This window comes from Centroberyx gerrardi, chromosome 15 (genome assembly GCF_048128805.1).
Source record: "Centroberyx gerrardi isolate f3 chromosome 15, fCenGer3.hap1.cur.20231027, whole genome shotgun sequence".
Taxonomy (NCBI): Eukaryota; Metazoa; Chordata; class Actinopteri; order Beryciformes; family Berycidae; genus Centroberyx; species Centroberyx gerrardi.
In genome coordinates this window covers 5,154,395-5,226,483 of record NC_136011.1, presented here as the reverse complement: position 1 = coordinate 5,226,483, position 72,089 = coordinate 5,154,395, and the positions used below count along the sequence as shown (strand labels likewise).

At 42.5% G+C, this 72,089-nt stretch overlaps 2 protein-coding genes across 6 annotated transcripts; one reads left to right on the top strand and one right to left on the bottom strand.

The window, feature by feature from the left end:
* Positions 1-16,872: 16,872 nt before the first annotated feature.
* Positions 16,873-35,968, top strand: vrk2 (VRK serine/threonine kinase 2). 5 transcript variants are annotated; one of them, XM_078288700.1, is made up of 13 exons: positions 16,873-17,029; positions 17,852-17,907; positions 18,630-18,699; positions 19,787-19,874; positions 20,566-20,674; positions 21,019-21,111; positions 21,668-21,800; positions 27,929-28,049; positions 29,224-29,282; positions 31,256-31,410; positions 33,401-33,544; positions 33,960-34,154; positions 34,577-34,981. In XM_078288700.1, exons 1-13 carry the CDS (start codon positions 16,903-16,905, stop codon positions 34,979-34,981), a joined length of 1,755 nt encoding a protein of 584 aa, XP_078144826.1. In that variant the 5' UTR covers positions 16,873-16,902. The 5 variants fall into 5 exon arrangements, with proteins under 5 accessions (XP_078144826.1, XP_071772431.2, XP_078144825.1 ...); XM_071916330.2 differs by having other exon boundaries at positions 33,398-33,544; positions 33,963-34,154; XM_078288699.1 differs by having other exon boundaries at positions 33,398-33,544; positions 33,960-34,151.
* Positions 35,147-54,833, bottom strand: fancl (FA complementation group L). The gene is made up of 14 exons (XM_071916332.2): positions 54,510-54,833; positions 53,822-53,880; positions 53,470-53,530; positions 52,911-52,967; positions 52,470-52,567; positions 46,171-46,267; positions 44,022-44,090; positions 40,818-40,968; positions 40,257-40,340; positions 38,781-38,826; positions 38,223-38,304; positions 37,154-37,270; positions 35,786-35,857; positions 35,147-35,266 (listed from the first exon to the last, which is right to left on the bottom strand). The coding sequence occupies exons 1-14, from the start codon at positions 54,594-54,596 to the stop codon at positions 35,231-35,233; spliced, it is 1,116 nt and encodes a 371-aa protein (XP_071772433.2). The 5' UTR covers positions 54,597-54,833; the 3' UTR covers positions 35,147-35,230.
* Positions 54,834-72,089: the final 17,256 nt, after the last annotated feature.

The following is a 72,089-nucleotide window of genomic DNA, read 5'->3' as shown; positions in this document are numbered from 1 at the left end:
TTCCACCCCTTTTTCAACAGTGCACGGCTGCCCTTTAGGTGATATGAGAAGTCAATAAGCTCTATTGTACAGATCTAATAAAAAGGCGCTTTAGGTGTGTGTGTGTGTGAGAGAGTGTCTCTCCCCGGAGAACACAGTCACTTCCTCCCTCGGCATAATCTGTAATAATTGTAGCCTTAATAATCTTGCAAACAGAGGAAAAGGTCAAGCCTATGAGGTGAATATGGGAGGGATGAGAGGAAGACGGTGAAAAAAGAAAGGGAAGAGCGGAAAGAGAGAGGGAGGGAGGGATGGAGTGTTAGAGGCCGAGAGGGGAGGGAAGACAGAGAGATAAACAAAAGATGGAGAGAGAGGGAAAGGGAAAAAGAGAGAATGCAACATCGCTGCACGTTGCCTTCTGTCGCCACTAGTCTCTGCTGTTGCATCAAGTATGAATGATCCCCTCACTCATTCGACTGGACACCACATACTTTTTCCCCCTCTCTCTCTCTATCTCTCCCTCTCTCGCTCTCTCTCTCTCTCTCTGTCTTGAAGGCCCAAGGTCTCCCAAGCAGCGTTGAATTCCTGTCTGGCTGCAAATACAGATTGTATTCTGCGCTGACAGGTGCATTGTTCTGTCGCATGAAAAACAGCATGTTGTTCACGACAATTAGGCTCCACCGGCCAGAGAGAGAGAAGAGAGAGAGAAAGAGAGAGAGAGCGAGAGAGAGGAGAGAGAGAGAGAGAGAGAGAAGGTAACACTTATTTGAAGCACAATGCGAGGCCTCGTAAGTGAATCTCAATCATATTTCAGGCATGATTCTTACATTCAAATGAGAAATGTAACCGCTTTGTAATGCATTGTGGAATATTATGAGTGTAATGATTATAATGCAATCATAATATTCTCATAGTGCACTCATGAGGCCTTATAATCAGGGATGTCAGTGGAGGGTAAACCCATCTTAGCTCAGTTTAGCTATCTTTTTATTTACAGGAATAGAGTTCACTCTCCTTTTCAGGCTGGCATAAATCTATAAAAGATTTATCTGGAAGTAAATCTCCACTGACTGCTGTTTTGAATTTTAGAATTAGAAATATCTCAGCTTTCACAATGTCCCTGAATGACTTTTTCTAGACCCATTTTATGTACAAACTGTTACATTTTTAAAATCATGCAAGGAAATATAGTAGATATAATTATATTAATTAGCTTCAGTTGACAGCTAAGACAGGATACAACAATTCAAAAATATGTAAATGGGAATTCTGCTTGTTTTAAACCGGTATTATGTTCTCCAAGACAATCCACTCAGTGTTTATGAATATGAATAACTCCCAATTACAGACACCGGACAACCAAGACCGACAAGGAAATGACAAGGAATGGTAAATTTTGATGAATTTTACAGCTAAATCAGCAATATTTTACAATAGTTTTGCCAGTTCCCAAACATAAATTGTACTTTTATTCTCAGAAAAATCATTTTGGGCGCTCTCACAGTTACTTTTTTTTTTCTATTGTGTTGAGTTATTTCCCAATAGAGCTGCAGATAAATGGGTTGTCACAGATTAGGGGCCGGGACAAACTCTTTAAGTCTCAATTTATGGGTGGTGATAGTGGTGAGTACTCACAAATACAGAAAAACACGCACACACAGTGTTGACGAGCTCAAACACAAAAAGGGTACGTGCCAAAACTAAAATATTTTTTTGGGGAGGGACGGGGTGATTTGGTTTAAAGGGCCACTCCGCCATAAAATGTCTCTCATTTGGTGAAGCTTGAGGCTGTCATGCGGATCCTATTGTCATTTAACTCCTTGTTCTCGCAGCATTTGGATGTCAGAGATACACGATGTCCCGTAACCTGCATCTATAGTAGTATTAAAGGTGGGGTTGACTGAAGTGAATAGGCTGTGCTGAGAGAAAGACATTTGCCTGAAGAGCATAATTTACCTTTACACCTATTTGTAGTCATCCTTGTTATTTAGGGAAAACATTATATCTCTTGACAGAATTGGCTAATTTGCTCCATTCTTTCATTACTCTGGGACATTATTCCCTGTTTTAAGTTAAGCTTAATTGAAAAATACATTTGCCAAACCTATACACTACAAAAGTGCATGTACAAAATGCATTCATCACTGTTGGAGACATCTTATATAGGTACTATTAGCGACATATACCATCACTTTATCATTTTTATCATATCATCACTTTAAAATGATCCCTTTGGTTAGTTCCCCGATGCAAATCGCATAACAGGAATCTTTTACAAATGAGGAAATAATAACATAACAAGAATATAACTGAATGCCACACATGGCTCAGTGATGGGATGTGCTTTCAAAATGCATTTAGAAACATGTGGGTGATGTATTGACTTCCGCTATGTATTCTAGGAAAAGCAGGGCAGCAGGGCCGAGAACCAACAGACAGATTCTGCACCCTCTGCCCTCACTTTCCTGGTCAATCAATCCGCTGCGCTTCCCAGTGTTTCATTGAATCTACTGTATCTTGCATGTTCTTGGATTTTATTTCTTTATTTATCGTGATTATGTACAGTGGTATACAGCTTCAGTGTTATACAGCTTGCTGCAAGCCAGCTTTCCCATTAGAGGCTGTAAAACGTTGAGAACTTGACCAGAAACATACTGAAGTGTCCCAGGAAATAGCCATAGCTCAAACTCCTTTTCCTCCATACATACCTTACAGATAGTAACGAGCCTATACTTCAAACGCATCTCTCATCTCACAAATATGTATTACAGCGTCCATGTTCTTGGACAGAAGAAACTTTGCATCAAGGTCAACTTTTGGCGGCGCGGAAAGAAAGAAAATAAAAAAGGAAGGGTTAGTCATGCAAGGCAAATATCACACAGTGCTGATTCACCGTGTGACCAAACACTGAGCCCAAGTTGAGACTAATGAAGTCTTTAATTTGGTTATAGTTTATTAATGTCAGAGACACTCCGCCATTAATCATATTATAACGCCCCTGAGTGTGTGTGTGTGCGCGTGCAAATGTGGGTATATGTCAAGTCGATGCGTGTGAATGTGTCTCTGTATGAGCATATGCCTCTGCGTTTCTATGTGTTTGCATATGTGCATGTGTATGTATGTGTGTGTGTGTGTGTGTGTACAAGTGTGCGGCCCTCCACCAGCAATAATATCGCATACATTTTAAAGGACCGTCATTATCGCCGTGGGTTACCCCGCGGCCCCCGTCACAAACCCCACAAACCATTTTCATTCCAAACTCATTAATATGCAAACTTATTCAAATGAGATTGTAATTAAGCATCTACTGAGTGGGAACCCTTTTCATGATAATTTATGATAAACTCCGCGCCACCTTTGATTGAGATTGATTCTTGGCGCAGGGAAGCCGACCTGAATACAAAGCTACACCTGAGAGACCTGGAGGGAGAATAACACTTTTAAAACAGCAAACTTATTTCATGGCTGATTGTGCCACAATCATCTTGGAGGAGTAACAAAGATCTATTTGAATAATGCATTCCCACTGTGCTGGCGATGTGCTCAGCCTAAAAAAACTTGTGCCTATCTGCTCTTGGTATCTAGTTGACAAAATGATGTGTGTGTGTGTGTGTGTGTGTCGGCGTGTGTGTATGTGTGCTTCGGTAAATTATATACCGGGATGTAGTGGAGGGTGAACCCATCTTAACTCAGTTTACCCACCTTTTTATTTGCAGGAATAGAGTTTACGCACCTTTCGAGGCTGAAATTGTTTTTTTTTTATAAGGTAAATTCATAGTGTTCATCATAGCAAGTAGTATCAAACTGATGATGTGGGTATTTTATGGGGGAAACAAGTAGAAATTGATGCTTTTCTGAAACTATTATTGATTTTTTTGTTCATATTGGTGGTTAGCGGCCTCATGGTGATCATCTGGAGGTCATAGGTTACCCACCTTTTATTTACCATGACATCACTATTATATCTGTGTATGACGAGCTGGCCATGTTGCACGTGCAGCCTGGTCTCCTGAAATTAAATTAAATGCAAATAATGTGCACCAAAAGTCTGACAAATGTGTTTTCCCACAATGAAAGGAAGACGAGAAGGAGACACAACTAGAAACAGGCAGTAGCTTAACATTGAAAGTAATAGTGTGAAGGACATGTGAACTTCAACTTTCCCTTCAACTCCGACGAGGTTCAAGTCCCAACTCATGCCAAGAAGTTCTGTTCTTTTCTACTGTGAGTGAAGTTTTCATTTCTCAAGTTTTTCTTATTTAACCATGACCAAAAACCTAACTCTAACCTTAGCCAAAGCTGTTTTACTTGTCTAAACTTAACCATTGGCAGATCTTTTCTCATGACGAACAGGTGAAAATGCCATGTCCAATTCATGCTACTGTCACATAATCCAATTCCATGGCGGAGGAACATAATCTTCACATGATTCCTGTCCATAACATGTAATCTGCGTTTCACAGTTTGTGCTCATTCCAACAAAGATAATCCATTTTACCATCGCACTCATCCTCGGTCCGCGACCCTGTCAGAACCGCTCGCGCCCCACTCCTGGATCTCAACCCGCCGTTTGGGAAACCCCGCTTTTGAATGCAGATGGTAATAGCCTTGGTAATTAACACTCGCGGAGCACCTGGGGGGATAAAGAGTAGGGGATTGCATTGTTGTTTGAGGAGCAACATCAAAGCGAGAGGTAGTCTCCGGCAAATGATAGTTGTGTAATTGCCCTGCGGTACCTGCGAGCGTTCCGGCCATACTCTCCGAGCTAGTTAGGAGCCCCAGGTGAGAGCGGGGAAGAGAACAGTAGGGCTGGATCTCTGCATCCCCCATAGTCCACACACACGCACGCACACACACACCTGCACAAATTGGATAGAAACTTTGGGATCAACATCTGAAGTGCTTTTGTATTTTCAAAAGTATATTGTTTATCGGGGTCGGAATGATTTAGGGGTGGGACTTGGGATGAAACAAAAGAAAAGCGCTGTTTGTTTGTGCAACTTCAAACTCTAGTTAGCATAGAAAATAAATCAATATAGCCTTCTCTGCCAGCAGTGTTTCTTTGTTGTTGTTATTATTATGTTTTTTTTGTTTGTGTTGGACGGTTAGTATCCCGCTTTCTTACCACACCATACAAGTGTTGCTGTGAGGGAGTAAAGTAAGTAAGCGAGTCTTGTTTGAGTGAGCGACTCGCAGGCCGGCGGCTTTTCTCCTGTTTGTGTGGTGTGAAGAAACAACTTCGGGTATTCAGATCCATCCACTGGACAGGATGCCAGTCCATCACAGCGACTTTGGTGTGTGTTAATGTGTGTGTACTAACAGTGTAGTAATGTAGAACTGTTCATGTGAATATGAGCTTTTGCACATCCTACCAGTCAAAAGTTTGGACGCACCTGATTGAATGTACTGTGTTTTTCATTCTGTTTAAGCCATTTTGATCTAAAGGCTTCTGCTTAAATGCTTGAAATGTGTTTCTTAGACAAATATAAATAGTGAAGTTGATCCTATGTATGAATTTCTTTCCAAAGCCTTTGCCTTTCCATCAAGGCAAAGGGCGGCTACTTTAAAGAATCTGAAATATAAGATAGTTTGGATTTGTTTAACGCTTTTTTGGTCGCTGCATAATTCCATTTGTGTTAGTTCATAGATTTGATGTCTTTACTATTATTCTAAAATGTGGAAAATAGTAAAAATAAAGAAAAATGTGGTGTGTCCAAACTTTTGACTGGCAGTGTATGTGGTAATTTCACTTCATTTTTCTTCCAATTTGTTACATTTTGCATATACTGATGTTTTCATTTAATTAACAGTTAATTCATACTGCACACATTTCTATTTTTTGTCTTCTTTGACTCTACTGCACATCCTCCTAATTGCTGTAATCCATACCTTTTCATACTTTCATTCATGCATTCCTACTATACATGTTTTAGTGTTGAAATTGTCAATAACTGTTAATAATACAAATCTTGTCCCAGTCAGTTTAATGCAAAAACAAGACAACAAATAAAAAGAAAATGTGAAGCTAAAACATTCTCCCAAATCTACTCTATATCCAACAATGGCAACATGTACTAATATTTCCTTCATATTTGGGATACTCCAGTATTCTGTTTATGAGCTGGCGCATGCAAATGCCATATCCCATTTTTAATAACCATGGTAAGCACTTAACCCTGCTATGAGAAACCTTGATAAGGCACCTAGGATATTCTGATATTATCCGAGATACTGACGCACATAAGCACAGTATCCCACTTACCAGGTTAACCAGGTTATTGGAGATACTGGGTTAAGAACGGAAATGCATTTAAATGTAGCCACTGATGGCTATAATTAAAGTAAAATGCCCAGAGAATAAGTTGGGTGCACTTTTGTGAACCTGTGTATATCAGGGACTATGCTACTGGAAACCATTGCCAGCTAATGCCAAAGTCATGCAGTCTGAGAGGAATTCAATCAGCAATATTTATTGACATGTCAAAAAATATTGTGTTTTTTAACTTTGTTGGTCGAATGTGCTTTAAAAAGTAAAATAATGTGCATTATTCGTATATGCAGTAATATAATGAGGCAAATAAAAGAACATGAAAATAAAAAAGTAGAAAATTAGTGTCTCAAGAGGTCTGAAGATTATTTTTAAGATGTCTTGAGACACGTCTGAGATGTCTTAAGATGTTTTCACTGATGTGTCTTAAGACGTCTCAAGACATGTTGATGGCTCACATGGAAGAGAAGAGCTTCTCTTTCAGGTACCGCTTTGTGCTGAATAATATCTGAGTCGTGTCTTCTAAGATTCCCTCAGGAACAATTAGGATGCGAGCAATGAGACGACATTTTTAAGATTACTGTAAGACAAAATTACCATTGCTGGGTGTTGCTTTTTTGCCTGATTTATGGCTCCTAATATCCCTTAGGAGCCATAAATGATTATGTAAATAAGCCGCTTAAAGTCTTGGATTCCAGTAAGATTTTCCCTTTTAAATGTGAAGCAAATGTGTCATGTTTATTTTTTGGCTCACCGACAGCAGATATCATACTTCAAAAAACATATAAACAAATACTGCCTCAGGAGTTCTGTCTATTAATGGGATATTGAAACTGTCCTTTTGTTCTGAACAAGTTAAAACAAGGTAAACATCATTATACTTGGTCCTCCGCTAATGATCCATCTGTTTAATCACACAAACCTCTATGAACGAATAGTTAGTGCCACTACAAAAATAGCAACCTGCCAGTACAAAACAAATCATATAAAATCTAATAACATAGCAATAAAAAGTAGAAATTAGTCTGAGTCCAAGCTGTGGTGATGGGGATTTTTTTCAACAAACACAATAATGCTAGTAGAGAAATCTGAGGTACTTTCTCAAATAGCATTGTCATGAGTTACCAAAATAATAAATCTCATGAGTCACAGTCATGGGATTCATTATTAAGGCAAGAAGTATTTTGATGGAGCTCGTCAAATTCCAGCAGATCTTAAAAGAGTCACGCTGAGATTCCTTTGAAATCTTACTCAGGTTTCATGCTCATTTTTAGAGACACTGCAAGAAAATGTGAGACTTGTGTCCTGAAATTTTGTGAAATGGGCATGATGTCTTCTCACCACAACAGGATTACGTGAAGGAGGCACGAAACGTAGTCTGGCGTAGAAATAGTGCGGTGGAGAGTCCGGGTGTTGTGGTCAGGATGGCGGATGGGTTTCACTTCACTTTAACCGTTTAACTTCACGTGACAAACAGGTGAAAGTGGCGAGTCCAATTCGTGTTTTTGTCACGTAATCCAATCCGTGGTGGAGGAACGTAATGTTCACGTAATTCATGTCCGCAACACGCAATCTGCGTTTCAGAGTTTGCGCGCATTTCACAAAATCTTACGAGACTTCACGAAATTTAATGATCCTGATGAGAGAAAGCAAATACTACACTGTACTTTTCCTCCTTGTCTGAATTTGAGATGAATAAGAAAGTATCCGTAGTCTCATTTGAGTCAGATCTCTCTTTCATTCTGGAGCAGTAAATAAGTAAAAGATGAAATACAAGACCGTGAATTTACTGACCCATAACACTAGCATTTCTTTGGACCCGACTGCTTTTTACTTGCACCCAACAAAGACCTTTGCGCGTACGAAGGACCCAATGCAATGTGCGACTGCTTTGTACAATACAACGCAGCCGTGGCCCCAGTCCGTGAACCGCCGAACAAAGACGTGCGGAAGACAGACTTCTGAAGACTTCCTTACTTTCTTTCACTCCCCTGGTTAACACTGGACTTGGTGCTGCCTTGGTCAAGGTCAGCCAAGTGAATGCGTCAAGCTGCGAATGTGTCAACTGGTAAAGCATTTGTACAGGACACATTGCTTTTTATGACACTCGACAAAGACAGCCGGGCCAACAAAGACACCGATGCTCTGACCTTCCATGCATCTCTAATGAGGCAATTGATTTTCCTCAACTTTCTCTTTTCAGATGATTATTTTTTTTTCCTCACGTGCAGGAAAATGTTGCCTCCATAGATTGATGAGAACGGTTTGACAGAAGAGCTTCCAGTGGTATTGTATTGATCATTGTCCAAAGAGGTAATTGTTATTGGATGTTTAGCTGTTGGAGGCCGTGGCTACTGTCAGAGAGACCTTGAGCAAATACAGTGAGGCTGTGAGTCAAGTCAAGTCAATTTTATTTGTATAGCACATTTCATACACAGGTAAGTTCAATGTGCTTCACATAAAAAGGCAAAATAGTAACAACAAACAGATAAGGAGATAGAATACACACATATATAAAATAGCCTTTCAGCCACACATACAACGCACACACACATACATAAAATACAGCTTTTTATAACCCCTGTCCTATTCATACAACAGCACTCACACATGGACTACAGCAGACGCACACAAAGGCATACACACACTAACTACCAAAAGCCTGAGAAAAAATCTATGTTTTAAGACTGCTTTTAAAAGAGGATACAGTTGTAGCAGATCTCAGGTCATCAGGTAGTTTGTTCCAGAGAACAGCACCATAGTGACTAAATGCACCTTCACCTGATTTAGATTTAACTCTAGGTATATTTAGGAGACACACGCCTGATGATCTGAGGGATCTGATTGGTTTGTAGCCAGTGAGCAGGTCGGAAATGTATTTAGGAGCTATACCATTTAGGGCCTTGTAAACAAGCAGTAATACTTTGAAATCAATTCTATACTGTACCAGGAGCCAGTGAAGTGTTCTCAGTACAGGAGTAATGTGTTCTATTTTCCTAGTCCCAGTTAGCACTCTGGCTGCAGCATTCTGGATGAGCTGGAGCCTACCTACTGTCTTTTTGGGAAGTCCTGCAAAAAGGGCATTACAGTAATCTAATCTGCTGGAAATGAATGCATGGACCAGAGTCAGACTGGGACAGGAAGCTCCTAAGTTTGGAAATGTTTTTTAAATGGTAAAAGGCTGTCTTTGTAATATTTGTGATGTGATGCTGGAAGTTAAGATTGGCATCCATAATAACACCCAGGTTTCTGACATGCTCACTGTGCTTTAGAGACAATGATGACAACATGGATAGGATCTCCTGCCTTTGTGCTTTAGGGCCTACTACCAGGATCTCAGTCTTTTCTTTGTTAAGCTGTAGGAAGTTTTGAGACATCCAGTGGTTGATGTCATCAATGCATCTGACAAGTTCATTTACAGGACTAAGGTTGTCTAGGGAAAGTGAGACGTACAGCTGTGTATCATCAGCATAGGAATGGTAGGATACATTGTGATTCCTTATGGTACCAAGAGGGAGCATGTATAGATTGAACAGCAGTGGACCAAGAACTGACCCTTGTGGGACCCCACAGAAAATGTTGACTTCTTCAGATGTGAAATTGCCAAGAGTTACAGAGAAAGTCCTTCCTTTTAAATATGATGAGAACCATTGAAGAACAGGTCCAGATAAGCCAATACAGTTTTCAAGTCTATTTAGTAGACTGTCATGATCAACAGTGTTGAAAGCGGCACTCAGGTCTAACAATACTAGAATAGAAAGTTTGTTTGAATCGCTGTTAACTACTTTGACAAGAGCAGTTTCAGTGCTATGATTAACTCTAAAACCCCACTGGTACACATCATACAGGTTGTGGAGGGATAGATAACTGTGCAGTTGTTTGTAGACAACCTTTTCAAGGATTTTACTAATGACAGGAAGGTTGGAGATTGGTCTATAGTTGCTAGTCATGGATGAGTCTAGATTACTCTTTTTCAGTAAGGGAGTGACAACAGCACGTTTGAGAGAAGTGGGGAAAACACTAGACTGTAGGGAGGCATTAATAATATGCAATAGATCATCTGATAGGCAGAGAAAGACACATTTAAACAGTTTTGTGGGAATAGGGTCAAGAGAACAGGTTGAAGACTTAAGCTGCTGGATCACCTCGTCAAGATCACTGGAGTTAATGGGTGAAAAATTACACATAGTACCCAGGTAGTACGCTGATGTGAGGGGACAGAAAGGTTAGATTCGCCTTTGCGTAAGATTAAAGTATTATTTCTGATACTGGATACTGAGGGCGAACTTGTCTCAGTCAGGTTCACATAAAAATCTCAGATATGACATTAGAGATTAGAGTTTTGTTTCTCTTTCCAGCTTTGAGAGAGATTTGTTAATTTTCACAAATTTTGATTAAACTGTTGTGTTCAAGATCATAATAATGGGTATTCTTTTGTTTGAGTGTAGATTTTCCCTTTAAGCAAGAAGCTGACAGTATGCCCTCAATAGACTGAACTGTAATGTATCCTGATATATATTTACATATGAATTGACTGTAATGCAACATTTTGACTGGACTCACAAGGATGTGTTACTTTTATTGTTATTGTTGTTACATGATATTATTATTGAATACATAAAAATGGTTAAGCATTTGTAAAAAGCGGTAAAGTAAAGATGCTGAATATCAGCTCAAAATATCAGTATCGGCAGCTTCAATCCAAAACAAGGTAACAGTAAACATGTCACCTTGTTTTGAGCTGTAATTGTAGTTCCCCCTTGGGCCAATCAGTGTAATTTAGAATGCTGGAATGCAGCGGTGAGATGCATCATTTCCCCACGTTTTGTCAAAATTGAATCAGTGGTGTCTGAGATATTACATGTGATACATACATGAGCAAACAATGCCGGTACCTGTACTGGCCTTCAAAAATCCGTATTGGTCAAACCCTACTCTATATATACTGAATATTGCTTGCCATGTGTGAAATGCTCCAAAAGTACAAACTACATTCATATAACATAGATCTGATCTTGTTTTCTTTTCTTGTTCAAACTAGTAAAAAAAAAACACTTACAAAAGTGCTTAGACTGTTGAATTGATTGGGATGAGGCTTTGAGTGGATGCAAATTAAAAAAAAGAAATCACAGTTACAGTTTCACAATGCAAATCCATGTATGTTTTTTCATGTAGTACGGCCTCTTCAACGCAATGTTTGCATGAAACAAAGCAAATTACAGTTAAACAGCTACATGTCTCCAATTTCCACTCGCTGGGCCACATCAAGAAACGTAAGGACTAAATGATGTTTGGTTTGGGGTTTTACATTTCAATTTAGCCCCAGGCCTGGAAGCCATTAAGGCCTAATCTGAATCCTGGTCAGTGCTTGCTCCCTGGAGCAGAAAGTGTGGGTTTATTAGCATCAAATCATACAGCACTGAGAGTACACACACACACACACACACACACACACACACACACACACACACACACACACCGGCATAGACCCAGCCTATGTCCAATAATGGCAAAACAGCATCTCATTACTGGCCATTAGATTTGTATTACTTTCATTTGAACTGGCAATACATCTCATATTCATAAACGGTACAAAGCCACAACACGAAATAGTGACACAGCTGCATGATGGGAGCTGAGGGACGAGGCCAGGAACAAATGATACATAAAATGAAACCGTTTGGAAAATGCTGTTTCTGATACGGGGGCAAGATGTCCGTAATTACTGACAAAATGTAACGCCCACAAATTGTGTTGACAGGTATGTCTAGGTAAGCCTGTATAATTAAGCACATAAATACATCATTTTCTTGAAACGTTGAGTGACTTTTGTCAAAATTTATGTCAGCTTGAAACCAAAACGTAAATGTATGTATGTGTGAGAGTGAGAGAGAGAGAGAGAAGTGAGGGAAGGGTAAAAACGCCTCCATCTCTTTGGCACGCCGTCCATATTGAGTATCTCTTACTGATGGACACAGCACATTAACTGGCTCATTATCAGCCTCCCACCATATGGACTTGGGCCGGGGTGGGTCAGGGCCGCGGCCGCCCCCGATCTGCGCCCCCTCCCCCCGCCTAATTAGGACAATTATGCCGTCTCCATCACGAGGGCCAGTTACACAAAATGGTGTCGCGCCCTCACCGAGATTGGTGTCACCGTGCCCAGACTATGAGAGGCGGCGAGAGGAAACCGCCGTGTCGCTCGCCAGGCACCGCCGAGCTCACAGAGCAATTACCCCGGGTGAGAGGTGGCAGAGTTGGAGGGGGAAAGAGAGAGAGAGAGAGCAAGAGAGGGAGAGGACGGACGAAAAGAGAGACATCAAGTGAGAGAGAGAGAGTGGTAGAGAAGGGGAAGAGTGAGCTAGGCTAGACCCTGGGTCGCAATGAGAGATTGCAGTGTCACTCGTGTTAATGTAGGTGACTTTTGGATCGATTGGGTCTGGGGCTGTACAGCGATATCCTACTGTACAGTGGACCGTGTTGCTGTGTATTCTTTTAACCTTTATTTAGCCAGGTTGGTCCCATTGAGATTAAGAGTCTCTTTTTCAAGGGAGTCCTGGCTAAGATAGCAGCATCAAGTTCAAGTTTCAACTTTATTCGTCCCAGTGGGCAATTGCTTTCACAGCATGAGACCACCGTCATCATCATCATCACCGACAAACAATCATGGTCCTCCTCTTCCAACATTTAGGAGGGGCAGTCGGGATAAAGGATTCCTTACACCCATTTTTCTTTGTAGTACTTAGCGAGACTGAACCTGAGCCAGAGTGTTGCACCCACAGAACTTGAATGGATGGAACGGTCCTTCCGCTGTTTGCCATGATAATTTAGCTAGTACAGCATAAAAGGGCCACTATGCAGTGTTTAAGGGTTAATTGCTATAGTGACAACGCAAGTCTGGGCATTAAGACCGTAAAATCTTTCAGACTTGCTTGAGAACTGAGCAGATGTGTCTGATGCACCAGTGCTTAGCAAACTGTCAAAACTCTCCCAACTCTTCTAGTTGCATTATCATATTAGCAATCCATGGCAGCAAGGCTAATGGAGAAGCTCCTTTTGTTCTTGCTGTAAAACCTCTCACCACAGCAACTTGCCAAAAGTTGGTCTATATGGAAGCTAGCCCATCGGTACATAAAAATGGCCGTCCTGGAACATTGATTTGAATGGGAAAGACCGCTCTATCCATTCAAGTTCTGTGGTTGCGCCTTTAACACAGAGTGAACGAATGGGCAGTCAAAAACACATAAAAGAAATTGCATAAAATAGTAAAATAATGTATAAAATCAAAATGCAATCACAATCACATGAAGGGGAGAGCAAAGAAAAATCTTCTGCATACACTAAGCACTCCAAAGTCCACTAGTCCAATCAGACCAGCAAGTTCACAGAGTAAAAACTTCTTCATCTCGACTAAGCAAAGCAAAGGCAGCTCCTTACTGAGTCTGCCACAAAATCCTCCATTATCCCTTTAAACTCACCAAGAGAGACCAGCTCTTTCAACTGTTGGTGAGGTTTAACTGAGATGTGCAAGATGACCGATTTAGCAAAAGTATGGGACACATTGTAGATAAGCCTACAATTGTAAAAAGAATGCATCAAGTGAGGTATTTTGGAGCAACACACACCTTAACTGCCTGTAGTAGACAGGCAGTCTACTGCCCCGCTTTATGGCAAGTGATATGTTTTTCAGATGGAATAGTTCAAATCTGTTCAAATCCCAGGCAAACACACAAGTCTACATGTCCTCATGGAACACTTCTACGGCCCAATCACCTACCAATTAAATGAAAAAACTTATTGGGACTGCCTTGTATTGATGATATATAAATTTGCAAAAGATGTTGGGAAAAGATGATGCAATTAAAGGTATTCCTAAGCCAGTTAGACATAACCCCAGTTAATGACAGGTAGTCAAAGATACACCATAGGCCCTGTGGTGCAACAATTAGGCCACATTCATTATAGCTGTTGTTCCATTGATCTTCACAGAAACAGCCTACATGACTCAGAGCTCATCTTCACTCCAAAGTAGACCCAGTTTTCCCCAGTTTTCTTTATGACTACCTGATGTTCAACCAGTGATGTTTTATTTTCTCTCTTTTATAGCAGAATTCTTGAGTCTTAAATTAGGCCCTAAGGGTGCCTGTGGATCGATAGGCTCGCTGCAGGTGCATACCAACAGGAACAACAAGAGTAGGCACTTTCCTTCTCCTTTCATCTGAATAAAACAAGCTTGATTGGGAGCGATGAGCGGAGAAATGTGTGAGTTTGTGTCCGCCGCCGATTACAGTGTTCCATTTGTCCCTGCACCCTGTGTTCATTACCCAGGCATGATATTGACCATGTTGTACAGCAAAACGGAGATCAAGCTGGGTTACATCAGGGAGGCTTGAATTCAAGAAAACAAACTGTTATTGATTTGTGTAAGTAAGGTGAATAAGCAGTATACAAGAGGCTGCTTTGAAGGCCCAATCCTATGTCAGGATACAACACCACCTCTGGTTCCATTTTATTGGATGTTGCTGCTAGTATTGGCTGCAGTGATATTGACTATTTAGAGTATGTATGCACAGATGAGGTCCACTTCAGTACCATGTTGTAACAAGGGTGTCAGTAAGCCCTATGGATGACACCCTCTGCACCAACTACACTAGGGTTAGACTGATATGAGCATTTTTGGAAGCCGATAACGATTTTTCTATTTTTTTTTTTTTTTTTTATGTTTTAGACAGAAGACATTTTTTTGCACCAATATCTTTAAATTTGCAGCAAACTGATATATATGTCTAACCCTAAACCACACAGTATTTATTGTATTCAGAGAATAAAGTGATACTGATAAATTAAGGGATCATGACATATCAAGAATGATGACAATGATGATGTTCATTAAAATGATAATGTTGATGATAAATGATGATGATGATGAAGTGCATTTTTTTAGTCTTTGGTAGACTGAGTCATGATAAAGGGACTGACATACAGCTAAACTTGTATTAGCTGTAAGTGATGCTTCATAGATATAAATGGTTCTTACATGAGTGTGTTGTAAAGAGATTATCTAATCTGTAAACATGTAAGCATGTCCCACCTTTCAAGAATCTGAGTTTATGTTTTACAAAACCAAACAATGAATGAATCTGGATTTGTATGGGTTTTTAATATTCTTAATTTGTCTAAATAAATTACATGTCTGTGTATGTATGTCTATGTATGTGTATGAAATACATAGATTCAATAAATAATATGAAACAATTCAACCTGGCTTTTTTTCTCTAACTTTGTCAAAACATACATGGCAGTTTGGCATCTTGCTGGCAGTTCTACTGACCTGAGTTTTGAATTGGCATTAGTCGCTCCAAAAGATATAATGGTGTCAAGATCACATGAGTCAACGGGGAGTGCATTACTGCGTATTCCCGCCTCTACTGCTTCCCTATTGGCTATTCGTTGTCAAAGAACACTTTCCATGCTTCCCATTGGCTCTACCGAGTAGCGGGAGGGACAAACTTTCAGGAAGTAAGTAAGTTTTGTTTCTGTTTTTGCTGTGCTAGCGATACACAGTTGATAAAGCGGGGCAGATACATTAGAAAAGCCTCCTAATTACGGTTAAGAATTCGCTAAGAGCCTTGTTTCTACATAAAAAGGGCAACTGTCATACGGTGTGGATTCCTTTCGGAGGTCAGTGCAATTTTTTACCTGTTGCTAGTTAGTCTAACTAGCCTAATATAGAACCTCCTTGGCTGCTAGCCGGTCAACTGTTACTTTGGCTAACGTTGAGCTTGCAACATCTTCAACCGATCATAGCGTTAAATCGATAATTCCCGAGTGTCAGCTAACAGCTGTGGGTTCATTGGTCTTCGGCTGATATAGATTCAGAAATCCAGCTAATTGTACGAGATTTCGGCTGAAGTGGCTCGCTATTTACTGTAAAGCTAATAACAGCCCCGACAGTCCCCTCTTCTATGGAGATAACGTTACGCCAAAGTCCATTTAAAAGTCTGTCAGTTTTATGTTGCCTTGCTTATCTGAAGTTGTATAGCTCCTAGAACATAACAAGTGACCTTCCCCGAATCATCACGAGCCACTCTTCAAGTCGGCATACATCCAACACGAAATGTTTCAATAAAATATCACCTTGAGGATTTTTTTATGCCGCTTCTTACCAGTCTACTACTAAAATACTGTACAGTAGCGAGCAGTGGGAACGAGTTCTAAAAGTTCATATATGCCGAATTTACCAGAAGAACCTAACGATTCGGAAAAGGTCTTAAGTTATGTTTTACCAGGTATGTACGTTTGACAATAAGCAAGGCCATATTAAGTGCCTAACCACCTGGCAAGTCAGCCCAGGAAGATTCCATATCATTGTTTCAGTTTTGTTTTCACGTCAAACAGTGCTTGTAAGAATTTATCTACACTTATTTGCTCTTGTTAAGTAAATGATTAAATCTATTTCAATTTTACCACTGAACCTAAACACATTTGTCAGAGGTTTGAGATTCCAGCCACATTAGCAAATGGTATGTTAATATTTCTCATTTCTCCATGTGTATCTTAAAGTTTTGTGTGACTATTTAATATTTCCCCTAACATTTACAACATATTTTCCCTGTTATTTTATTTTTTGACACACCCAACTTTCCTCAGCTTCCATGGCACCAAGAAAGAGGGCATTACCCAAACCACTACCAGACGGCTTTCTACTGACCGACACTGAGAAGAAGAGATGGAGGCTGGGCAAAATCATCGGTCAAGGTGGCTTTGGACTGATCTATCTTGGTAATGAGCACACTGTGTCTGATGACACACACACACACACACATACACACACTGTGTCACTTAATCACATGCATGCACACAGCTGGACAGAATAACGCCCTTTCTTTGTCTGTCAAATACACACATTCATTCAGGGAGATTATGTAGTACAGATAAAATTTACCAACACCAAAATTAGCCTCTGTCTGATTTGGTTGTGAAAGTAGTGTGGATGAACAGGTTGGATTGCTAAAGGAATTTAAATCACTGACATGTCACAACTAATAATTAACTCTTTCTAATCTTTTTTTTAAAAAAATTTCCATGAACTTCCTCATGTTTTTTTTGTTATTAAAGCGCAAGATACATCATTTTGCAAATCTGATCACGGTCTTCCATAAAATGTAAAAATTCCAAAGGGTCTTATCTGGTCCATAAGTGCTGATTTATCATGATGTATCATAGGGCTGGGCGATATGGTTGAAATCAATATCATGATAATCATAAGGATTTTTCTCGATATCAATATATATCACGATATGGTTCATGTATGCAAATAATCAAATTAATGTTCATCTCATTGAACCGAATGGTGATGTTAGGTGTGGTGTCAAACAAAACTGAAATTTTCAAATAATATTCCTACCATAGCTCATTTTATCAGAGTTTTTAAGTAAAATTTGCTTGTCATCATCAATTTAGACAGCAGAAATGTGTGTCACGATATTAAAATATCTTCATATCATCACGATATGATTCCACTGAAAGATGATAAACGATAATATTGGATTATCACCCAGCCCTAACATATCACATCATATCACATCTCCTGTCTTCTCTCAGCCTCGCAGGATGTTGACAGACCTGTTGCAGCAGACACTGATTATGTGATAAAAGTGGTGAGTACATAAGTGCTGCATGGATACAGCTTATGCCATCTTTACTAAGACTTTAATGCTTTTTTTCAGTTTCAATAAATACTGAGATATACAGTTCTACAGCTCTCACATCCTTAATGTTACTTAACGTTGTCATCCATTTTGTATTGTATTTCTATATTTTATAATGCCAACACAGTATGTAATATTTCGCTTTTATTTGTATTTTTGTGTTTTTTAGTGTGCAGATATATAAACTGTAAATTCAAATCAAACCATTCATTCCAGTTTCACCTCAAACTGTCCCAGACCATAGGAGTAACATATGTAATTCCGGTTTGAGGGTGGATTTTTCCTTTAAGCGTCACGGTGTAAAACTGCACACAGCAAACTAATATTTACCAACCCTTACGGTCTGTGATGCTTTATACCAAACATTAGATCTTTTCCTCTCACGCCTCTCCTGGTCAGTCCAGGTTTCTCTGGACAGAGTGCCGGTCACTTCTCTTTAGGAGACAGTTTGGATTTGTCACTTCTTGTGACTCTAGAATTTCATTTGGGGAAATAGGGTGAATCTACAGAGTCTGAATTAGTTGTGATGTGACGCTCTTCTCTATTACAGCCACACTTTGTAATTTAGGCTGATAAGACAGGTGTATTTTTATATAAAAATCGTGCCTAGTGCAGCTTTAAACTGTGATAATGAAACAGTGAAAGTTAACACCACTTGCTTGTGTGTGCAGGAGTACCATGAGAACGGCCCCCTGTTCTCCGAGCTCAAGTTCTACCAGAGGGCAGCCAAGCCGGAGAGCAGTGAGTAGCACCGCCCGTCCGGCAGCTCGGCGGAGCGGGAGTGTGTTTGACTGATGAAGTGGCCGCAGACGCAGAGGCTTCGCCGCCTGCTGCACAGTAATTAATAAGCCAAAGCAAACATGCACCTCTGTGGCAGTTAGCCCCCCTCTCTGCGCTTGTCTGAGCTCTCGAACGCCGTCGTTTGGAGAGAGGCGAGAGAGAGAGAGAGAGAGAGGGAGCCACTCACACGTAATGATGCCCGGACCTCCGCTGGGCCCCTGACCACCTGCCAGCCTGGTCGAGCGCCAGTCAGGCCGGCCGCCATCGAGCCCCGAGCCAGGCCTACTGCTTTGTCTGGGGCCTCTGTCTGTGTGCGCGCGCGTGTGTTTGCACTTGTGTGTTCGTAGCCTCAATGCTGTAAGATTTGATAAATGCGTGCATGCGTTATTACGCTGCGTTATTGGGGGACCAATATGAATTCTGGACATTTTCTGACTTTTTGTGTTTTTTGGCCAGGCTTCACCTGGAAAACAAGGTTCCTACACAGGTCTGGAAAGTCTGTAAATGTATGGAGAAATATTTTGGTCATTTCCAGGTCTTGATACGTTTGGGAATTGCACAAAAAGTTTGGACAAGTATGGGAAAATGTTGTACTATCCTGATATACATACAACTACACCCCTCTCTAATATTCTGATGTATTTTGCTATGGAGAGTAATCTTCATCCTTAGAGAGATATGGGTTATTGGGGGGACTATCAGCATAAATCATACTGAAATCCAAAATCTTCAAATCAAATCAAGGAATTAAAGTCTGGAATTTTAAAATTGACACTTTATAGGAACCCTGGGAAAAGGAACAGTTTCACGGAAGGAATGTCGTCAATACAGGAGGTCTGAAAAGTCTGGAATCTGTGGGATAGGTAACATTACATAGTGGTCCAAGGCACCAGGGTTTTTGGTGTCTGTGTTGTGGTTTGGAATCCCACTTGTCAAGCAGTGTTTCCCGATGATCCAGACTTTTCGGACACCGTAGAAGGTCATTACGAGTCTAGTTGTAGAAATGTGTGTGTGTGCAATAATTACTCCTGTCCTGATGTTGCTCCAGTGCACAGATGGGTGAGAAGCAGGAAACTGGCCTTTTTGGGCATCCCGGCCTACTGGGGATCGGGGCTCGCTGAACATAATGGACTCAGGTACGGACTTGGTCATGTCATATTGTCAAATGGTGATGTCAGTGAGTTAGTTGATGACTATGTGACAGGTCTCTTTAACAATAAGCATTTCAGCAAGTAATCAGCGTTTTCCCTGCACATTACAGTATTAGTTTTGCCTGATCAAGTTTGAACCAAATAGTTTGTGGACTTTCTATTGAGGACGCAAGCATTTTCTTTCTGATTCGTCTCGTCATTGTCGAGAGAGAGAGAGAGAATGTCAACAGGTGCGAAGGCTGCAGCTGATTCAGTTTGTGAAAGTTTATGTAGACTGTGCGGGCGGAACTTGAAAATAAAGGTCATTTACACTTACATGTAGAAAACTCTTTTTGAAAGTAACATAAACGACCTGCTCGGCCTTGCGTTATGGCTTCAGAATGGGTTCCACTTCCAATATTTATTTCCAATACCTATTTCTGACAATGAAATTGTCATTTCATAGAAGGTTTTTCCACTGTAGCACTTATTGCAACTTACTCTGAAATGCTGCAAATGTAATTTCTGTAGCAGTTATCAGAGTCAAACCATGTATTCCCGGGTTTCTCCTGGTTCTTAAAGAGTATTCTCAGGCCAAAGAGCCATTGAAATATCACTGGGACTGAAACCCAGGAATTACTGGGATGTGATTCACAAAGAAAGGCTTTGACTTTTGATCTCCTCCTCTCCCACTCAGGTATCGCTTCATGGCCATGGACCGGCTGGGCAGTGACCTTCAGAAAGTGTGCGAGCGCAACGGGGGTCAGCTGAGGATGGCCGCCGCGCTCCAGCTCGGTCGAGGACTGGTGAGCGGTTGACTCCGGTCTTTTTATGTCCATTGATTGGTGATTTACAAAGGAGCTGGAGGGGCTGAGATAGCAACTACTGACAGGGTCAAAGGGCGCTTTAACAGATAATGACCCATCTTCACCTTAAGGTTGAGTAAATAAATAAGAGGTGAATGGAATCTACTTCTACCATTCTGTATGCGCCATTATCCGTTTTGCTTGTTTGCCTTGCATTCATGGGTGATATAGTCACCCATAGGCAATGGCCATTGTGAGTTATATAATCTGTTGCTTCTTGTTCTTTACAGAGGTGTTCTGTGTGTGTGCGTGTGTGTGTGTATTCTGTGTCTTGTCCTTGCCAGGTGGATGTGCTGGAGTATATCCATGACAACGAGTATGTCCATGCAGACATTAAAGCTGCCAATCTGATGCTGGGTCACCGAGACCCTGAAAAGGTTTGCCTGCAGTGCATCTCCACTAGCTACTATGCAGGTTCATAGTAGTAGAGGCCTACTCTTATCTATGTACTTTTCACTGTTCTTAAATCACTAAAAATAAAATAAAATGGTGGTAGTACACCATTATATTAAAAAGAAATAATGCAAATGTACAATAAATCTTTCATTTTGCATTGATAATAATGAAATAATAATCAAATGCTATTCTTCCGCCAAGCTAGTTCCTTGAACAGTAGCTAAACAAAGTGCTTGCTAAGTGACACATAAATACTGGTATGAGTGGTGATTTTCATTTAATGCACATTAATAATTCAATGATCAAAGTTGTGAGTTTACAGAGTGTTTTATAACTGCTTCAAATGTAACTCAGCCAATCAGAATGGAGGACAAGAACTATCCAAGGATTGTTTTTTTTTTTCACATTAGCTTGTAGTTTTGATATGTCTGAAAAGCCACGTGAATGACGTGATCAATTCACTTATTTTGTTGAATGACTTTATAATTAGCAACTTGTGTGTATATGTGTGTGTGTGTGTTGTATTGTGTGCTGTAGGTCTACCTAGCAGACTATGGCCTGTCCTACAGGTACTGTCCTGATGGAGTCCACAAAGAGTACAAGGAAAACCCCAAGAAGGGCCACAATGGAACCATTGAGTACACCAGTCTGGACGCCCACAAAGGAGTCTGTAAGTGTCTGATTCAGATAAACAGTTAACATCACAGAAAACAAGTACAGATTGTGTACAGTCCCATGGCATATTTGTGGTGACATATAGACCTAATTAATGATCAGTTTATTTGAATCTGATCTCAGCTTTCTGGCTACCTAGTTGATCACTGCCTTCTCTTCTATGGAGAATACAATAACGCTAGCAAACATAGCCTATAACATATATTCATAGAAGCACTGATTAAACAGCATTTGCTACATGTATCACCATACATCACTGTACTGCAGCAACAGAGTTCCTTTGCCTGTTGTGTGATGTCATGTTTTTTGCATGCAAGAGGATTATTGAAATTATGTCATGGTTAAAGTTACATTTTCATAATAACACAACTTTTACTCCCTTGTATTAATTAGACAGCTTAGACTTTTGCATCAAAACACTGTTTGATGGCCAAAGGTACAAAAATGTGAGGTGTCTCTCCACGGACTGACTGATGACAATTTGCCTCTTTATAAAAATGACAAGAAATAATAGATAACTAGAAGGGCACTCGGAGAGCGCAGACCTCCGCCAAGGTTCGTGCTATTATTGCTTGTTCGTGAGTCGGATCCGGATCCGCTCCAAAATTTAATGGGTTCTTCCTTGGCCCATGCTACACCCTTCCACGAAGTTTCATGAAAATCGGGCCAGTAGTTTTTCCGTAATCCTGCTAACAGACAAACAAACAGACAAACAAACAAACAAACGGCACCGAAAACATAACCTCCTTGGCGGAGGTAATTATAAGTACATGCTATCCAAGTGCCGTGTTTAGTGATTTTACATAAACTAATGACTTTCAAATACAACTCTACGCATATTAAGTGTTGGGAGAAAGGTATGCATTCCCCTAAACTCACCAGAACTGACAGAGCTTCAGGTTCACAGTGTTGTCGTAGAGAGCCCACGCTCGCCAGTATTTTGGTAATTTGACAGAATCCGGATTAACCTTACCATATGTGCTGTCCTTTCAGTTTGCCGAGTCTTCGTTTGTCAATACATGTAAAATAGCCTCCCTGCCCCGCCACCCTCTGCCTCCCTCGGCTGATATTGGGAACACATTAACTGGCAAATTGCCTACATGCTCCCTCTCTTCATTGACCATCGATTCTCCATCCCCAGCCCCCGCTGAATTCCCCGGCGCCGTCTCCGTTTAACAATTCCCTAATTAGCCGAAGTCATAACCTGCATCGTGTATTCATCCCCCATTAATTAAGGGCTTTGATGTTTGGTTAGAGCGAGGCCCGGGCCCACAGATAACCTCTCTGAGCTCCGCACCGACCAACTCCACTACCCACCGGCTCGATATCGCCAGCGAGCGTGGCTCAGACTGCCTAATCGCCGCACCAGTGTTTCCGTCGATGCGGTCGATAAATAAAAGAGGGGTAAAAAAAATGCCCTGTCAGCGATAATTATCAAACGGAAAGCGTGTCAATTTTTAATATGATTTCGGGGGAGAGGGAGGGAAAGAACAAGAGAAAGGTGCGCCGTTTGAAAGTGCTGATGATGTGCCTTTTCGCTGTTCTAAATGAAGGAGCACAAGGTAAATGCTGCATGGAAACGTCCATGTGTCCAGGCAGAAGCAATGCTAATCATTGTAGTTTCAAACGCGGATCCACGCTAGCTCAATCACAGGCATGCACTAGTTGATCATTTTCGGTCAAAAAAACAAAACAATGTGGACAGCTCTCTCTCATTTTCTGAATTGAGTGGTTCCCCTTTACCTCTAGTATCCTCCCATCATCACCAATTGAATTGAACGATCTATCAGCTAGAGGCAGATAATACTCATTGACCCCTCAAATTTTAAGCTTTTTGGATATTGTCATTTTTCCCCGCGTCATTTTTCCCACATCCCCGCAAAGATGTCGACGGGTTGCCATGGCGAGGTTCGGCAAAACGCATCTTGGGAGTGGCGAGCCTTTGAACCCCGGAGTTAAAACGGTGTAATTATTGCCATTCCGTGGGCGTCCGGCGGACAGAAGACCGTCTCGGAAAGCGGCGCGGCTGCGAAGGAGAAGGGTTAAGAGTGTGACACCGCGGCACGCTTTAGGGAATCTGAATAACAATAGGAGATAATTAACAACAACACCATCACCACCTCACCTCCCTGTCACAAGCATGTGGAGAATGTGTGTGAAGGCTGTGTGTGTGCGTGTGTGCATACTTATGCGGGTGTTGCCTATATGTGTATTGTGCACGTGTGTGTATGCTGTTCACGCATGCCCGAGCTCCTTTAGAGAGCTGTTTGAGTGTGTGTGTTTGCACATGCATGTACGTATCTGCGCTGTCCCACGCCATTCCTCATGTGAGGGCAAAACGCATTAAGTACACGAGAGCAAACAGACAAAACACTATTGTGAGCGGCGATAACGCGCCCAGAGCACGTACAGAGGGCAGCACCGCTTAATGTAGTTGTTGATCTTTTTAATTGTTAATCTATTATGTCGCTGTGGGAGTTGCAATACTTTTTCCAGCGCCGGTGTCGCATGTATTTTTCATCTTTATTCTCCTTCAACTGCCTCTCAGTAGCAATGAAGTGCTCCGTAATTATTTACAACAATAGGAAGCCACATTGTAATGCTGACTTAATGCATACTTAACACCCACAAGGGCAAGCTGCACCGAAGCAGAGCCAACCCCGTATAATCAAAGTTGTTGAGATGGAGAAGTGTAACAGTCAACAACAACAGTTTGATATTTGGGGCTAATGTATAGCTGCCACTTTACTGTTTTGTCTCTGCCTGAAGCGGCTTCATGCTCACCTTTTTTAGTTTTAAAAATGATTTGTTCAAAATAGTCATATAAAATCAACTGCTGAAGCAGAACTGTCAAAACCATTGCTTTTAGAGGGATTGCTCTGCATATTGCATAGACTCTTTCCTGGCGACATAAATGAAAATGTGAGCTACACTATATCATTTTGTATCTTTTCCTTTTAATGAGTTTTAGAGCATTTCTTTTGCTTCAGGCCCTCTGAAAGGGGTTCCAATAGCCTTACATTATCTGCCAAAAGGTTGGTTGTGGGCTCTCACGCAAAAGCAACAAACCCCGTGATGTTTCCACCTCAGACCTCAGTAGATTGGAGGTGGAACCTCAGTTACACCTCCAATCAACCAAACCAACTCAACGTCTTTCACATCAACCAAACAATCATTGATATGGCTTCATTTTTTCAGGTTTTTAGGACACAAAACTTCCTTTAATTTCTGCTGGTCTGGTGACTTTTTCCCTGGTTTTCTCCAAATACAGTCATGTTTTCTTAACAAAGTTATGATGACCAGAAGCTAAACAACAGCCAGCGCCTAAAGACATCAGCTAACTGCATCGCTCCTCTCAAGGCCCTTCCTCGACAGCCAGTGTCAACCATTCACCCAGTCCACCACTACCTCCACCTCCACCATTCTGATCATCCTCATCCCGATCAATAGCTCTGCTTCCCTGCTGGGTCCCTGCAGTTTAGCGTTCCTGGCTAACCCCTTTTTTCGGGCACAACACAGTTTAGTTTCTAGTGGCAATTTCCTCAGTCACCACACTTGTTGTTTTCTGTCTTTTTGGGCTGTCCTCATCACCACATCCCTGCTTGCTGCCATCCGTCGCTGATACTGATGACTTCAAACTGTAATTGGTGACAAAATCCACTCAGTGATATAATTTGATTACTTTCAGTTAAATGTGGACTACTTTGCCTCCAAAATCCGTAGAATATGCCGTTAAACACTTTATTCCAATTTACAGACTTGAAAAGTGTTATCATCGTCATCATATGGAACCATTATCTGCCATTGATCTTTCATATTTCATCAACAACAGTTACCATCTTCTGCAACTGGATTACTGCAGTCCCGTTACAGTGCGTGTAGTCCGTTCCTCCCCGGCAGTGGTCGCGTCGCCTCTTTAGACCAGACCGTTGGCTGGGGAGGATCAATGCCGGCCGCGGCTCAGGCAGGAGATTTCTCCCCTCTGATGGAGCCAGTCGATAGGTAATTTCTCCGGAGACACGCGGTGGCCGTTACAGTATTGAGCTGCTAAAACTCCCCGGGCTCGACCCCTTTGGATGGACTTGGTCCACAAGTATTGATGAACTACACACATTCATGCAGACGCCCACAATCACACACACAAACACTCTTGACGGGTTTAGTGCATAGGCAATGACACAACTATCAGAAATTTCATATTTTATATATATGTTTTATATATCTATTTTTTAGACAAACCACTCATATTCATTTAGGAGTTTTTTGCTTTTTTTTTTAGGAGTTTTGAGTTTTTGCTCTCCTGATCAGATCCCTGAATTGCTGAAGTGTTTTGTGGTTGTAAGAGTGGTTGCAGAAAAATGAGGTACATTGAAATGAAAAATTGATTGTAATGCAGATGGACAGTTGATTGCAATGCAAGACAGAGTGGTGTTTAACACCTTGTACACACCCTCTAATGTAACTCTAACGTAAATATGTATGCTTTGCCTAGCCTCTCTAAGAGAAGAGTCATATCTAGAGGCATTTCAATTGCAGATGCATTGCATCAAAAAGGCTCTGAGGCAAAAGTTGGGACACCAGACATTTAACTTTAACTTTTGTCTAACTGTGAAGCACTTAGTAGAAAGAGAAAAAGTTCTTTTCTCTGTGTCCCCCGAGGTTGGGTAGTTAAAAATAAAAAATTACGCCAGGTTCTGGTAGCTACAGAGATGACCTGCATATCACTAACACACACACACACACACCCAGTACAACAGGGGTCAAGAGTACACTATTGTTGACTTCTGTAACATGTGGTAGTGATTTGGGCTCAGACATTTGTGTGTTTTACTACCTGACTCCCCGTCCACGGGGGGAGAGAAAGGAAGAGAGAGGTATTTTTTTGTTGGCGAGTACACAGGTTACCCGGCGGTCGTCTGGATCATGTCAGAGGCCACGGGGATCCGGTTTCTCCAAATAGGCCACCGCAGGAGGAAACAACCCAATATGTCACCTCCTCTACTCCGGAGAACTTCTTTGTCTAAGAGAGAGGGAACCGGCCCCAGCTGAGAAAACAAACTGCATCCCTGCAATCGTCGTCATAATCATCCTCGGCGCTCCCGCTGTCACTGTGTTTCAGCTCGGTTCACACAAACAGCTCCTCAATCAGAAGCGGTCTGCTTTTAGAGCAGGTTGTCATCTTCCCTGGATTTCATCAACCTGCATCTTCAAGCCAAATAAATAGATCCTGTTGTTCATACGCGAGACATTGCTGTATTTCTGCTGGAAAGTTTTTTGTTCATTCTTCTTCGTCTGTTTCTGTCTTTACCTCTGTTTGTTTACCTCCGATTCTACATTATTGAGTATGTTTACATGCACACCAATACCCTGATTACTGGTAGTAATCAGCTTAAGGCCATATTTCGATTATGTTTACATGGTTCGAAGGAACACGATTTCTCTAATAACCCGGTTTTAACATGGATTCATTTAATAATCGGTCTACCACTCGTCACTGCACTACAGAAGCCAAGAGTGCCAGTGATTATTCATAAATTTGTTAATCCTATTATATTGAGAACACAACGTAATCAAACTGTTTTCTCGTGATCATAATTTTATTATCTCTATCATTAGATAACAAAAATATTTCTCTCAAGATTATGATTTAAGTAGGTTACTGACATTGTCAATTCTCCTTCAGACTTGTGTTATCTCAAAATAACGAGATAATTAAGTTGCAATCCCAAGATAACGGAATAAAAACAATGTGAGCAAAAGCAGCGGTGGTAACCTATTATGTTTCTAGGGATGCTAGCCACATGTTGATATGTTGAGATTTGAAGACAATGCAGCCATTTGAATGTGTGTTGTGATAATAACAAAGACTCTAATACCCACAATGCCATGTGGAGCAATCAGGGAACTCAGCGCATTCTTTGTCACGCCGTGATAACCTGTTCATTGCTGCTAGCAGCTATTTTTTCAATCTGGTTGTTGTCCTAATCGGTTGTCTATATAGTGTGAACATTTATTCATTTATACGAGAATGTCAGGGATTATTAATGTAAAAAAGGAGCTGGCAGTTTTTTGTTATTAACTTGTTTTAACTTGTTCTGATCATCTTTCTGTCTTCCTGCCCAGCTCCATCTAGGCGTGGTGACCTCCAGGTTCTGGGTTTCTGTCTTCTCCACTGGATGTGTGGGTCGCTTCCCTGGGACGATGTTCTCAGCAACCCGACTCAGGTCCAGGAAGCCAAGGCCAGGTAGAGCATCACACAGCCTCCACCACTCGAATCCTTCACTGTATTCCAAATTAGAAACATGCTAAGTGACTGGGTCTCTGGGAACAAAGTTGTCTACTTAGAATTACTAGCTACTATTAGAATTTGAATCCTATTACTTAGTCTTGTCCAGAGATGGTTTAGTGGTGAAGACCTCTGAATGTTTTTTTTCCCTTCCCCTGATAATTATCTCCCATTATAAATTTAAAAAAATGCTAAGGGTACTGCCAACCCTCCTTTGAAAAAACAAGCTGTTGACATATTTGCTATAATGTGCTTAAGTTTTAAAACCAAAAATAAACATTCTATATGAAAACTCAGTATCCATATTTCAATGCATAGGACCATTCAGATACATTAACATCTAAAGGTTATGTTAAATGCGCTGCTGATCTGCTTTCGCTGCCTCTGATCACTTCAACTTCCAATTAACTGGCTTGAACCTTGAAATTGCTGCCCTTTTGAATGTAGTGCTTTTCGTGCATTCCCCCTTTCCCTTCAGAGTAATTGTACATGTTAGATAAATGTAGCAGAATAAAAGTAGGATATTTGCATTGGCAAAAGGTGAAGTAAAAGTCCTAAAGTCTAAAATTGAAATCGTCAGTAAAGCACAAGTGCTAGAGCCGCAATATTTATGTTGAACATTGCGATTGTGATATGGATTTCAATGTGTGGACACTGCTTCTATTTTTTTTTTTTTTTTTATAAAATGATTTTCTCTGACATGGAACTTGATATGCAGGCAAGGGATGCTGCGCAGCACGTGAATACCTTATTTAACAAGCTGTCTAAAACACCTTTCCCTCCAAGAAAAATCACAGCCTCTTGCCATTTGGAAATTGCAGGAGTCAATATTGCGATTTCGATATATTATTTTTTGCAGCCCTCACAAGTGCTTGGTATAGCTCCCCTCCACCCCTGGCCTCCACCTACGGAGTGCTGCGCCCTTAGAGGCTGGCAGTGTATTAGTCGAGCTCTTTGGCTGTCAGTCTGTTCAGTTGAGAGAAGCATTACAGCCTGTAGGACTGTTTGCTTTGGCTCAGATTCAGCGCGCTCTCCTGGCGCATTCTTCTCACCTAAAGTTCTGCCTCTTAAGTCTCTCTCTCTCATAACTTTCCTGTCCTCGCCGTTTTATCTCCTCTCGCTCTTGTCTCAGGCTGATGGATAATCTGCCAGGCTCGGTCCAGCAGCTGTCGGCGAGCGGAGCCAGCACAGGTAAGCGAAGGTCGCGGGGCATCATCGGCTTACGGGACATAATTCACACTTGTTAGGTTAAACTGAGAATTTGGGTATTAGACTAGCCTGTGGAGGAAAGAAACACAATAACCTCCAGGCGTCTAATCTTCTAGTCTAGGAATGGACGAAGTCAGACAGAAGGCCAGAGCTTAGGCTGAATCAGACAGTGGGTTGACATGCACACTGTATACGGGATAAAAGCTTGTGATATTACAATGGAAAATTTGTTTTGAAAATATAGCAACAGTACCCAAGAGGACGTACTTTACTGTAGTTACAGGTACAACAGTGATATGTCTGCAGCAAAGAAATACCCATAATCACAGTAAAGAACATCCTTCAGGGTATGAAAGCTTTTATACAGTGGTTAACAATTTATGTGTACTGTCTGAAAAGTCTTCAAAGTAGTATTTATACATCAGGAGAAAACAAGAAAGATCACCAACTAGCTTCATGGTTACCACAAGAGTTTGTACAGCACCAAACAAAGTATAGTTAGCCATGCTTTATGGGAATTATCAGCACATTTGAAACATGCCTTTGACCAATGAGATTGCTTGGCTGAAAGTAAACGATATACAAAGTATGATTTTATAGCCAGAATCGATTATAAGTAAGTTTAGCTAAGTTTAGGTGTTCATACCAGTTATCAGTCATCCGTCCAGACTGCGGTTTGCCCTTGCTTCATTTTGTAATGCTAGGCTTTCCAAGCATGAGGAACTGCTGGCTCAAATCAGATCCATAATACTTCCATAATACTTTGCATTTTGGAGTCATTTTCTGTGGTTGGTTCGGATTATGTTCTCACTCCTAACAAACCACACCACAGTTCTCTTGAAAGAGGACTAAGACCTCTATTTTCAGGTGTCTCCTGGGTTCCAATGGCATCGCTCTCACCTGCCAAACAAATTGAATTAAAGGAGTAAAAGCTCCGAACGCACATGGTGCGAACGTGCCCTTAGAATGGATTAATGTCCAAGAGAATATTTGACAAGAGCCAAGAGAGACGAGGCTAAACGACAGTCCGAGACTAAAGGGAGATCAAAGCCTCATCCTGCCAGTCACGGAGCCAAGCGAACCTTTCTGCCCAGGATAAAGCACTCCATCACTCCTCGCATCACCTGAACGTCCAAAATAACTTTCTAGCAATTAAACAGCTGTCCCATTGACACGCCTTTCAAAGTTTGCTGTCGTGTTTTATCTCTCCTCTTTATAAAAGAGAGGTCACACCTGTGTGAGGGCTTAGTGTGTGATGTATGGTTGGGACTGGGTGCTCCTTTGCTGACAAGGCCCCGGCTGTCCGCCACAGATAAGACCCAGGGTATGCATCAACTAAGTGTGTGTGTGTGTGTGTGAGAGATACAAGTTCTACCGCACTATGTGTCATACACGTCGTCCGGCCAGTGTGTGATGCATAGAGGCTGACTGTGTATGACACATACACGCGGCATTTCCAATGCGGCGCGCATGCCTAATACTCCCAATGGTGAGATGCATCGCAACGCAATGCAGTTAGTATCTGGACTGTAAGACCTTCAGGTACACCCTGCCTTGCTTGCTATATGACTTAAGTCTCACATCAACGATTTCATAATATGGATGCGCCAGTACTGATGCTGATACCAGGCTAAAGTACGGTATGGTATCACAGTATTTCACAAATACGAAATCTAACTAAAATCTGATAGCAAACGGTTCATGTAACATACCACAGATGAGAGCAAATGACTAGATTTTTTTTGCCTTTCTCACGTAAGGATGTTAGATCTCTTCAAGTACAGAAAAAGTGAATAAATCGCAGTCATTCTTGTCCTGCAACCCCAAAGTAACAGGCCAAGTCTACAGTATATTGTTGAGTTTAAGTAATGGATCTGATCATCGAATACTGTGTATAGGATGGCAATAATGGCATCAGTGAATTCTTGTTTGACACTCTCTCTCCCTGTCTTTAGATGATGTGGCCAGATTCCTCCTTTATGTGAAATCTCTGGGCTACCAAGACCGTCCAGACTACCAGAAGGTCAAGGACCTGTTGGCCAGCAGTGGCAAGGGAAGGCTCGACTTCTCCACACCCCAAGAAGAACCCGCGGGGGGGTCGACCACCAAGGTATTAGATCCTGCTGTCAGGGGAGGAGGAGGCTGGGGGCTAGTATTCAAATGTCTATTCATTTCATCAATATACAAGTCAAGTTTGAAGTGGTAATCTGCAAGATCTGGTTTTTTATTTTATACTGTCTCCATCTTTGGTGCTCAGCGCTAAATGCTGTGGTGTTTCTGCACTGCACTTCCCAGAGATCACCTGTCAATCAAACAGTGTGTCCAGTACTGTGCTTTCATGAACTGGCTATAGTTTGGATCACTATTGTGTTATATCGATCAGGGATAGAGAGTAGCAAAATAGACATTTATTTATATGAACAAGTCACAGATTATGCGCTGTTGTTTTACACTGGTTTAACATGGGCAGCAATAAAGGCCCATATGTTCTTTTCCATATTATTCATCTCTTGATGTGAAATCCATATGAAACTGTAGATAAGTCAACAGCAGAAAAGACTGTCCCAGTAGTTTTGCCACCAACTGTAATTAAACCTCCATCTAGATTACTGGTGAATGCAGCATACACAGTGTGGTGATAGTACATAATGTTCTGCTAAATGAAGTCACTTGACCTGACTTGCAGTGGCCTTTAAGTGACTTAATATAGAGGAGTGACGGATTGCAGCTGAAACAATGACTTTTAATAATATTGTGATATAATACTATGTACTGCACTGTTTGCAGTAAAGTATCTTGTAATACAATAATCTGAGACTTCTATATGGAGAGAGTAAAGTGCAAATTAACATGGACCAGATGCTCAAATTCAAAATCTAAATGCACATATAGCATTGTACAGATTTATTAATGTGTGTGTGTGTGTGTGTGGGCAGTGCATGTGTGTCCCACTACAGGAAATTCACACTCTGATAGATAGCTTGAACCTAGTCCAAGACCCCATTCGATCACAGGTCTTTATTTACAACACAAATAGAGACGCAGTCAGTGGGGACTATTTAACATGAAATATGTGCATTTTAAAAAGAACATTCGACAACTTCAGCGACGCTCAAGAAGAATCCCATTTTCTCTGTTCAGTCTCTTAACGCTAGTGTGGGGAACCGTGACAGTTGTGAAGGGGAGGGTTAACCTGCCCCTGACCCAGCGATGAGTATGTCAACCAGCGGTGGGAAGGGTCTAAAACTGGAGGAGGGTCGTGATTCGTCTGAAATTCACCAGAATCACTTCAGTCCCTCCTGATAGCGGCTAACTTGACCCCTCGGGCCCCGCGCGCGCCCTCTCAATGGCCCAATTTGAAGAAGTTGATGACATACACTTTACATAGCACAGGGTGTCTCCAATTATGCTCCTTGTTTCCTCTCCTCTCCTTGTGTCATTTCATTTCCATGCTAGAGTGCTGGCCAGTTTGATCCCTAGTTAAACAGAAGTGGCCATTTACTGGCGGTTTAGCGAGGAGAGTAAATGTCATTGGAGATAAAGGCCATTGAATGGGCATTTTCAGCGAATCATTCGTCGCTATTGTCATATTAATATATTACTCTTTTATAGCTGATGTGGTTATGCATTCTGCCAAAGTTGTCTTAAATTGGTCAAACTTCTTAAACAATTTTAAAAAAAGTGTCATGAAAATAAAGTTGCTATACAATAACAGCCATCACTTATTTAATTTGGCAGAATTTGTCTTTAACAGAACACATTCATACAAAACACATTCTATTTGAGAGGAACAACAGATTTTTATCAAACCAACAATATGTCATTATTGAATTTCATTGATTTTTGATGTTATTGAATTTCAGAACAAATTTTTTTGTTCTATTAAAACAGTGTTGCCACTCCTTTTTTTGGAAGTTATTTCATAAGGACATTTCCAGGACAAAATGAATCAAACTGCAAATATGTAACATGGCAGAACCCAAAACAGTCATAACATATTAAAATAAGGTGGGTAGGATGTAACTAGTTGTTAACTCATCAAAACATGCAGACATTTCCTACCTGTAAACTGGCATCCAACCATCATCTCTCCACAGAAGGCAGAACGAGCCAGAGGTTCCTCTAAACCCAAGCCTGTGGCCGTGGAGGTAGGAGACGAAGGAGAAAAGGAGGAGATGAAGCCCAAACCAGTGCCAGCTCGCTACATAAGAGGCCCACCCCTTACTAAACCTCAGTCACAACAGGTCAGGACTGACACAGTTGAATTCAGATCAAACACCAAATGAGTTCGGTTATAGTTTTCAGATGAATTGCTTTCAAATTTCATCATCTACAGACTAAGTTGGAGTGTTGTGTATAGTTATAGTTATGGACACTAGAGGCTGTGCTTTCATATCTTTTGAACATTGCCTTTAGAACGTACTAGGAAGTGCTTTGGCTTTTAAACACTTGGGCGGTTCCTTGGCTGGAGGCGTCAGTTGCTATGGGACGCAGTAGTTGCACCAAAATAGCATTCATCACAGTCCAAATCTGAATTCAAACGCACTATCATCATATTTCAAAAAACAGCTTTTGAATGTGACCACTTTATCAGTTGACACATCTGAATCATTCAGTCAGACTGATGATTAGCCACTAAATATTGTCCTTTGCTTATAGAAGGCAGGAAAAGCTCCGGCTGCTGTCAGGAGATCACCCAGACCAAAGCCTGAACCTGTGGAGGTTGATGAAGATGATTATTATAGTGAAGATGAAGATGATGATGCAGAGGAGGAAGAGGCAAGACCCAAACCCATTGCAGCGTGCCATCTCAGAGGGCCTCCCATAGGCCCCGCACCCCAGACTAAGCAGGTAGTGAGGCCAAGACGCTAGACCAGCCAGGCTCCTTACATATGGAACTTGACTGTTTTTAATTTGCTGTGAACCGCATTATAACCCTAACCCTAACCCAAACCGCATTAACACTACTAGTAGAACCCAAATGCAGATGAATGTTAAAAAGACGAGTAAAATATGAGTATTTTATTGTCAATAAGCCTCTCCTTGTAAAGGTGTTAATAAAACCTTAAGAACAAAACACAATGTGTTGTTGGATCAACAAGACACTCTTGTTGTGACTCAAGTGTACAAGAATGTTACAAAGAAATACAGAAGTACTTAACTGGCACTGAATCTTTCACAAGTTTATTTAAAGCTTTACAAGTATAGTGCAGTACAAGAGTTCAGGTTACTGTCAAACTGAAAAGAGCATCCACTTGAATTACCCTCTTCAACAGAAAACTAAATCCAACCGGCCCGTCAAGAAAACGGATGACGACCTGACCACGACCCCGGCGAGGCGGAAAGTCAAACAACGTCTCTGCCCGCTCAGAGAAACACACATAACGGCAGACTGTGACCTCAGGAGCCAAACGCACGACGGCTACGTGGAAAGATGGGACGGAACGCAACTCGACCACAGGGGGGGCTACGGTCCGGCACGCAGCGGCCACGGACGATGGTGGGGCAATGATCATGGTGGTCAATGGGACAAATGCGGACACAGCTTTGGTGAGTGGGAAGGGTCCCTTCTCAAAGGCCCCAGAGAGGAACCTGGTCCCAAACAGGGGAATGGACTGTTCTACTGTTCTGTCTTCATGGGCTTCTTCCTCTTCCTGGCTGCTGTAGTCGTCACGAGATGAAGAACAGGATCGGTGCCGTTTCTCCTGACCCCAACCGATAGACGTCTTGGGTGCTTCTTGGAGTTTGTTCTAATCATATGCCAAGATGCGTTTTAAATTTTTAAGTCTTTTAGCTGATGTTCTTATCTAGAGTGGCTTACAATGAGTGAGCAGGTAGGGGATCAGTGGCTCTTGCCTGGATCAAACCTGATACCCTCTGGTTCTGGGACGGTCTCTGTATGAGGCTGACGGGAACACAGGACCCACTTCTCAGGACTTCTGTGCTGCCATCTTCACAGTAATAGGCTGAAATACAACCAGAATAAACACAGTTTTAGATATTTTAAACCTAATGTAGCTGCTTATCTCCTAGAGGTCACAGATGTATAGACTTAGTCTATTGTGCCTATGAAATGTTCATTACAGTTAAATGTGGTACAAATGATCACTTCACAATAAAGCATGAAGTGGGTGCTCACTTCTGACTGAACTGTAGCAGTACTTACATGAAGGACTACCAAATACACTTAAACACAATATATATACAACTGTCTACGACTTCTAATCAATGATGTACTGTATTCACTGGCATACAGTACTATGTACTTTACTTACTCCTTTATCACATCAGTAAACCCTCAGTAAAATCGACTGAATGCGCCACATTGTTCTGAATGCACTCGGCAGCCTTTTAGAAAAGAGAAGGCTGCGCGATGTATAGAGCTGTGCTAATTAAGCTATGAATATCCATTGACTCTCAGAGGAGCGAAGGCCCTTGTGAAGCACTGTGAAGAATCCTGTCAGTTACATTGAGAGGGTGCATACCTTGCTGCAGTAAGGACACTCTCCAAAAATAATGTTAAAGCTCTGCCTGCTGGAAGGGAGTGCTCGCAGCCACTGGAGGAGAAAGAGACAGAGACAAGAAGGACTACCTCGTGACTAATCATCACCTTGTATCTGGTACGTCAGTGTCAAGTGATAATAAAGCTTGTTTGAATATACACTCATTACTGTACACTTTGAAGGATTTATTCATACTCGGGCGTCCAAAGTGTGCCTGTCCTTTTATGCGTAACTTTATGTATGCTGTCCTCTTGGCCACTTTTTCATAGGCTTGAAAAAGAGTCGTTGAATATAGAATATATAGACAAAGTAATCCTCGCTCAAGCAGATGGGTAGAAGGCCAGGAGCTTATTTTGTGTGTGTGTGTGTGTGTCGTGAAGCGGCACCGGTCCACCTCGACGATCCCTCTCCTCACCTCATAGTGCCAGGCAGAGAGCCATGTGTCTCTAGTGTGACAGTATTAGGGCTCGCACAAGGATATGTGCTCTTACTTAAAAATAAAGAATGAGTAACCAAATAATCTCTGGCTGATGTATTTGTCAACAATCGGGTTCGACTGATATGGGTTTGAGGAGGACGATACCAATATTTATGGATTGAAGCTGCTGATAGCTGATATTTGTGATGATATTCAGCATCTTTAAATTATAGCATTTACATGCCAAAAAATTGGCATGTAAATGGTATCATTTCGGCATTTAGACCATCATGGGACACTAAAACTCTCCACTGAAACCCAGGATGATGATAATAACAATGATAAAACATATTCTTGCATACTTGTGTGGAATCTGATCAAAACGTCATATTAGAATCAATTCAGGTTAAGGGCTTCCCATAGACAGCCAGTGTAGTATTGATCAATTATATAATAAATAGGTAATCAATCAAACTGCATCATATCCATCCTATCAGAGGTGGATGACACTGACTGGCCAAAATCCAATTTTTATTAAAAGGCCACACACACTTAACCCTAACCGTTGTTAACATAGTTCTGTTGTCTCACTGGTTAAACTAAATTTAGCCTCCATGCAGGTTGGATGAAGTTTGGTAGAAGAGGGCAAAATAATTATTGTAAAAAAATGAATGATTCGTCACCTGCATTATAGACATATAGGTATGCTTTTGGCATCCCACATGAAAGTACTTAGAATGACTGTTCATACCTTTTGATTGATCTGCACTGAAATGAGTGGCCTGAAATCTGTATTATACAATTATGGTTCTGGTCTCACAGCCCTGTGTGTGTGTGTGTGTGTGTGTGTGTGTGTGTGTGTGTGTGTGTGTGTGTGTGTGTGTGTGTGTGTGTGTGTGTGTGTGTGTGTGTGTGTGTGTGTGTGTGTGTACCTCGTACAAACAGGCCTGATGGAAGGGCTGGCCACAGCGAGGGTCGTTGCACACCTGGTCAGGGATCGCAGCCTCCAGGCGATAGGAGTAACAGATCCCACACTCGACGCTGAAGCTCTGCACACAACACACACACACACACAATTACAGCAACTGAAGTAGAAATATTCAGCATGCATTCTCATATAATGCACTTCCACAGACTCTAGGGGTACAGATGCATGTGCTCCCTGCTAGTTTGCTGGAGGATGCTTGAGATTCGGGTGGGGCTTCTGTAACCAGGTGCTCAACCCACTCAAGCGATAAATAACCCTCTAGTTAAAACTCTAGTGCTTTTGGTGACATCACCTTTTACTCCCAACTCCCCGTGCTTCCTCTCTCTCAGCCCACCTTCCGTCCTACCCGCTTCTTTTCTTTCCCTCTCCAATCCCACCATCACAAACACACTATCTCACACACACTCTCTCTCTCTGCTCTCGTTTGCATTTTGCCGTAATGAGAAGCTCCTGTTTTTCCGGAGCTATCCATTAAGAGAGAGGATGGCAGGTAAAAAAAAAAAAAAAAAAAAAATCAACATCTGGTCAACTCAACTTTTTTGCGCTCCTCTGAATGTTAATGAAGCCGAGGCATTAATCACTGCGGCGACAGCGGATAAACACGACGCCCTTTCAACCCATCCGCAGAGAGGGGAGGAGGGAAGAAAAAAAGTGTAAAAAAAAAAAAAGATAAATGGTTTTGCGTGATTAAAGCGATCTTGATAGTGCCGAGAATTCTGCCATCTTTGTTATTCTAATGATCTTATCTGTAAACAACCCAATTAAAGGGGAATTTGTGCCCACCTCTTGAAAGAAAAAGCCCGCATATATAGAGAAATATAAAAAAAAATGGCAATAGACAGAAAAACAGGCGATGCTGTATGTCCACCCCCTTATAACTTCAGGCTCAAACGGACACACAAACAGTAGTATACATGCATGCATAGACACACACACACACACGGCTCGCTAGGGGTAATCATGATGGGAACGGACATGTTTGAAATGGAAAAGGGGGCAACTGTGTGACATACAGATTTTTCGTGGGTGGCAGGTGACGGGAATTCGATCTCCAAAACATCCCGGAGGTTGTGCAAGACGCTGGAGTCCGGGTTCCTGCCAGCAGACCACAGACAGCTCCTTCACACACTAATTAAACACATGCAAATGAGCCTGCAAAGACACTGGGGGATGATTAGGAGACTTCCACCATTGGTATAAAAAGAGAGAGAGAGAAAAAAAAAAAAAAAAGCCTGAGCATTTCTGCTATTTAAAACTAAACGGTGCTGGAGTGAGATTTTCCTGAGATGTGTCATGCAGGGAGGCGAAATGTTAAAACCTGTGGTGAAATTTAGAGTCTCAGCCTTGTTTCAAAATGAAAAGTAATTACGTTTTTTTCCGTGTGATTATCAGATGGTTCTTTGGCCTCAGAGCGGTCTAACTGGTGTGCGTGGTTTGACTCTGTGGTAACCATCACCTACCGTAAGCCGCTGCTAACGCCTGTGCACGGTAACGGCGGAAAAGAACCCGACGTGAAAGCGTGACAGAATGTTTTGGTTGATGAAGAAAAGCAAGAGGAGTTCGTCTCTCACCACAAGTGCATGTTGCCGTTCAGCTTGTTCCTCAACGGGGTCACCGCTGCAACGGAAAAGGAATACAAGTAATGAAAACATTTGCATCATGTCCTTACTCTTTACTTAACACTCTTGATTCAGGGTATATGCAGGTTTCAAAGAGCCAAATCAAAGACTTTTTAAGAGCCGTTTAAAGCTACCCGGATTTGAATTTAAGACACATTTAAAATTCAAAAGAAAGAAACAAAGCTGGCAAAAACAGCCCACTGAGCATAGCTAATGGAAGTTGTGAAACTATAAATGGGCAGTAAAACAAAAAGACGCCAGAAATGAAGGGATATGAAGTCCAGCTGTGTTTAGTGGACATGCAGTGCAAAGAAACCTGTCATTACCTGGTGAAAAAAAGGACTATTTAAAACACAAATGTAAACAGTGGCCTTAAATTTAGCTAATTTATTTGACGACTTTTCCCAGACTTTTTAAAGGACCTCGGGATACCTTATTATTGTGTACGCCCTCAGAAAATCAGCCTGTGTCTTAAATATATAGCCTGCATAACCCTCAAACGCCGTCTCTTATTTGACAACAGCCCGGTTCACAACAGACAAGAGCGTCGCCACTGTCAGATATGAACCATCATTACTTTCTCTGTTCCACAGGGGAGCTCTGTCTCCGCGCAGCGCTCATCACTTTCGCTGTTTGTTATTCCTACATGCAAAAAGCAATATTTCTGCGCGACCCCTCGTATTTGAGGGTCGCCGCCTGCCTCCCGTCTTGGCGGCTGAAGTGTGTGTGTGTTTAATATCTTTTGAGTTGCATTGCTAGGCAACTGGCTAGGAGTTGCGTGACCTTGGGTTTACAGAAACAATCGGCGACAATTGACGGGGACTTAAATAGAAAGCGCCAAACCTCGCCAGCTGGCGCCGGTGTTGGCGTGGCGAGAATGAAAACGTGCCATTCTGGAAACAAGTCCTCTGACACGCGGACGGGCCACAGTCGACACAACCAGCCAGGTAGTAGTCGAGACATGTAGAGTTCAATGCTGAAATTACAATGCTATTCCTTTTCCTTTTTTATTTACATCTGATGATCTGGTGTGAATAAGGATGGGTAGAAGCAGTATTGTACCATAGTGCTCGGATCGATCCTTTTCTGGCAGAACGGTCGGTGGGGAAAGGCGGGATACAGTATGTGACTAAAGCGATATAAGTACTATGAAGAGGCTCAGGACACGCCCGTTCCCATTACACCCTAAATTCACACTGCAAGTACAGGAGGAAGCACATGAAGACGAGTGGCGGTCAACTTTGGACTGATCCAGTCTGCTCTGCCTGTCATTTGCAGTTCCTGAAAATACCTTAGGTACAAATGTACTTCAAGAGATGCTCTCAAGGCTTTATGAGCAGATGATGCATGTATTATAATCAGAATATAACTTATAATGCCCCTGCACTGCCTCAAAAAGCACTTTGAGGTGTTGCCGTGTCTACCCACCATGCTCGGCTCCCAGCAGGCAGCACTCCGGCAGCATCTTGGGGTGTCTGGGATCCACCTCCACCTTGATGGATACGTTGCTCCCTACACACACACACACACACAGACATGGGGTGTATTGTTTTCAAAGTACCGCCACCTCTTTTACGTTGAAACGAAGGGGGAGAAACAGTGAGGCATTGGAAAATGTGCTGCGTTTTGCCTCTTTTTAAGCAGAACGGAGAGATTTCGAAAGCTGGGAAAAGTTCAACTTTTTAGAGGAGACCACATGATGTTGACTGCTGAACCAACCAATCACAACAAAGAAGAGGCAGGGTTTCACACTATGTAGGCAACTGACAGTTTATGACAACAACAACAACCAGAGTGAAAATGGAGAAAGTAGTGGCAGAAACGTTGGTAGTAGTTGTGGGAGTTTCTGCTAAGTGTCTGAGACTTGTACCTAAGTACTGGCAGCTACTGCAACTAGTCATTATGGAAGCAAAGTGTCATGTGACCAATAGCGTGACCATGCCCTATTGGGTGAAACTCTGAGATCTGCCTGTGTGTGTTACACAGTACCAATGGCGATCCGCCTCATGGTGTCGGCCCGGCTGGGTTTTTCCGGCTCCAGGATCCAGGTCTTGCTGTCGATCTCGTCCAGGACCGCCCAGAACTCTGCCACGGACTCCAAAACCAGCAGGAACTGGCAGTGGAGCTGGTCCAGAGTACTCTACCGACCCAAACCAGAACGAAGCACAATGGTCAGCTACGACACTACAGCTTTTCAAGTTCAACGTTAACGAAAAAGGTTTTAACCACGAGAAGCTAAGTAGAAATTCCAGCCTCCTACATCGACTCATTTTCAGATTTATTCTCCTACACGAGATACATATATTGAAATATAAATGTATGTATTGCTAGTTTATGAACATGCTCAACCCTAAGAAAAGAACTACAGAATTTGATCGCAAAATAAACAGTTAATAAGATCTATCTCTAGTTTCCGTCTTCTGGCTGGAGCTATAAGCAGTCATTTAATAATTGAGAGTTCAGGTTCTAAGTATGTGGGCAGTCATAAAAAGAAAACTAAAAGATAACAATGGCTAAATTGGTTTTGTTTGCCACAACGAGTCAAGTCAAAAGAAGTCAAACTTCTTTTATTAAAACTGAAAACTCATTATTGTGATAAAGCAGTGAGATTTGGAAATATTGATATTTTAGCCTTGGGGGGAAAATGTGTGGATTAGAATCAGCTGCTCTGCGCTGAAGCCACAGTGAGGGGTAAATGAAGCTAACGGAGGTGCAGAGTGCCTGGAAACAACTGTAAATTGTGATTAAGTTTATGTTCAAAAGAGACAACAGAGACAGAAAGAGAGGATGAAACGAGCTACAGACAACTTTTACATTTTATTTTTCCAGAATCTACCCTTTAAGTACTTTCAGGATTACAGTGAAATACCACACTGACAAGGCTATAAACCTCGGCTTGTTTTTGATACAACCTACTGCACAGCGCTGCTTCTGCAACACCTCATTTGAGGCAATTTGAGCGAACGGAAAGTGCTGATAGTGATTGACCAGTTGGTAAAAATTCAAGCAACTTAAAGCACACACACTCACACACACACGCGCACACAGGAGGAGAGAAAGGGAGGCTGATAGAGGTGTGGGAGAGCAATAAAGATGGAACGAGAGGAAAAAAATTAGGGGAAAAAATGAACCAAAAATTATGGGTCATTGTGCCAGCACAGTGCACACAATTAAGCATCGTCCAGGTGCTGAGAGCCTCGGCAATTACAGCCCAATTAATGCCAGTGGCATGATTACGGTTACGGCTCAGGATAACTACGCTAGGCCCAGTTTAAATATAAAAAAAAAAAAAAGAGGAAAAAGAAGAGCTGGTAATTGAATTCCGGCTGTATTTGAGTGGCAGAACATGAGTGAGTGAGAAAGTGAGAGAGAGTCTTAGAGATTTGCTCCTCAAGCGTCTCAATCAGTCCTCTTTATCTATTTATGATATCTTTGACTGACCTGAATTTGAGACACTTCACTCCTCTAACCTGGACGCTATCAAACTTCAACATTTTATTATTATTATTTTTTTTTTAGTGTCCCATGATGGACTAAATGCTGTTTCAGAGGCTTTTCCACCCTGAAAAGTATACAATTCTGTGGGAAAACACTGAATCCTTACAAATTTGGTGGATTTTTTTTAGACATGAAAATGGTCAAATCGACAAATATTGAATATTGGCACAAAATATGAGCTCTTGGTAGCTTCAATCCATAAATAGCGGTATTGGCCTTGAAAAACCCTTACTGGTCGAACCCTAAATTTATGATGCTTAGAAACAACACACACACACACACACACACACACACACAGACAGAGGCAGGGCACACAGTCATGCTATGACGCACACTCAACAGTGGGTATGATGCCCACTGCTCAGCCAGCCACACACACACACACGCACGCTCTTTTATTCAGCCAAACTCAATCTCTCTCACTCACGTCTGACTAATACATACAAGTTTTTGTTATTAAAATCACCTTTGTGTAGTATGCAAGCGCAAAAGGACACACACTCTACACACACCCACATGTACACGTTCACACACACACACACACACACACTACGGTTTATTTCTCTTTCCATTCTAGTTCCACACAAATACACAGAGTGGCACGTCTTGGCCCTGCAACAGAGCAGGCAATAATTACTCATTCAAATGAACATGTCAGGACTGCCGACAGACAGGCCCTTCCCCCCCGCCACACACACACACACGCACGCAAGGACTGTTCACACATTAGACAAAAACACACTTGACACAGACGCGGGCATGCGCGCGCACACACACACACACACACTTCATGTTGCAGTGTGGGAGAGATCCATCAACGGCCCAGCAGGCAGACAGGCTCCATACGGCAGCGCTGTTCTAAGCTGGTCCTCACTGTACGCCTGCCATGTATCAGCTCAGCAACAAACACACACACGCACACACACACACACACACACAACACACACACACACAAATCTGCCCACACATTAGCATCCCTGCCCACAAATTCTCTTTTCTCTCTCTCACTTCTCACTCCTCTTTTTCGGATTCCTCCCCACATCCTGACTCTGACACACACACACACACACACAAACACACACACACACACACACACACACACAGACAACACCAGCCTCTCCACATACATTTGAAACACTGATGTAAATGATAGATGATCAGATATGGAACGCTACTTTTTTGTGATGGACAAAGCGGCTGTTTGTGCGAGTGCAAAAAACAAGACGTAATCTCTCTGTGTGACTGAGTAAGTGACACGGAGAAACAGAGAGGTAGTGACAGAGATAAAAAGCAGAGAGAGAGAGAAAGAAAGCAAGAAACACCCAAAACACAGAAGAGGGAAAATAATGTGAATTATGGTGTATCGAATTAGAAAAGGCTGAATGGAAATTTCCCTCGATATTGCACAAAAGTCTTTGCGTCCGCTTGAGGCGGGAAAAAAAATTGTCAATAAATGATGTGATGAATAGCAATGGATATATAAGTAATGACATGAGGCTTGGCATGATTGGCTGGACAAATGGTTCGGTGTCATTGCACAACAGTTGAAAAATGATTTGAGACTTTTTGAAATGTCTGTAAAATATCTGTCTGTATAGAATGTTGTATGCTCTGTGGATCCTATGTATAAGGTGTCTGTTGTGGTTATATGGCCATTATGAGCTTATGTACTGTATCTGTGTGTAATGCATGTACCTGTGGTGTCCAGGTTATGGTGAGGGGGACCGGCAGGTCAGCAGAGCATTCGGGAGCCTCTGCAGGGTGCTATGGGTGGAGAGGACAGGACAGAGAAAATGTATCTAGCTTTTATTAACACTTTACTTTATGGCAGAGTTTTACTGATCCTCTGAGTCAGGTAATGCACCTTTAAAATGGGCACCCAAATTATTATGGCAAAAAAAACAATCCCTTCTATCTCTGTCCTTAGCGCTTTTTCTTCTCTTAGTACTTCACTCTCATATAATCGTTCTAAGCTTACAGGAATACTTACGACTTGCGACTAAGGCCTTGACCTTTGCACTCCTGATTTTTGGTGATCTACAGCAAGAACTGAAGCTTTTTCTATTGATTCACTCTGGATAAGAGCGTCAGCTCAATGCCTAAAATGTAAATGTAAACCCTAAACAAAAAGCTTTGGCCCCTTAGTAAACTGAATGTAAAAATGTGGAAAAACCAAAATCAAAAACTACATTTCTGCTGTAAATACGACCGATACTGTTGACCACTTCTCCGGCATTGGAACGCGCGCCAGACTTTTCCCTCCTCCTTTCACCTTCAGCGCTACACTACTTTCCGTCCTTTCCTTCTGTTCTTCCTCCCTCGCTTCCCTGCCATCCAAGCCTCCATGCCAGTGCTGCCTCCTCCCTGGCTGTGCCCGGTGAGGGATGACCTGGCGCGGGATCTGGTGGAGGCAGCTGGATCGCAGGGAGGACTCCGAGCTATTTATACCCGGTGCCAGAGAGGTGATGGGGGGGGGGGAGGGGGGGTGCCGGGCGGGCAGGTGGGCACAGGGTGGGGTCCCGCCACCCTCCCTCGTCCCCCAGCGGATCTCATCTGGGGCTTAGGTAAAGCGCCGCCTCGCCTGGCCGTGCCACCCACCCACCGTGCCCAGAATATGCGCCCACCACTGTGTGCTACTTTCGCTCCCGACTACCACTAGACGCTTCATCCTGACTGGAAGCTTTTAAGAAAAGAGTTGGAGAGAGCCAGGGGTGGGAAAAGTACGGTTACTCATGTACTGTACTGAAATACAGTTTTGAGGTGTTTGTAATCGTTTGAGGTATTTGCTCCCGAGCTATTTGCAAGTTTTTACTTTTACGTTTCAATGCAAATAGCATACTTTTGACTGTTTATCCTACAGCTGCAGTGGCCAGTCATATTAGGACTATATAGGAAAAAAAGAACAATGGATTTTTCTGATTTCCATCTTAAAGAGGGAAAGTATACATGGACCACTTTAATCCATAAAGGTTGACACATGGACACTGGATCGCTCCCTAGCACTGAAATACAACAATAAGTACAATTGATCATATACTTATGACTGTATTGGAATTTTGAATGACTGACTTGGTTCTCAAACTGGGGTCTGGGAACCCCCAGGGGTCGTTGAGGGAGTTCCAGAGGGTCGCCAGCAAAATGAGGAATAGTTTAATTTCACTATATTTTAATCCCAACTAGAGAATGTATAAGACTGACTTTTCTAGCCCTAGGCCACTCTCACCACTATTATCTCAGTGTAAACAGATATACAATTCAATACTAAATCAACAACAATATTCCCTTATTGGGGGTGTTTCTGGGACAAAATCTTATTAAATAGGGGTCCGTGGCCTGTTATCTGTGCATTTGGGTGTGTGTGACATGAGAACATTTGAGAACATTTGAGTACTATTCCACCAGCATGCATTTACTTGTACCTACAGTAGGTACAGATTTTGTGTACTTCTCTCACTATCCCGTAGATGTACAACTACCAGCTATGCGGATGCGTGTGGGAGTGTTGGTGTTCTCTACAGAGAGAGGAGGGTTTTCTCTCACGCTGAGGCCTATGTGGAGATGTTTTATCTGTGCTACATCTCAGTCGCAGCGGGCTATCGTGTCTCTCCACACCCTCTCCAGTTTGACCTAGATTTAGGGGTACAGATGTAAATCGCTGATTTGCTATCAGCAAATTGAACGTCCCGCATGTGTTTGGTGAAGTCTGCCTGTTAGGATTTGGATCCCTCTGCAGGTCAACATCTAACTGTAGATGTGTGCGCATTCCGTTTCTTGATGGTGTGAAAATTGTCTAGTTCTTATGGTAAACTTTGTGTGAGAGTGTGTGTGTGTGTGTGTGTGTTACCTTGGACTTAAGTTTAACAGTGAGGATGTGCTGTCTTCCAGAGGAGTCGTCGGCTTTCAGTCTCAACGTACGGAACTCTGTGTCTATGAAAAGCAGCCTGAAGATGGACAGACAAACACACACACACACACACACACACACAATATATACATAATAAATCCCCCCACTAAATCCACTCACAGAGAGGTGTACATGTAGCACTGTGAAATGACAGCAGCCATCATCCATCATTAATCACTGCTCTGGAGAGCAGTATTGAGACATCAACACCGCTTTCAGGTTTATCACTCCTGGTTCCAACACAGGCTACAGCTCCACATTTATGTCCGAATCTGGCAAGGCCCGACTAGAGGTGGCACTTTACCCCCCTAAATTCTAAATTTGAACGCTGTGAAATATTTAACATTTGAATGCGAAGTTATATGTTCAAAAGTGTGATTTCCCTTTAAATGTGTAGTGTAGCGTTCAAGCTGTTTGTGATTCTGCTCAAATCAAAAGAGCAGACAAGCAAGTGGCATTTTAATGCTCTAATGGAGGAATATAACAAACCCAACTGTACTGAGCCTGGGAGAAATATTTCCACACCAAGTCATGTGCAACATTGAAACCCTTTGGATTTTATGCTTTCTGTGGAAAAACTGTGAGCAAACAAACTGATTTCATCTGCAAGCAGTAACTATCTAATCACATGACAACAACCGACATAAGAACTCCTCTGCTTGCATGTCACCTGACAGATACAAAGGACTGGACTGAAGCACAGACAACGCCACAAATTCCTCTCACAGCCTGCAGGCCACAGATCAAAGTTAGGCTATTGCTGTGAATGGATAAACTACATTTATATTATTGATCAAATTGCTGCTCAGTTTCAAAACCACTTTAAATAATAAAACAATTAAATATGATAAAAAGGTGGTGATTCTATTGAGATTGGGGCAGTCGCATTTCATGAATGCTTGCTTGTGATTGTGAAAAAGAAAGGGACAGGGTATGTTATACAATGAATTTGAAAATTAATAAATGCTTGAAGTAGATTTGGACCAACATATCGGTTTGCTGATATATATCGGGCCTTTTTAAATATGAAATATCAATATGATGGAGGCTCCTCCCTGACCACAGCTACCTAAAACCAGTCTGCAAAACCTGCCATGAAATTTTGTCATTGCACATTTTATTTCGTCATTTAATTGTACAGTTTTTTTTTCCTGTGAATTCATTCTTGATTTAAAAAGGTAGTAATGTGTCCCAGAGTTTCTATTTATTTCTATAAACTCTTTTCAGACGCTCTTCCACCCTGACAGTAAAATTCCTGGAGAAACACTGAATACTTGTAATTTTTTGGTATGAAAATTGACACATGGTTGTGGAAGAAATACTGGCTGTTGCAGGGAATGAACCTGTCTGCTGAGGTTCAAAAAAAAAAAACAGTCCACTGTCATTAGCGATTTCTCATGAGAAAATGATTCAAGACTTCACCGTAGTCGGGTTTGGAGTTCACACAGTTCTCAACTCTCAGGCTCAGTTTGGGACGGGTTCAAACTTTAGGGCTTCAGTCAAGCACTAAATCAGATTCTCCCTCTTACCCAAACTAATTATAACCTATTGAAGTTGAAGACAAAATACTGATCTCCACCAAGCATGCACCGGCACCGCTTCCAGATTTACTGCTCCTGCTACCGCTCCAACACACTATTAAGGAATCAGTTCCTCCTCCTTTCCAGTCTGACTCCAGTCTATTGAGGTCGAAAGACAAAAGACCGATCTGAGACAAAGGATTTGGACAGTCCTACTCTAGATTTACAATACATTACAGCGCACGCTCCGCACTGAGGCCGACAAAGCTGTATTTCTGCCGGGGATTTATGGAGTGCTTTGGAGAGGAGTGATGTGAGCAGTGTGTTCCTGCCTGACGCACACTTAGGGGAGTGATGGAATGATGGGAGATGATGTCCGACGCGGCCCGACTCGTAAAAGCGCCTGCCCGAAAGCGCGCTTACGTGCGATCGAATGGCGGCGAAGGGCACGGACGTGGAGATGGTCACGAGCAAACACGCGCAAACTCAATCACGCTCGTATCGTCGTCTTCACGCCAATTCGACTCAACATCTCACTCTCGCGTGCTGTGGTGCCAGATAATTTTTTTTCTCCCACGCTCACTCAGTTTCACTCGTCCCGATCTGCACTCCATCTCTATATCTCCAAAAACATCTGCACATTAAGATCTCCCAAACACATTGCCCTATCTTCTCCTTTTAACACACACACACACACACACACACACACACACACACACACACATCCCTCCCATGCCACATTTTAAGTGAGTCGATGCTGATATTGGCTAGCACTAGCTATCAGGCCGATACAAGGCTAAAATAAGGTAACAGTAGTTCAAAACTTCTTGAATATACAACACCAAAAACCATGTGTACCATATGAGAAGAGTTGGTTTTATGACCTTTTCCAATTCAATATTTAAGATCCATATCAACCAAGGCCGCTCTCTTTCCTCAGCACAGACACAAGCCAGGGCATCAAGTAAACATATACATACAGCATAGCCCCATAAAATCCCCATTACCGCTGACAGCAATAAATACACAAATCAGTCAGGCGAGGCCAGTTAATAGACCTATGCAAGTGCAGAGAGTGACAAGTGTCCAAATAAAAACAATCAATAAATAAGTAAAAACAATAAAATAAAGTGCTAGTGCTTTGTAAAGCCCACACATAAAAGGATGTTGATTCTCTCAAAAGCAGAAAAATGGTTCCATCTTAATCCTATTCCTAGTCCTATGACGGTAAAATAGTTGATTGCATATTCTTTGTATTGCTCCAGTTAGCAATTAGTTAACTCAATTGGCAAATACACAGTACAAGGTATCTGCAGGTTTCAGGAGACCAAAAATAAGACTTTTAAAGACCTTTTCAATGCTACCTGGAATTGAATTTAAAACCACAGTAGTAAAGCAGATAGGATGCAGATTGTACTACTAACCATATTCTGTATTAATTTAAAAGTGGACATACATACAGTATATAGTCTATATTTTTCAGTAGAAGCAACTCCATATCGGCCAACTTTAAGGTTCCGTACTCTGGAATTAGTATCGGCAGTGGAAAAAGTCTCATCGGCGCATCCCTATCATTTCCATCTCCTCTCCTCTGGGGTCTCCCGCCCAGGATAGCAGGGACTAGTTGCCGCCCCTACTTGGCCATGATGGAAACAGCGTGACAGTCAGACGTCCTGCTGGGAAGACTGATGAGAGCATCCCATTTGCAACTCCGCAGCCAACTGAGCTGCTTCCAGACAGCGCACACGACACACATTTGTGCTTGTGTGTGTGTCTCCATGTGCGTGTTTTTTTTATTTTTTTGTGTGTCGACTGAGTGATTCATGAACAATGAGATCAACACATACATAGTGTGTGTGTGTGTGTGTGTGTGTGTGTGTGTGTGTTGCATGAGTAATTCAAGTGCAAAATGATGACGTTCACAAGGTATCCAAGGAATTGGTGAGCAATGATAAAGGAAATAGAGGACGATGCGAGTCACATGCACACACACATGCAGACCAAATGCATGTACACTTTGTACAGAAGCACAAAAAAAACACCCAGATACACTAATCTTATAAGAGACACCTATATATTCATTAGCCTGGTTTACGGTCTAACAGGGCTAACCGGGACATACTCATTACTTATGTAACTCCATAACTCCCAATACTATTTGTGATTGTACTTACATCATTTGCTTATAGGGCCGATTCATCACCTGGACTAATAATTCAACGACAACAAACGCAAAAAAAAAAAAAAGAAACCCTATGCTATAGACGGTGTAATCCCTCGGCCCCAGGCCCCGCCAGGCCCAACGGAGCCCCGCTGTCGGGGACTTTTACTGGCCTCGTAAAAGAAGCAGCGAGACAGTGTGACAGAGCGATAATGGCGTGATGAGACGCTGTGACGAGAGACGGCGTTCTGTAGGTACACAAAGAGACGGCGGACACGGGAGTGCCAGCTGTGCCCGTAATGAGGCCCGAGCTCTTCCAGGGCCGCGTTTCGGGGCCACCGAGTGACGACGGCTGACCTACTTGACTTCGTTTCCCATTAATTAACACGTGGCGTGCCATCTCCAACCAATTAAAATGACCACTCTCGCCAATGCAAACGCAGAGAGAGAGAGAGAGGGAGAGAGAGAGAGAGGGAGAGACCGACTCGTTTACCTGGCCCAATCAGCGCACAGAATTACAGCTGAAAAACCCCTGGCGACTATTAGCGCGGCCCATGCCAATTAAGACGCTAAGCGAATCTCGAGTGCTTTGGAGATTGAGGCCCACTGTGTATAATGCCTCCTAACCGTAACACGACACTGAAATGATGTTGGTCCCATTTCCCGCATAAAGCATACCTTCACACCCCCCCCCCACTTCCCTCCCTTCTCCTATTAAAACCTGAGAGTCTTCAATTAGAGCGATTTGCATTTTGCTAATATCATAATTGTAGCTGTGGTCATTAATAGGAAAAGTGGAAAATGAGTGTAGTAGTCAAGGCTTAATCCGAGCTGAGGGAGAATAGATCATCCAACTACACACACACACACACATTCCCCACCACCACTACCTTCCTGACAAGTGGAGACGACGGTATTAGCCGGGCCCGTTGCTGCACGTGGGCTGCGAGTTATTAAATGTGACCTGGATTTAACTATAACTCAATAACTAAAAATAAGGAAGTCATTAAGAGCCATTCGTTAATGTGGAGCTGCGTTGTTGCGGTGCTCTCCAATCTGTTTAGGCTGCTGGGAGCAAAAAAAAAAAAAAAAACCTAGCAGGACTATGGGCTGTTCCATATAGCGGGCTAGGTTTTCCGCACGTACCTCGGCACACTTAAGCGGTTTAATTTGACCTCCTATGGGAAAATGGGAGAAACTCCAAATATGTTATATCTCTTCCTTGCATGCTTGCTTCATTAAATGAGTTCCACTAGTGTCTTTTCCTAGTTTCAGGCCTGCGAGTGGCTTCCAATAGCCTCATTTTGGCGTATGAACATTATTGTGTGTGTATAGAGAGTGTTTAACCTCCATCCAACATTCCTACAGCAATTTTACCATCTCAGCCTTTACAGAGAATAGGGCAAAACCAGAGTTGATATGGATCACAGAGAAACAAGCTCTATCAGCAAGCAATTCCATAGGCAAATTAGTTTCAGAGTATCTTAGGATCATGCAAGTGGGTATTGGAGCATTATCATGTTGTTCATTAGAAAACAGTAATTATTTGATTATCAGCTGATTTTCACCGTATATAGAGATCCAATATAGCAGCTTTTTGGAGCTACAGAAAGTGAAGATACCGTATACGCTTTGTTTCTTGCCAGGTCTGGGTTAAGCCTGATGGGTCTTGTCTACATCGCAAACAGCTCAAACCAACTTGCCGCCAGAAGTCTATTCACTCTGTCTGAACAGAGATAAATCTGTCAAAACCAATTTGACATAGGTTTCCATTGTTTGCCGTTGTTTACTTGTTTGTCAGCGAGGAAGATTTGGCTGCTTCTGAGCTTTTTGGCAATGTTGCCCGACAGCAACCGGTCACAAATTAGTGCTACTGCGTATCCTTCCTCCTCGCTGCAGCAAGCAATCAGTTTACTCTAATTAGCAAATACATAGTGCAAATACATAGTGTCTAAAAGCCAAAATGAATATACAAAGCTGGCAAAACCAGCCTATTTCTGACTGAACGGAGCTAATGAAAGTTCTGAAACTATAAATAGAGAAAGAATAAGAAGAATAACACCAGGGAATTAACTGTTAAGAGACATGAAGTCCAACTGTGTTTAGTAAAGCAGATAGGATGCATATTGTATTACTAACCATGTTGTGTATTAATCTAAGTGCAAAGAAGCCCGTCATTACATGGTGAAAATAAGACCCCTAATAACCGTATTTAAGAGTATTTTGATACTTTTTGAGGCTTTAAATTTAGATCACTTAAGACTTTTGAAACTTATGGAACTTTGACACTGCTTTTAACATATGGAGGGCATGCTAGTTTGCCATATGAAGAGTATAAAACTAATTTTGAACAGCCACAGTGGCAAGTGAACTCAGAATTTCACCAGACAATGCAATTTATTAGCTGCCAAAGTAGTTATTAATATAGAAACTGAACATAGTGGAGTTGACAGACTTAGTAGTCACAGCCAAACTTTCCCAGCATTTGACAAGTGGCTGGAGTTCATTTAAAGCCCTGGTTATATAGCCGGTGTTAGTGCTCCTAGCAGCCCACTTACTTGTCCCAGCCAAGGGCCTCCATCTCCGAGATGAGCTGGGAGTAATACTGTGGAGGTGGGATGGAGCGGCACTCAGGACGGCTCTTCAGGGCTACTTCCTGCAGTGACAGAGAGAGCGCTTTTTATTTTAAACCCAGATTACTATGCATGTCATATCACGACGTCCTCACTCCACCATCGCTCCGCTAAAAGCCCCGCAACATAAATCAGACAGGAGGAGACAACAAAAAAATGAACCGGGCCAATATGTCTCACGCCCTTGTCTGGTGCCAAACACAAAGGCCGTTACAGTTTTCATTAATCTAACGAGGTATACATGTACACGTGTCGCTCGCAATCGAGGCTATTGATAATGCCCCAAGGTTCCCATTTACTTTCCATTCATACACCTACAATGTCAAAGTGACCGTGCTAACCACTGTGTCATTCTCGCCTCCTTACCAAGACGGTCTTCAACTCCAGAATGAAACTGACAAGATCAGCCGAGTGCTGCAGCCTCTGCGAGGAGTCAAACGAGAGAGAAAAGACATCCTTGAATGGGAGGATAATGAAGTGACAGTGTCTATTTTTTTCCCCTAGCCAGCCATTCAAATCAAACACAGTGTTTGTGATTAATGGGGGCTGCCACCAGCTTTAATAATTAATGATAGCTTAAAGGCTGTGAAAATAATGAACTTTGCAGCCCGGGGTGAAATATCAATCTCATCCAAATAACCCTGAGGGGCCACATAACAAATAGGGACATTTTCCAGGCGATGTTAATTAAACAGTGAAAAATATTTTTCTCTGCTTCCGAGTGAGGCAAACCTGACGGGTGACAGAGTGTACGGGAACAAGGCCAGGCAGGATGCAGCGAACACAGAGACAGCCAAAAAGACATGACAAAAAATAAACAAAACAGAAAAAAACAAAGGTGGTAGACACAACACAGCACAAAATACTGTTAGGAGGCAACACGCAGCAAAATGCAACACATGGGTTGGTCCGGTCTAGAGGTTACCTGCTTCACTATGTGCTCATATCCACGCAACAGGTGTTTCAGCTGCCAACAGCAGTGCAGCCTACAAGGACAAAGTCGGGCAGATGTTAGGACCAAGAAAAACAGCACATAACACTATACTGTGGTCATGTGGGGGCGCGGTAGCTGTGGATGCAGCTGTACTGGGTGAGGATGTGGATGTAGCCTCCTGTGACCTCTCCATCCAAATTACAACAATGCCATACTTGTCTGAATTGTCTTGGCATATTAAAGTGGAAGACAAGCATATCATTTGATCACAATATGTCTAGGCTATGTCTCTTCAAAATGCATAAAAATAGCTTGTAAACAGAGGAGAGAGGATAATGTGTACTTGGCCCGTTTGAGTAGGTGATCTGGTGGTAGCAGTATTCTCATTCTGAAGTCTCGTTCCTGTGAGAAAAAAATTAATTACTGTACACGAAATAATAACAATAACAATATTACAAATGAATTTGTCTGCAGGGTAAGATTCAAGGGTGATAATGTTAGCTAGCTGTGCTATCTAGAGCTATAGCTCAATTCTAGCCCTGATACGTTCAAGGCCCTCGCACGGAGACAACGTGACGCAAAATCCCCATTCAAAATCTGACAACGCAATGTTGTCTTGCGTATCGGCAAATGTATATACTTGGTAGAATGTGACTTTAGACCTTACTTGAATAGTAAGGATCTACTCTTTAATTCGGCATACGTTCGATAGGCGCAGCAGCCCTCATAACAATAAAATTTCAACTTTGGTTTGGTTGTTATTCCCGCAATCTTATTCCGCTAACGTTAAACTACACCACCGCGAAGCAATTAAAGTTTCCAATTTATTAAACTAGGCCGCTTGACGGATTATATGTATGCCGAATTTACCAGTGCCTCCTGGCGATTCGTAAAAGGTCTTAATTTATATTCTGCGATGCATGTTCGTTTGTCGAAGGGAAGTAAACATTACATTGCCAGATTTTTTAATACAGTTTGGAGTTACGTTCTCTCCGTAAAAGACAAAATAGCACACTGGCACAGCAAGTTACCTGGACTGTGATAAATCCGTCGTAGACAGTTTTCTCCTTGTTAAGAGGTAAAAGCAGCGGGTTTTCTTTTACCAGTGAACTCTCCATCGTGTTGCTCTTCTTGGTCAAACTTCCAGTCAGCTGTCAAAGGAAGACTGCTTCCTTGGCTAGCGTTAGCGAGCCTGACAGGGTAGCTTAGAGTAGCAGTGAATTTACGATGTAGATAAACAATTTTCACTCACCAGCGTAGCCTGAGCTAAACATTTGACCTCACATGCTGTAAATAACCACTATATATCAAGAAAGTATTTTGTTTTTCAGTATGTCAAAGAGTCAAGGCACACACCGCTGTCTCCCGCCATGAAAAACAAAACAATGCACGTCACGCGGCTGCCTTCAAGTGCTATTGGAAATATCGGAATTTCGATTTCGGCGAGTTGCAGTGATATTTGGCGTTCAGTGTAAATCATTTGTATTGTTGTATGTTTCTGTCTCCACACTTTGTTTAATATAAATATGAATATTCACAATTTGTTTAATATGTGATAAATTATACAACAACTTGGAAAATATATGAATTCAAGCATCAATTAAACGTCTGACATGCATTTTCTCTTCTTCATTCTGCCACTGCAGCAAAAAGCAGCTCTATGCCTCTTGATTTTCTTTTTGATATAACAGCAACCAAAATCCTGCTTTTATTAGAAGCAAACCAAAAGCACTTCAATCTAATGAGCAAGTCTGATTTACTGATTTACTTCTGAAAACTGAAGTAGGATCTTACTAGGAGCACTTGAAAGCAGCATTCGTTGTTGTTAATAAACAGGAATAGCTGGCTAGAATAATTGTGTTTTTTGAGAAGTTGGCTATCACTGGACAAGATGAGAAATAACTCTTAATTCACGGTCTTGTCTGTTCTATTTTTATGCTCACTATTTTACCCAAGTGAATACCTTTTATTAGTTTATGATTTTGCTTACTATTAATGAGTAAAGCCAAAGCAGGCAAGATTTATTGGCGTTTGTCTCTCATGCCTTTTAGGAGTGTTATGATTTTCTCATGATTGGTCTTTTACTGTTAGCTGCTTGCCTAGACTCAAGATTCTATTAATTGCATGGGTTGATGCACATGTTGCTCTGAAAAAGATAAATTCTAAGCCTGAAAAGCTGATTTGAAGATGGATAACTTCAGTAGCCTACAGTCAAAATACTTTCCTAAAATATCAGCTAAGTCAGCTAAGTTATGGCCTAAAACAGTGAAAGTGCAATAGGAATTAATCAGTCAAAGATGTTTTCCTCATAAAGAAATAGGATAGCTTAATAAATTCCAAATATTCTATTATGTTTATTTTTTTAAATCATGTTTAGTTTATAAACCATATACCAAGTGAGACAAATCTGTCATCAAAATTTTGCTGTGGTCTGAGCTGCATATAATGAACTCATAATGCAGCTTGACAGAATGCAGGCAGAGCTCATAGAATTTAGAATGTAAATACCATAAAGGCCTTGAACACAGACACAGACTCAACATTGTCATCTCTGATCGGTCTTCACTTGCCAATTGAGAAACAAACCTTGTGTTGCATTTATTTGGAGAAACATTAACAACATCCACTGTGTAGAAAGGCAAACATGGAGAGTGATTTCCATACTGGTAAGGCACATGTATTTTAGGTTGTATTATTTAACAAAAAAGATTAGTGCAAAGGATTTCGCTGAACAGATGATTGAGACACAGCCAGCCAGGACTGACTTATCGTTTGTGGTGAAGGATTTACATCTGTGTGTAGTTGTTCCTTAGTTTGATTTGCATTGTAAATTTACAGTTACATGGTTTGTTTCAACAAAACTGTGATGAAAAGCATAAGATGAAGCTATATTGACCTTGAACTAAGCCACATAAGGTGGTTATTTGTTTCATTAAGATGTTGCCATTGCATTTCTTTCAGCATCAATGCAAATGGTCACTCAACTCAATGCCCTCAATGGCAGTCACAATGAAAACTTTGACTGCATGTTTGCAAAAGTCCGAGAGAAGGAGCGATACCTTTATGCTGAAGCCTCTAGCTTCTCTGGAGGGATTGCTGAGCTGGACGGTGACCTTTCACCTCAGTCTGCTGTTGGTCTCGGCTCCAAACCTGCTTGTGGATTTGAGAGCCTCAATATATGGGAACCAATAGCCAGCACAGCTTCACCAGCATTAAAACTTCTCTTGGATATGGACATAGGAGGCCTTCCTACCTCAAAGAAAAAGTCTCCTCTCATGACCAAGGACCCAACCCAGGATGTTGAGGCTCAGTCCAACCTGCTCAGCATCGTTGAGGCTCCAGTGATTGATGACGTCAAAATCATTGAGAGACTGAATCAGCTTCAGCGCTCCTCCATTGGTTTTGACGATGACTACCACATGGATAGCGTTGGAAAGAGGTACCTCTATGCCCCTCCGTGTGACACATCTGGATTTGTGGCTGACTGCTGCTCACCCTGTGGATCCACTCTGGGCCGCCTGGATGAGTGGGAGCCACTGGTCAAATCCCACTTTGACTTGGAGAAGGAGGGATTTGGTGAGGAGCTCCTCTACGCTACATCACATCTCTCTAGATTTGCGGTTGACTGCTCCCCAGAACTTGGGCCAACTCTGGAGCATCTTGATAAATGGGAACCAGTAATCAGTGCTGATTCTGAATTGATGCAGTTCCTCTTGGTCCACCTGGAGGAGGAGGAAATTGGTGAAAAGCACATCCCTGCTTCCTCATCAGCTAGCTCTACATTTATTGCTGACTGCGCTGCACCCTATGGACTTCCTCATGATCTTGATGAATGGGAGCCACTCATCAAAAATGACTCTCACCTGATGTTGTTCCTCCAGGACTTGGAGAAAGAGGAGGAACAGTGCCCTCATATCATCAAGGGGGAAATGTTCAACTCATGTGCACGAATTGAGCCCACTGCTGGAAGAGCTGTCAGTGTCCTGCCTAAACTTGAATGTGGCAAAGAAAGAAATGTCACCTCTGTGCTCTCTGCTCGACCTGATGATAATTCCACCACAGTGGAGACTCTCCTTGTTTCCGCTCCAGCCATCCAGGTTGAGGTTAAGGCTCCACCAAGCCTGATCCAGGAAGTTGAAACTAGAAAGGCTGCAGACAACAAGACACCAGCCATCCTGAACTTGGAGGATATGACTCCATCAATCCTGGCACATGAGGCTAAGGACAACCAGGCCGATCACCCTCCACCCATCCAGGAGGCCGAAGCCATAAAGGACGAAGTGCAAACCTGCCTGATGGAGGAGATCCATGTTCCATTCCCATCCATCCTACACCAGGAGATCCAGGCTGAAGCTTCATCCACTCTTCTCCATGTGCGTAAGGCTGTTGTTGACATCAAGGCCTCTACCAATTTGTGCCATGAGACCAAGGACACCAAGGATCTGTCCTGTCTGACCCTGGAAACGAAACTTCCACCCATCCAGCTGGTCGACCCTGCAGGACCTCAGAGCTCCAGTGCCAAAGACAGCCTGTCTACAAAACCGAAGAAGAAGAAGCGTGGCTTCTTTTCTTGGCTATCCCGCATATTCCTCTGGAAGAAAACAAAATCTGCTGATGTAGGTTGCAGTTGCAGACCTGCCAAAAACAAGGAGCAGAGCAAAAGCCTTGCTTGAATGCCCTCTCATCTGCAGCCCACTTCTGAACCACTGTCATGGTCCTATCTGATTTGCAGAAATGATCAACAAAATCATATTATTTTAATACATTTCTTTGCACACCACTGTTACAGTGTCTTTGCACATTTCTTCAAAACACACCTTCATTCAGGCAGATTGTGTGATGTAACTGGCAGCCTAAAACAGTGAAAGTGTCACGGAATTAGTAAATACATTTTGGGAATCAGGGATGTTTTACCATATAGGGCAACTTATTAGAAACGTCAAAAATTAAATTATGTCTATTTTAATTGATCATGTTTTGTGGAACTCATAAAGTATGAAAAATATTTAGATTCAGTCTGCTGTTGAAAGATTTGCTATGTTGTGTTAACTTGTAGATTTTTGTTAAATCATTTTTCAATTGGTAAATGTTTATATGCACAGGACTTGGTATTAATTAACGCTATAAGGTGGTGTGAAGAGCAAAAAATCAAATGGGCACATTGTAATTATGGCTCATATTTAATGTCTTTTGTTGACTGAAATCCATCAGCCAATGTCCTCCCTCTATCAGTTTGCATAAAATTGCCTCAACATGTGGCAAATGGAACTGCGGAGATATCGCAAATTCCTATTCTAATCCAATCAAAACATGATTACTACAAAAGCAGTCTCTTTTGCCACACTTGTCCTTCAGTTTCCCTTTCAGCACATATTCATTCCTCGAGCTCTGAGGATAGAATAGGAATTTGTGATTATGCTGTATAGAGCTGGAGAGGGGAGTGTGTCAAAGCGTGCATGCCACACAATGTGCCTGGAGAGATTGATGTTTTTGTCATCCACCTGCTTCAAAGCTGTAAAAAGCAGGCTGATGCAAATAGAGAAACCTACCCAGGCAGGCTCACAAACAAAAGAGGGAGAACCTTACTGCTCCTCTTTACACATCTGTTTTGGAGGAATATCTGAGGTTTCTGTTGTGACGCACACCGTGCTCAAATGAACACTGAATGAGTCTTGTCTCTGAGAGTGGGGTAAGTGTCGAATGCCCTTTTTTTTTCCTCCGCTGTCTGAGGGAAATGGGAACAATTTAAGGCGGTTTTTGAATAGGACGCATCGGCACAGTGGCAGTGGGAGAAGGAAGGCAACACTCTTCCCTCCCTCTCTCTCTCTCTCTCTCTCTCTCTCTCTCTCTCTCTCTCTCTCTCTCTCTCTCTCTATCTTTCTCTTGTCATAGAGAGGAAATCTGCAGGCATGCAACACGGCTGGCTTAATGGCATTCCAGTTGCAAAAGGCTTCAAAATGTAGCATCAGAGGATAGCAGGGGCAGATGCATAGGCGGTGAGCTCTCTGTCGTCTTTCTCTTTTCTCCTTCTCTCTCTCTCTGTCTCTGTCTCTTTCTCTCTCTCTCTCTCTCTCTCTCCGTCCGTCCTCCCTTCCGCTGCCTCCAGCGCCGGGCTCCGTCTGTGAGAGGAATGATCTATGGTGCTTTGTTTATCACTGGCCATGGTCACTTCTCTGGAATGCAATTGGCTGGAACTACACCGTGTGGGTCTTGCACCCTGCGTCTCTCTCTCTCTCTCTCTCTCTCTCTCTCTCTCTCCCTCGCTCTGTCTCTTTGAAGCGAGACATGAGCAGGGGTGCCTTGTCCGACGTGCCTTTTTATCTTTCTCGCTCTTTCTTTCATGGCGTTTTGCATGTATCTGAATGATAATAGGACATATTGTTCCCTGCAACGGTGATTGATTTAATGGCTTGACAGCAAAATGTGCTGAGGACATTCAGGGATTTGTGCATGGCCACTTCTAGATTATTCTGTGTTTGATTCTTTCGAGCACCAATTTGATTATGCACTTTGTCTTTTTTAAATGTTTTTGCTTTTTTATAGTCTTAACATCATTTTGCATGTTCTATCATGTTTTATAACCACATATTCAGGGAGGGTTTGCACCTTGGCTTCTATTAATTTCTATTCTTTTTCTAGAAATATATTGCCACATTTACGATTATGATATTCTTAATAGATTAAGCATCCTCTGTTTTAATCAAAGGAGCGTTAAGGCGGGGAAAAAAATCAGTAATACGTTCAAAAACGATGATTTTTATGAAATTTATGAGGTTTAACAATGTCAGCGCATTTGTAAAAAATCACACTCACATGCACGCGCACAGGTGCACACACACACACGCACACACATACACACACATGTAGGTTGCTGGCATAGGTTCTCTGTGACAGTGGCTGTGTGTACTTATGATTGCTGCCAAATGATCTGCCAAATACTTAGATGGTGTACACAAAATAGTAAAATACCCTTGTGACCTTTTTCTTTCTTTCTTTCTTTCTTTCTTTCTTTCTTTCTTTCTTTCTTTCTTTCTTTCTTTCTTTCCATGCCAGTTAGACCCCAAAGAAAGGATTAACTGATATATGAAATAACACATAGTGAGTTGATAAAAGATGTTTCTTTTTTTCTTTCCTTTTCTTTTTGCTTTTGGATAATACATGGGAGAGACATGGATTTAATGCATGCATTTGTGTCTATGCTTGGCTTGATTATTAACCATGAAGCATACTGGTGTATTAGCTGGCAGCATAGACGTGAAAACAGGATGCTCCCATTATATACAATACAGCGTAATATCACGTTTTTGTTCATACATCGGAACACAAATTGAATGATACAGCAACCAACTACCACTTTTTTTGCGAGTGTGGGTACATGACTGGCTGCCGCGTAGTGTGTGTGTGTGTGTGTGTGTGTGTGTCTCCAGATGAGTGGGAGCGTGGTGTGTGAAGTCTTAGCTGTGGATTACAGGCCTCACAGATAGGGCTGTATCCAAACCGGTGTCTGACATGAGTTGATGGGATTAGAAAGGGTGGGTTTCTGTCCTGCCCCCCCCTGTGATGGGCAGACTGGGAGGTGGTGGGGTTGACGTTTCTCCCTCAATGTCTTATGGGAAGCCTGGTCACCGTGTGTGTGTGTGTGTGTGTGTGTGTGTGTGTGTTAGTGTTAGACCGATACAGGTGTTTGAAGGCCGAAGTCGACATTTTGGGATCGAATTTTGTGCCAGTATCCAATATCTTTTTATTTACATACCATATATGATGGTATGTGAAGCCCTTTGCTTGTGATAACGGGCTACATAAATAAACATGACTAAATAAACATGACTAGACCATTTTCATGTGTGGAAAAAAAATCAAAAAAATTACAAGTATTCAGTGATTCCCCTAGAATTGGATCCTTTTCAGCCTGTGAAACAGCATTTAGTCCATCATGGGACACTAAAACTCTCCATTGAAATCCAGACTAATGAAGTTCTTATAGGTGGGTCAGCAGCTCCTTAAGGCAGAGTGAGGCAGGTTTCACTGCAGCTTTTACAGACTGTTGAGTCAAATCCTCCCACACCACACTGGAATGATTCCTCTGGTCAGACATCTGATATAATAATAATAATATTAATAATAACATACATATTGACTAGCTGTGATTAGGGAGCAGCCTCCGTCATATCAGAGGTGGACCACACTGACTGGCCCATATCTGATTTTTACTTAAAGGCCAATATCAACCTGGAATATTGGTCTAACCCTGTCATGTCAGTGTGTTGATTTGGATATCGCCAGGTGGGAAAGGAGGACTGATCAAGTCTGTGAAGGCCTACATGGAGATCAATACAGGCAGCATTGAAGTTTGCTGAGAAACAACAGGAGGTGTGTGTGTGTGTGTCATCTCCGATTACTTTCGACCCCCACTTTGCATTCGCCGGTTAATCTTATAACAAAACACCCCGGCAATCACCCCCCTTTCTTCTCCTTCCTTTCCGCCACCTCGACGTCTTCATTACTTTCAGCGAATCACCGATAACGATATCTATTGATACGATCGAGATAATTTCATAATCTGGGGGGGGGGGCTCAACTCCACGAGGCGGAAACCGAACGCGGGACGCGGGATTGCGAGCGAGTCCACTTGAGCTGATTAGTGTGTGAAGTGTGCTTGTTAGGCATACTGTGAAGTGCGCTTGTTATGTATCCACCCCTCACGCTTGATTACCGCTGGCTGTGTACAGACATACGCTGCAGACGCACGGGCGGGATCTGATGTGTCCAGTCGCAAAACAAATGGAAGCCAGACAATATCAGCAGCTCTCATTTCACATTTGAAAAAATCACAAATTTAAAACAATTGGATGGAATCTTTTTCTGTGGCTTTCTCTGAATTGCCCTATTCTATACTAAACTACACTAAATTAAAATCGCCTTCGCTTTCTGTAAAACACTAATCCCATATATTCTCCGTAACAATTTAATTTAATTTTCTTCCCTTCCTCTCATTCTTCTCTCTTTCTCTATTCTCATTTTTGTCAGCATCAACCTTCCGTACTTTGTCAAGCTTAAGTAATGACAATGGAATGTGTTGCTCCATATGCTGTATTATTTGACATGCTCTTCCATATTGAGTGCAATTTAACAAGAATCATTTAATAACGGACTGAATATATACTAAAGTACATTTTTTATCTATCTATATATATATATATATATATATATATACATATATAGCCTGCTGTGATTCTCCATCTGGCCCATGCAGTAATGCAGGAATGGACCATCCTCCTTTACCATTCTGGCCCAGAATAAGCTTCACTTTAAAGGATCAATTCTTTTATTATTGAAGTCGGTCTCGGTAGTGCAGCCTAATACATTCTGCATTGATCTCTCTCCCCCAAAACCTTTATTGCCATTCCTTCCAGCGAGGCTCGCATTTAAAAGATATGTTCACCAGAATAAAGATTTTACAAAGTGACTGGAGGACAAATAAGCCTATAAACTGAGGTATTCACATTTTAGTGGAAGGGAAAGACAAGGGAGAATAAGGAGTCGGAGTTGCCAGCAGGCGTTTTGAATATCATTACCGGCTTTGCAGGGAGAAATTGAAATCATAAGCATAAGGAAAGTACCTGGTAATTAAAACTGTCTCGCTGCGCCAAGGCTTTGATACCTGCTCAAGACAGTGTGTGTGTGTGTGTGTGTGTGTAGATATTGTGGGTGCACAAATTTTGGTGGGGCTTGTCTTAAAGGAAAGTATGTGAGAGAGAGTGTATTTTGCACTTTTTTTCCACATGTGAAATCCAGCACACCCCACTCTTTGTGGGGGATGTTGAAATCTATGCATGCAATCTATTCATGATGCGCTGTACAGTGTGTGTGTGTGTCATTATTTACCCTGCTCGTGGAGTGGAAGCAGTCATGTATTGCTGTGGGTTGTGGCTCTATCTCTTATTACTATGCACATGCTATGACTAGACCTGTTTGTGCTGTATAGTCTCCAGGTGATGTTTACCACCGGGCTGAGTAGGAGTAATGTGTGTTCAAATTCATTAATCGTTTCACTACATTGCATATTACGCCTTGGCAGTGTTTCGATCTCAACTGGAATCCTACAAAGCATGCTATACCTTGGTGCTGTATTAGAATACGCTTTCCCTGTTAGATTGAGAGAAAACCCGGATTGCAGTTTGTCAGAATATCGGCCTGTGGAGCGGCCGCAAACAGTTTGATGTGGCTGTATCAAAATCAAAGCCCGAAGCGTGCATGCCAGACCCTTATTGACCAAATTTGCGCCAATGAAGCCAGCAGTTGAGGACATTAATGATCTGGACCCACTGGGGTCTGGTGCTCCGCGCCCACAGGCTAGCCGCTCGATCCCCAATCAATAGCTTTTTATTAAAATTGTTTGCGAGGCAACACAAATCCATATTGTTTTGCCTCGGACAGGGGCACCGACGTGAAATATGCTGGACGTATTTATATATTTTTTTCCCGATGAATGCGGAAAATGATTGGTTGATATGCATGAGAAAAAACCAGAGGGGCAGTGGTTTGGCATTATTGGAATATCCATTTCAGCATTGATTTTCATAAGAGATGCATTTGTGATTATCTTATTTTCTCTTCCCTCAATGGGGTTGAATTACATATCATATTATCCCCGGTATTAAGGCAAAATTAATAACACAAGTAATTATAATACTTATGTCTAATGATATGCTGCGAGGGCCCTATCGATTCAGTCGAGATGCATCTAGGGGAAATGGCTTGGAGCTTTGCCTGGCGACAGGCGCTGCCAGCGCTCGGCTCTCCCCGCGAGGAGTGGCAGCGGCTGCGTGGAAAACAAGATCAGCGGCGAAAGACAATCCCCCCCACTTTTGGGACGTTTTAATACTTAAAATTAAATCGAGATTAGCCGTTGTCTGAGCTTTTGTTATTTCTTTCGTAAGGTGCCTCGAATGTAATCCTCTGAAGCTATGAGTTTGTCCAGTATAGCTTTAACTCAACTGCACATGTCCCACTGCTTTTTGTCTTTTGTTGCTGAATTATATAGAAGTAAATAAGAGGGGACAGATTGGAAAGCTTAGTCGTAGAGAGACAGAGGAAGACAGAAACACAGACAAACGTCAGGATCAAACCTGAAGGAAGGGATCCAGGTGAGAGAAAGGAGTGCAGAGTGAGACAAATGGACAAAGGGGGAAAAGTTCCAAAGCAGGTAGAGGACATTCCACCAGAGAGAGCCTCAGCCGCCCTCGGTAACAATTGCTTTACGCCGAAACCGCCGTCGGATTAATATTTAAACCTAGAAAATCCCCAAACTGTTCCGATTGTGTAAGCCTAGATGTCTATATGGCTGATTCACAAACAGGCGGTGGAAAATGTGGAGTCATAAGATGGTGCTTGAATCTGTAGGAGATGCAGGGGTGCGGCAGTCACAAGGGGAAAACAAATCACTACCTGTAGCTTTAATTTAATGCATTCTAGCTCCTAGCTTACATTCCAGTTTTTAGCATGAATTTTGCACATTGTGTCCATGGGTGTAGTGGAGGGCAAACCCACCTAAACCCAGTTTGCCCACCTTTTTTACTTGCAGAATAGACTTTTTTTAGCCTGACATAAATCTTTATGAGGTAAATTTATAGTATATAACATAGTAAGTAGTATCAAACTGATGTAAGATATGTGAAGTTAGGGTCTAGTGGGGGGAAAAAAGCCTAAATGAACAGATTTTTGTTCATATTGGTGGTTGTTTTCCTCATGATCACCGACTAAAGGTCAAAGTTCAACTGCTTTTTTTTTTATTCACCGCTCCATCACTGCATCTGCTGTCAACACTCCAGACCCACTTCTCCATTTTATCACCTCATCACTTCATTGCGGGTCGGGAGACGGGACGGGGGGCTTGTTGTTGCTTTTGGAGGCAGGCAAGAAGCGAGGCGCAGTTGCACATACCCGCCAAAAGAGGGCAACATGATGTCAGAATTGTACCCCCCCACCACCACCACCACCAGCATCAACAACACCACCACCGTCTCCTTCCATAGACTTAGCCGGCGAACGGAGGAGGAGGAGGAGAGGAGGGGGGGGGGGGGGGGGGTTGGGGGGGGTAGAGGGATTGTAGGTGCCGGGTTAAACGTGTAAGTAACAATAATTTACATTTACGCCTGGAACGGCTTCCCCCGCGCTGTCAGTCTGCGGTTCAAAGCTCCTTCTTCTCTCCTTCCTGCTCTCCCGGCAACAAAGCGAGAGCCCGTCTTGTCACGCCGGCGCCAGATAGCGCGGCAGGAGTGGATGAAGTTCTTCACAGTCAAGGTGTCATTATGGGAGACCTTGCTTCGGCGAGCGGCAGCCACTTCAAAAAAACAAAAAAACAAAAGGGAGGGGGGGGAAGGGGGGGTGTTGGGGTGGGGGAATTAAATATGCCACTCTCCTTTCCTTCACTCTTCATGGCCGCAGCCATACGTGGCTTTGGGCCCTCGGCCAAGGACATTCAGATGTGGAACAGCGTGACGATGCCGGCTTGATTTTGATTATGATTCGTTTTTTTTTGTTTGTTTTGTTGTTGTTTTGGGGGGTGATTTTGAGCAGATTTGCAAGCGCCTTACCCGTCTCACTCGTAGCCATTTTGCCGTCCTTATCGCCTGACCCTTTGATCGGCTTTAAAGCGCTGATCAGTCGCTCCTGCTCTTTGTGCTTTACTGCATATTGAGCACAATAGGCCAGCAATAGATCACACAGGAGCCATCACCTTTTGCCACCCGGCCCCCCGCCTCCCTTGTTTTTTGGGGTGTAAAAAATCCCATAACCCATTTGTTCTATGATGTGACAGCGTTGATGATAGGATGACAGATGTCTTACCAGCCCGCCCCCTCGGTGCCAACACCCCCCACCCCCCCCCCCTATACTGAAACAGTTTGCCCCCGTTCGGCTCGGCGTCGACCCGCAGAGCACAGCTGCATTGCTCCAGCATGGCGGAGGAGCCCCCTTAACCCTGCCCCTTGGAAGCCTTCCCTCCTTCCCTCCTCCTCCCTCCCTTCTCTCTCTCTTCTTCCCTCCCCTCCCGTCCTCTCTGGAGGGGGAGAGCGATAGGCCTCTTTGGCACGGTGCTTCCTCTTTGTTCCCTGCCAGGTCGGGGCTGCAGGAAGCCACCGAGGCAGGGTCAGCTGCAGTGCGCCGCTCCGGCCGGTAGAGGACGACGCGGCCCGCGTGGCAACAAGGGGCACGGGGCCCCTGAGGAGCTGCAGGAGAGGAGTCATTCACATCAGTTTGAAAATGAGTGTTATTATTGTTATTGGAAACAGTTGCTTATAATACTTATCCAACACCAGCACTTATTACCAGTTATTAATCGGCACCAGGCCTAATTACACACATTGTAATTGGTATCACACGCAGTAATAGGGTAGTGGTAACAACTGCAATGCATAATAGCGCTGCCTGTGGAACAATTCAATTACGTCGGACATGCTGTACAATTAGACTTTGCCGTTCTGGATTTTGGCGGGAAATGACTCGCGTACGTATGCGGAGATCATGTCATATTGCGTGTCTGCGAGGGCCAGGGAGCGCAGGGCCGAAACCACGATGCAAAACAAAAAACGGCGAGATCCGACGTCGACGCCGCCAATCCCCGGGTCTCATCCCGGCGCCCGCGTGACCTCGCCTTCCGTGCCGCCGCCGCCGCCGCCGCGCTCTATCACCAGATATTGCTCATCAGCAATATCTGCACCCCCCCCCCCCCCCCCCCCCCTGTAATATTCCTAATCCCACGCACGGCGCACACGCAACAGCAGGTGCGTTTAGGCACACTGTATGTAAAACAAACTCGTTCTCGCCCCGTACAAAACCCTTGAAACAAACAAACTCATTAGAAATACATATCCTGCTCCCTTTTTTGTTCTTTGTGTTATTTTATCTAGGCTAATGCGGTATGGATATTCAGAGCAGACTTCTGCTGAAGTAGTCATTTTGTTTCTTGTGAAACATCAACACACATTGTGCGCGTGTATTATTATTATTGCCTTTTTTTTTTTTTTTTTTTTCTCTTAGCGCCAGGTTTTTGTAGAACATTTAGCTAATTGATTATCACATGCCTCGGCCTTATCAGCAAACCGTTATTTTGTAAATGAATATTCAAGAGAGATTTTTTTCCCTCTCTCTCTCTCTCGTTTGCCTTTGTAGTACATTATTTGTGGACAAAATATGCAAACAGAGAGAAAGGCGGCTCGCTTTTTCTTGCCTCACTGTCTAATTACATTTTGTGCTCGCACCTATACAGAGGCACGGCGCGTATTTATAGCGGAGGAGAATGAATTCGCACACACTCCCCCGGCTGCAATCGCATGCCAGGCATCTGCTTATGAAGTGGCTCTTTCTCTGGGATGGTTCTGCAACTGAGAGAGAGGGAGGGAGAGAGAGATCGAGCTTGGGAAAGAAAGAAAAAGAGAGGGAGAGAAAGAGAGCTTAATCGCCCCTGTCTGTTTCTTCATACCCCCCCCCCCCCCCCTTCTTCTCCACCGCCTGGCTCATCTTCTATGTGATCAATTTGACTTGTTTATGTTTATGCGCCGTCTTCCTTGTCGCCGTCGCCATCTTTGCGAGGCGTCTTGTGCGGAAGGGGGGGGGGGAAGAGGAAATGGATGGCGGCGGCAGAGAGAGAGAGTGAGAGAAGAAGAAGAGAGGGAAGAGGATGGACTGACAGGTGGAGGAAGGAGGGACGGGGGAAGATCAGAGAGTGAGGGATGGAGTGACAGAGGGGATGTGACAGAGAGAGAGAGAGAAAGGGAGAGAGGAAGGGAAGGGTGTGTGTGTGTGTGTCGTTTATCTGCGACATCCCTTGTCATCATATATGTAGATGCCTTTTGAAGTTTTTTTTGTGTGTGTGTCCCCTATCCCCGGTAATGTAGCGTGCATACGGTGCACTAGATTGACTTAAAAAAAATAAATAAATAAATAAAATAAAATACCCAAGCACCTTACTGCGCCCAGTTAGGCTGCGGCGACTAATCGTGCTTGGCAGAACATACTCTGCTTTAATTTTAGCCATAATGACGATGAGAGGGGCGAAATGATACTTTAAAGAGCAGGAGAGAGTGAAGGGAAGAGGGGAATGAAAGGAGTGAAAAAAGGACAGAGAGAGAGAGAGGGAGAGAGAGAGAGAGAGAAGCTGTGAAGGTGATTAGTTGTACTGGCGGATCTTGGCGGTGGAGGAGGTTGGAACACTAATCCTTGCTTTGGTTGGAGACATTTTCGCGCAGTAGGTCCCTTCTTTCCGCCCCCTCTCAATTTTAAGCCCCGTGTCAAGCTCAAGCCCTTCTTTTCCAGCGCTCGCTTGCTCTCATTTCCTCTGCCTTCTGGCGAGCCCTGCTATTTATAAGAAAAATCATTTTTCTTCTCTCTCTCTCTCTCTCTCTCTCTCTCTCTCCCTCCCTCTCTCTCTCTCTTTCTCCTTTAATTCTTTCCTGGCGTGTTTGATTTTCTGCCCTGCTTAGGAAGGTGCCCAGATGAGTGGCAGCCAGCCAGGGCTTGTCTTCTTCTTCTTCTTCTTCTTCTTCTTCTTCTCTGTTCTTCCTCCCTCTCTTCTCTTCTCTTCTCTCCTCTTCCTCCTCACATGTGGCTTTTTTAACGCGCGGAATCGCTGGCGTAAACAAATGCGGCCGCGCACACACACACACACACACACACACACACACACACATTGCATTTACCTTGGAAACAGTAGCGCAGCAGACCAGACTGTTGTATATTGATGACTAGCTCACATTAGAAGCATTCCTGCCATTTTGCATAACCAGTGTAGCGATGCGAATTGGCCCGCCGCCCAGACAATAAGCCATAGATTTTACAGTATGACATCATTTATCCAGTGCATTATTTGATTGTTTTGGCTGGTTTTTAATTTGATGGATCTCACCGTTGTCTCTTAAAATCATCAGCATCACTTCTTCTGCTTATTCCATCCGACTGAAAAAATATTCAGCACACTACTGCCACTACTGCAACTGCTGCTACCGCTACTACGACTGCTTTAAATGCATGTATATAGCGACAAAATCAAGATAAAATAGCATATAGCTTTGACTCGCCTCGCTAGATATAAAGAAAACTGGACTTTTTACATTTACATTCATGCCAAATACTCCAGGGCCTGTCAGTGCTTGGGGCCAGATATCATCCAAAATGCCATTGATTTGTTTGTCCTTTGGCCCTTTTCCATGGCTTGGGAAATGAATCATGCCGTTTTTTTTTTTTTTTTTGTGTTTTTTTTTTTTTTTTTTTGTTCTTCTTGGCATCATCTTTTTAATCCATACACTCCTTGTTTTCCATAAATAACAGGGCAGAACTCGTCTTGGACCGGCTCGTAACGTTGAGTGCTTTTGTTCTCAAAAAGGATGACAGCAGCGCTCGGGGTGCTCACACACACACACACACACACACACGCACAAACACACACTTAACCACCCTTTTACAAATAGATAAGATTCAATTTAGAGCGCACTGAAAGATACACTTCCGCGTCTATGAGGCTTACGCAGTGAGAAAGTTCAAATTGCGCCGTGTTTCGCACGGCTAATAACGGAGAAAAGACGTGATCGTTTGAATCGTGGAACTAACTCATCAACTGTTGAAAAAGGTTGGAGTTCCACCGGATTTCTGATTGTATCCATAACCTTTCTCCCCCCTCTTCGTTTCCTATATACTCCTTTTCTCCGTCTTTCCTCTGCAACAGTGGGTAAAATTAATTTCCCTGACCTTTGCGTGGCCCGAACAGCATGGGGTCAAATTCCAACGTTCATTACGCCGCCGTTTTATTTCGCCATAAAATATGTGCAACCGGATAACGAGAGCTCGGGGAATCCATGTATAGATTTTTATTTCATGGTCCCGGGAAAAAAAACAAAAAAAAAAACTGAAAATAATTAAAGGAGAATAAACAGCCACCTGGTCAGATGGGGGTTGAAGTGGGAAGTTTAAAAAATGACTGAAGTGCGAGGGTTTTCTAATGTGTGTGTGGGGGGGGAGATGACAGAGATACAACATATGGAGTTCATGCGAAGGCTTAAAGCGATGTGTTTTTGTGTATAGAAATGCAGATGCACACACATACACACACACACACACACTTTCATTTTTTTGGAAAATCTCATTACCTACAGGCTTTCAGGCAGCAGCAGGATTTTAGTGCGTCTCTGAAATCTCTGTTTTATTTGACAACAACAGTCAGTTAGCAGCTATATATCGACCTCCGAACATGAACCCTTCCACTTACAGGGATTTTTTTTTGCGGGGTGGCGGGGGGCATCGTATGTTTCTAGAGGTGGGCTTATACGGTAATGCACATTGAGGCAATTGTGCCAGGTGTGTGCCATGGATGTAAACAGTGTGTAAGCGCGGTAATTGTGCCACTTAGCAGGCCCAAGCTGTGTGGGTTTACCTCCAAATAACATTCCCCAGCCATCGAACCTGTGGCCAACAGCTGCCACTTACCAAGTGTCAGGACTCTTTGAGCTCTGCTCCTGCTTCATGTGGGTGGAGAGTCAAATCACTCAATGTTTAGGCCTTCATATAAAATGTGGCAGATTGTAGCTTTACTAGGACAAACATTTCTCAGAGGTAGAGCTGCTCTGGAATCATAATCTTTCAGAGAGCAAGTTAGCTAACTGGCAAACTGGAGTGAGTAAAGGAAGTCTCTGGTCAAAATATAAATAAAAAATATGAATTGGCATTTATTCATGACCATGGCATTCATGATGTTAGAAGGTCAGCAGCTAGCTAACTAGCTTACCTAGACAGCTGGCTAGTATGGCTAGTTTGAACTTGGAAGCTCAGCTAAGCTAACAAGCTAACCTAGCTTAGATAGTATGGTTATATTGCATTTTTTCAGTTAGCACTAGGCTTCATAATATTAGCTTCCTCCTCTTTTACCTCTTTTCCACTGGGCTTCAGTCTAATGTCACTTAGCCAGAAAAACTGTGGTTCTTTGGCTCCCCCATCTGAGGTTTAACACAACCAACGAGATTATTTCTGGAGAAGTGTTTGTAAAAGTAAAACTCCAATCTGCTAAAATGTGCCTTAGAAGGCTGTTTGGCTGTGACTGTAATAGACCAAGGGCCCAGTTTATTGTATATAAAAACCTCAAGACATGCAGTGACAGTTCGCTGATTTCTAGGTTTCTACAGCTGTGAGAGCTATGCATAGCTGCCATATACAGCTTACTACGTAAATTCTAGTGATGGACTAGGCCTTACTGCAAGGTACAGACAGACAGACACACACACACACACACACACACTGTCATCGTCTAAAAGACCTGAACAAGAGCAGCCCTTCAAATTAGTCAAAATGTCAGTCTCGGTAGTCAGTAATGGACTCCATAGGTGTCGGATACTGCTTGATTGATATCCCCCACTTTACCTCCCCTGGCCCGAAACTGCAAACTGTCCCTTTCCTCCAGAAACTTTACACATGGAAAAAAAAAAAAAAAGAAGCAAATCTCTCTTAATCCCCTCACCTTTGCGCGCTCGGTAATGGCGCGAAGTGAATAATGTGCTCGGCTTCCCCCTAAAAGTAGTCATCCGATCCAGGAATTTTTCTTTTTTCTTTCTCTCTTTTTTTTTTGG

Bases quoted from the DNA above. Each gene is read 5' to 3' on its own strand.
- vrk2 (XM_071916329.2), top strand. From the start codon at position 16,903: ATGGCACCAAGAAAGAGGGCATTACCCAAACCACTACCAGACGGCTTT. The intron at 20,675-21,018 runs GTGAGCGGTTGA...TGTCCTTGCCAG, and splicing joins TCCAGCTCGGTCGAGGACTG to GTGGATGTGCTGGAGTATAT. The intron at 21,112-21,667 runs GTTTGCCTGCAG...TGTGTGCTGTAG, and splicing joins GTCACCGAGACCCTGAAAAG to GTCTACCTAGCAGACTATGG.
- fancl (XM_071916332.2), bottom strand. From the start codon at position 54,596: ATGGAGAGTTCACTGGTAAAAGAAAACCCGCTGCTTTTACCTCTTAAC. The intron at 40,969-44,021 runs GTACATGCATTA...TTGGGTCGGTAG, and splicing joins CCATAACCTGGACACCACAG to AGTACTCTGGACCAGCTCCA. The intron at 35,267-35,785 runs GTATGCACCCTC...GTTGTATTTCAG, and splicing joins AGTGTCCTTACTGCAGCAAG to CCTATTACTGTGAAGATGGC.